This window comes from Strigops habroptila, chromosome 3 (assembly GCF_004027225.2).
Source record: "Strigops habroptila isolate Jane chromosome 3, bStrHab1.2.pri, whole genome shotgun sequence".
NCBI classification, from domain to species: Eukaryota; Metazoa; Chordata; class Aves; order Psittaciformes; family Psittacidae; genus Strigops; species Strigops habroptila.
Window position 1 is genome coordinate 11,638,948 of NC_044279.2, and position 72,089 is coordinate 11,711,036.

Genomic DNA, 72,089 nt, shown 5'->3' on the forward strand with positions numbered 1-72,089 from the left:
AGCCATTTACCACAACTCTTTGCGTGCGGCCATCGAGCCAGTTTTTTATCCACTGAGTGGTCCATCTATCAAATTGATGTCTCTCCAATTTAGAGACAAGGATGTCATGCGGGACAGTGTCGAACGCTTTGCACAAGTCCAGGTAGATGACGTCAACTGCTCTGCCGCTGTCCATCAGTTCCGTGGCTCCATCATAGAAGGAGACTTACTCAAAGTTCAGTTCCAGTGACACCATGGTTTTATGTATGACACTAACTTCTGTGGTTATGCTGGCAGGAATCATTGAGCCACCCACTGTAATAAGTATTAGACCACTTTGTTTCATAGCTATTTCTTGGATATGCATCTACATACTTTTCACTAAAATGAAACCACTTCTGAAACAGAGAACAAGAGGAAGGTACTTTTAGGTCAAATTTCAGCCAAACCTGCTCAAACTAATGGGAACATTTAAGGCAAACATTGATAAATCTTTACCTCGGTAGGGAGCAAATCAGGTTACAGCTCATCTGAAGGACTGAGAGATCTCAGCAGGAGACCCCCTAACTCACAGCTCCCCGGCAGAGCTCAAATCCCCCTCCTGGAAGCCTGACAAACCCCAGGCTTCAATCACTACAACATGCCTCTCCAACTTACCATTTACCCTGGAACTTTTATTATTATTATTTTTATTATTTGGATTATCATAACACCAAGAAACACCATGGAGAACACTGCTTTGAAAACATACAACAAGATGCGCCATAACCTTGAATAAATTCTATAGCCTCAGCACAAAGCAAGAATCAAGAGATTACACACACGCTGGCGTAAAAGAGCAGTGAAACAATGTTGGTCAGCATGACTAGGAAGGATCCCAGCACACCAGTGGGCTAACTGTTATAAATTAAGCAATGGAACTGCACTGATTTACTGAGAAAACATCCTGTCGAGTTTGTATTATACTTAACTGCTGCTTCATATTTAATTATAAGAATGTTAAAGCAACACAAAAGCCTACAGCAACAAAGTCAGTGCCTGCTGTGCACCAGCTGTCTGCATTGACAGAGCATGATGGATAGCCCCAGCCTTTGGGGGGTCTAAGGACTAAAGCAGTCCCTCAGCAACCAAAACCACTGGTTTCTTCATGCATTACAATCTTTGCTGCAAGAGTACTTTCCCACTGTGCCCATTTCTATCATTGGGAAATAATTATTGTTATCGGAGCTGATCTTGTTTTCATTTACTTCAGTGGGAGGAAAAAAAATTCCATGAGAAAGAAATTACGGGGCTGGAATTTTAATCCTAACACATCTTTTGGCAAGAATGAGGCACAAACTCCCCTGAGCTTCGCAGCGCTGCCCATTGGATGGACAGAGCCCAGCACCACAGCCCATGGGGTTGCTCCAGGATGTTGCCATGGCTCAAACAGCAGCGTATACCAGTGCCAGGACCACGCACAGCCCCCCGCTCCCCAGGGCTCAGGCAGCACTGCAACATGCACATCGTGTCCTTGCAACACAGATGTTGAGGAAGCAGACACACACAGCAGGCAGAAATCCTTCCTTTTGAGGGAAAAGAAAGCATGATGACAACCTGGTGTACAAGCAAGAGCGCACGGTTGGTTGGGGAGGGAGGGTGGACGCTTTCTTCAAGGACTCAGATTCACCCCTGGGTTTGTGTTTTGGAAGCACAGAAAAAAATCTAGAATGATATTTTTGTCTCCTGAACAAATTCAGTGAGTCTGTTTCAGCAAATTACTGTCATTAAACACATCTGAAAGCAGCTGTAAGCAGACGAAAAAAACAAAGATAGTCATACACAGAATCACCCTGCCAGGACTGCGGCAAGAGTGATTAATATTTTAGAGGAGGTTGGAAGAAACTTATAACAATGTTGAATTATGAAACAACCAAGTCAAAAGAGATTTTTATTTCTGTGTTTTGCTGCTGAAGATGAATTCCTGATAAATCCCAAAGGATGTTCCCTCCTTCTTCAGACCCCACCTCCTCCCAGGAAGGAAAAGGGGAAAAAAAAAGGCTTCAAGTTTTCAGTGCAGAAAGAATTTGAGATCAAAGGAGATAATAGAAGGGTGTCCAACACAGAATATAACTCATAACTTGTCCATTTTATTTCCAGCCTCCCCTTCAGGTGTTTATCACTTTTTCCATCTGTTTCAGGAGACGCTCTCTATGATTTTGGACAATCAGACGTGCTAAAATCATGCTAAAAATATTTCAATTGCAAAATACGATGCTTCATAAAATACCAGAAGGCCAGAAATAATTCACAGGGAAGCTTTCAAAATGCTTCAAGAACACTTTTATATAAAATTGCATTCTGAATTATAAAAACCCTATGAAAGAGAGGACTCCCCAAAGACATTTAAAGCTAACTGAAACTTTTTGTGCATTAATATTTTGAAATTTGGAGGAAAAGGAGCAAAAACATTGAAGACATTTTAAAATATGCCTTCCCAACACATAGAGGTCCCTGAGCGGATGCTCACATATCCAGTTCATATATTTTACTCATAAATTTTCAGCTGAAAGCAAGAAATTTCAGGTAGGTTTCTAAGGAAGTTGTAGCACATACTACCAGAGCAAACACTGTACTAACAGGGTGCTAATGTGTCACCGCTTGTCTGCAGAGCCAGGTAAGATGGCTGTGCTACTCCAATGCCAATTGAAAGCAAAGCATATTAATTGAAAACACCCTGAAAGTTAACTTTACATTTACTCTTGACTGGGAGCTCACACATGGTTAATCTCACAGCTCAGCTGACAGCGGTAACATGTGTTAGCTAAGCTGCTCCACTGACTGCATGTGGATGTGTGAAAGGCCAGTTTCTGTTCTGACTCATTGTTATTTTGTACCCAGTAATTCTGTTTCTGACTAATTCACTAAATCATCATCTCTCTATATGCTTTAACATGTTAATTCCTCTGTGCTTTTAGAGTGGGCCGCATTTTTCACCTGAGACAAAGATTGAAATGCAGAAGTAGATTTTAGCTATCAGCAGTCACACATATTTTACAGCATCAGTTCGCAAAGTCATGAAGAGGTCTTGTGTTCCTTCTCCTGAAGCAGGGCAGTAAGGCAATATTTTAAATGATCCCGTAAAACACACTTCAGTGTGCAATGTTTAAACTGCTCCAGAGACAGCTCTGGTAGATACAGCAAATCCAAGAAAATCATATGTCAAGAAAGATTGTCTGACAGACAAGAAACTAAAAGCCATTAAACCCTCTATAGATTGTATTATTTTCATCCACTTATTCATGTCTTAGTGACAATACCCTTTCAACTGCCTTTCTTTCACTACATATTACTTTAAATGACAACACATAGACTCAATGTGATAACTGCAAGGCTCAATGTGGTAACAGATTTTCAGCCAAATTCTCAGTTTACATGACCCAATAAATATACAATTATTTAATGGAATTAGACCAAATTATCTGTCTGAGCAACTTGGCTCTCCATGTTTTTGAAAGACCCACAAAGATGAGCATAAAGTTTAAATTTGTAACTTCAATCCCTTGCTATAATATACACCATCAATTCTGCACAGTTTTATATACCTCCCCAGGAAGCAAACTGTCAGCATCATGACCACATTTAAATAGTTTTTCTGAGATCAGATTGGTTTAAACCAAGTTAAAATATAACAGCTCCCTAGACTTTACTACCTGCCACTTGCGCTTTAGCGTTACGATATGACTTCTTCATTTCAGCCTTTCTAGATGGGAAAATCCAAACTTCCCACTCCAAACTTTCTACGTGCAGCCTGTAACGGGTATTACAATGCCAAGCAAATGTGCAACACCAAGAGACTTCTTAGTGCTTGCTTCTGGTAACTCTACTGCTGTCCATGCTGTTATTCAGCTAAAGCAGCCACACTAAGCTTCTGTAATTCATAACAAATCATAACAATAATGGGATTATCTGTGGATAATAATCTGTGAGAACCGCTGACAGAGTGTCAGAAGAAAAGACTGTCCATTATGCTAAATCCAGCTTGGAGGAGCCCAAAAGGAGGGGGAAGTGCAGACCCATGGCCCTGGTGTGCTTTCAAAGCAGCCTACCATGCTCCAGGCAACATCCTCCCTCAGCTTTCCAAAGCTCTGATGTGCCCAGGTAGGGCTACCTGGCAGGGCCAAAGGCAGCCTGTTTGTTGGAGGCTCTATATAATAAAAAGCCCAGAAAGGCAGAGAGGGTTGGATTCCACCCCATGGTCCATCAGACACTCCTTTCCACAAAAGAGAGGATGAGGGCAAAAACTATTTCCATCTCCCACATTATAAAGATGGCTTAGTTTATCGCAAGAGCCTGTTCTGTCCCAAGAGCATTGATAGGAACAGCATGGTTAGATTCGCAGGACAACCTTTGTTGCTTGTAATTCTCTTGCTCATTTTCAGTGCCATTTCGTTAACCTCCCGCAAAGCAAGCAGCTGCAGCTCCATAATCCACACTGTTACTTTGAAGAAGTTTTAAAACCAATGTTGTTCTACAGGTGTGTGGAGTACTCAGAGCAGAAAGGAAGTCTGTCATGAAGAATTACAGCAGATAAGAAAAAAAGAGCTCAGTTTGCTGCATTCATTGGTGCAGTTGTGCCGTTTTGCTTCTGCCACACGTTTGTTGTTGCTGTGAAATAGAATATTAATTGGAGAAAGTAGAAGGGAGGCAGTCACAAAATCCTGAAACATCAAAATTGGTAAATATGCCAAGTTTAGGGAATGTCTGATCTAGAATGCACCAAAGAACATTTGACCTTTGCTTCCCCCCCACTCACAGACAGAAGCAGCTGCAAATCTAGGTTCGAAAAAACAAGTGATCAGTTGCATAAAGAAAAGATGTTATCTTTAGAAGTTGGTTTATGTCTCTTATTGCTGATTGCCAGGCATGGTAAATATTTACCTAGAGTATTTACTTTTACTTTGTTAAAGTAAAGGTCCAGATTCATTAACATACCCTACCTGCTTTTTAGTATCCCAAAGATGAAAAGCAGCCATAAACTCTTTTGAAAAAAAACTGATTACACTTGCTTTGTATGGACAGAATGAAATAAGCCAGCAAGAATATACCAGTCAGTATGGACATAAAATCTGTCTCCACTGCTAATAGAAAATTTACCTTCCTAAAATGTTAAGCTTTAAATGGAAAACATGTCTCTTGGCTACTGACATAATTTCCACCTTTCCTATAACATTGAGATATGTCTTTAAAATTGCATGATATTAGTTCATGTTTTTCAAAGGTCACTTCTATTTCCAAATCTGTTGATGATAGAGCTTAAACACCAGGGAAACGATTCTTGTAATGGCTTTGTCCGTTCAGCATCTATTTCTCTCTATTTCCTGAAGGAAATCAAATCATGGGGAAAATTAAAGTGCCAGGTCATATATGTGAATGTTTCGTAAATGTTCTGTTTATTTTCCTAAAAGGGATTCATCACCTCTGAATTACTCTGCTTATAAAGTGTTACATCCAAAGCATACAAAAGTCAATTCAAGTCTTCTGAATAACATTTAGTAGGCTTATCACCAGGCCGTAAATTTGGAGAACAAATGTATCCCTGTATGCCTGGGTTTTTAGATTGAAAGCCATTGAACTTGTCCATTATGAATAATTTAATTATTTGAACACTATTTGTTGTACTTTTAATTCCAGAGAAGTGTCAAACAGGTCTTGGGAGGCCATTTCCTCATTTTATCTTCACCTTCCTTACTGTTAAACATTGCAGCCCAAAGAGACTGTCAAGTATATATACAGCAAACCCAGGTATTACACACAAAACTTGTATGCTATCCAGCTCTTTTCTTTATAGCTTGCAGCATTTTGCCTGAGCTGTGAATGGAACTGTCTATGCACTAACTCAGCCAGATCAAAACACATCAGTAAGAAAAAGAATTGTCTACTGGTTGTCTTTCCCCCTCTGCTAGATCATCTCTATTTTCTCAGGAAATAGAAGATGAAAAGTTCTCAAAACTCTGTCCGTGATTTCCTATACTCATCTTCAAAACCACGTAACACCTTGTAGATCTCAGTCATAATTAGCAACATAGTTTTGAGGTTGTTTAGCTAGAATCTCTCTTTACTAAAAGTCCTGCAACATATTTCAAGGGTTTGGAGGTTCTTATTACTCCTGAGATGAAAAAAAATCTGTTCCTCTCCCAACAGATAAGTGGCTTCACATTGCTTTCAAGACAGTGTTGTCTTTAACTTGAGTCAAAGCACTTCACAAGTAAAAGCTTTCATCTGCTAAAACCATTATCATTGTTTTCTAGAAAATAGGTGAGTGCTCAGTTGAACAGACCCTGCAACTTCCTTTATTGGGACAATAGAGTAATTTTTTTTGTTGTTATTTATTTGTTTAAGCCATTTTTAAGCAACAAATAAGAATTCCAACAGCCCAAATTAAGTGTTAACTGCCACTCATGTTATCAGGTGATTTCATTAACTGGAGAAATGAAGGGAATAAGGACCTGCAAAAACACAGTTTTATTCACTGTATTGGCATAAGTAACACAACATTAAATACATGAGTGTTATAGAATCATAGAATAGTTAGGGTTGGAAAGGACCTTAAGATCATCTAGTTCCAACCCCCCTGCTATGGGAAGGGACACCTTGCACTATACCACATCACCCAAGGCTCTGTCCAACCTGACCTTGAACACCGCCAGGGATGGAGCATTTGCAACTTCCTTGGGCAACCCATTCCAGTGCTTCACCACCCTCACTGTAAAGAACTTCCTCCTTATATCTAATCTAAACTTCCCCTGTTTAAGTTTGAAGCTATTACCCCTTGTCCTACCACTACGGTCCCTAAGGAAGAGTCCCTCTCCAGCATCCTTATAGGCCGGCCCCCTTCAGATACTGGAAGGCTGCTATGAGGTCTCCACGCGGCCTTCTCTTCTCCAGGCTGAACAGCCGCAACATTCTGAGCCTGTCTTCATACGGGAGGTGCTCTAGGCCCTGATCATCCTCGTGGCCCTCCTCTGGACTCGCTCCAACAGCTCCATGTCCTTTTTATGTTGAGGACACCAGAACTGTACACAGTACTCCAAGTGAGGTCTCACAAGAGCAGAGTAGAGGGGCAGGATCACCTCCTTTGACCTGCTGGTCACGCTTCTTTTGGTGCAACCCAGGATATGGTTGGCTTTCAGGGCTGCAAGCATACACTGCTGGCTCATGTTTAGCTTCTCATCAACCAACACCCCCAAGTCCTTCTCCGCTGGCTTTATCAGTATAGGAAAAAGCATACATGAATATGAGCTGACAATAGGTGCTCCAGAAGAAAGCTCAAATGACCCAGTGTTCCTATCCTCAACTGCACATTGGCTCAGCCAGACAGCTAACCAGAGACTATTTCATTCAAGCATAGGGTTGCGGAACAAAGACAATTACTACTTTTGTTCTCAGGACCTAATCCTTCTTTTAGAAAGGTGACATCATTACCAAGCGTTAATAAGCTGCAAGAAGACTGAGTTGATTTCCTGTTACTTTGCATAACCTCCCTTAAAGATGCATTTTACAGCCTGTGTTCACAGCCTTGAAGGAAGAGGATGCTTATTTTTAGCAACATCCTTGAACATTTCTACCAGTGAGCAGATCTATAAGCAAACACTACAATTGCTAAATCTCATTGATCCAAGTGGCTTTTTGTTACTGAAGAACAAAGTTAAACAGACTACAATGGTGGGTTTATATAATGAAATCAAGCACCAAAGACTGGAAGGAACACTATAATCATTTTATGTTTGCTTTTTATTAACATTTTAATTAAAAGAAAAAAAGTAAGAAAACAAGTGGAGGTCACAGCTTATGTTTCCAAGCAGAATGAGTCACATCTACAGTTCTGAAAACACTACAAAATTCAGACCATGCAATCAAGTCCTGTGGTAGAGATATGGACCTGCTTCAGATGATTTGACTTCAGAAGCCTCCAGCAGCAAACCTGCCCTTTCCCTTTTCTTCCCATGCCAACAGCATCTGTTCTGTCTTATTATCTGCTATAAAATTCCTGACAGGAATTCTATGCTATTTCAGTGGATTTTTCTTCACCCCAGACAGTTCTAAAACAATATTCCTTGAATCAAGACAAGGACAGGAACTGCAGATCCTCAGGTTTGCTGTTTTGGCATCCCAGAGTACCAGAATCCACATCTCTATGGTAGCTTTCCTTGGATTTGGGAAATCCTAAGTATTCTATGACTGCACGGACTTCATACCCTTGAGGGCACTGAGGCCACAGAAGGCCTTAAATACCACATCATCACACATCCTTCTGCCTCAGTCATAAACAATGTACCTCCAGATCCTTTATGGTAAGGTAAAATGCAGACACAGCCCTGCTGCATTGCTTCGGCTGTGCTTGCTTGGGACAGGAAGAAGTGCCAACACTAGCGGCACCATGGGGACACATGGGATGGTTTGAAAGCAAGTAGCTGTTAGCATCTTGGAAATTGACATCACAAAATGTATACCATCTGGTACAGAAGAAGCCCAAATTACTATCCCATTCCGATCTTCCCTGCTCTCCACACTCCACCTTCTCCCACAAAAGACTACTCCAATCTCCTAAGGCTGTCCTCTTTCAGGACAGCCTGTTGGGATCAGTACAGATCCCAAATGACCTCCTCAGTAGAACAGACATCAGCACATTTTCCTGCAGTGCCCACTCCAGGTATTTTGCCACCAGGAAGAGCAGCAGATCACATATCTCAGTCCCAGATCTGGCTGAGAAGCAACAAGACTAAGGGCAATGCCCAGCAGAAGAGGATGTCTCCCCAAAGGATGATATAGCTGTTGTGATTAATGATGGAGCAATCCTTACAACAGCACAAAGGAATCAATCCAATCCCTCCAGAGCAGGCAACAAACTAAAACCAGGGATGGACCGTTAGCATCAAATCCTTCCCACAACAGACTCAGACCATCACAATTACTGTTTCCCCCAGTTATAGAAAAGCTCATTCCAGGTTCTCACCTCTGAGTTACTACCAAAACAGAGAGATCATCCAGACTGAACACAAAGCATTGCCATTCACTCCCTCTCCATGCTGCAAGATGTTTAGCAGTAGTCAGTAAGTCATCTTGGTAAAGGCCCTTCTCCAAGAAATCTTCCTTTGGTATGACCATCGAACTGAAAATTCTTACTAAAAGCTCTGGTTTTGAGGTGCCACTAAGATAGGTGCAGATACGGGCAACAGTGCACGTCTTCAGACTAAACCAGTTCCTCACCACAAACACATCTGAGAATTTAGCCTCACCTACTCCCAGGCTGGCACGTATGATGCAGCATGGGTCATCCAGCAGCAGGCTGATTACCAAAATGTTACAAATAAAAGAAGGAACAACAGAAAGCCAGGTTGTCTCATCAGCTGCATTTGAAGGACCATCATGGGTACCAGGAAAAGAGCAGTTCCTTGGCCATGTTTTCCAATCTGAATCTCCCACCCCAGAAGACCCCATGGCAGGACACTTGTCTGGCCCCATCGGGAAAGCAGGGGCCCTGGCAGAGACCGACTAGGCTGCCACCAAGACTGTTGGCAATCTCTTCAGTCTCCTCCCCACACACACAGGCTGGCTGGATCCTTACCAAAACTGTAAAAATAAACCTTAAAAAATTATTTGTTTCAATGTTTTGTTGGGAGTCTTTTCTGCTCCTACTCCTCTCCCAAACAGCGAGCTTATTGCCAAGAAGGCAGCCCACGTAGAAGGGTTGATACAGGCTGCTAGACAGGAGAGAGATTATGGAAGAACACTTTATCTCCATAGATAAAAGGCTGGCAGCAGTAAGGAGGAAAGCCCAGAAGCTTGTAGAGATTTGGTGGAGGCTAAAGAGCAGCCTTCAAGCATACATATACAAAGAGTTTTTCATAAAGATTTTCCTAGTCTTGTAGAATAGGGATCACCTTTATGAGGATTAAATGATCTGAATTAAAAGCAACATACTACTTATGCCTTGTACTATACAAATGTCCTTTTAAGTGCCATTGTATGGTATAGAGTATTTTGTGCACACAGCATGCTTTTGCTGTGGAGAAAAGATCAGTGCTTTAGGCAGGGAAACAGAAACAATACAGATGAGTGCAATGCCTAGTTGTGCTAGAAGGGAAGCAGGCAGCTTTGGAGAAAGGCGGCCTGGAAGAAGGCTGAGCTTGCTAATCCCTGCCCTGTGAACAATTCACTGGGGCATGCCGCAGCTTCACAGCTCTGTTCCCTGCACCAAGCACCTTGCACTGTTGGCAGAAAGGCTGTTCCACAGCATCCTCCTCCTCAGTGAGATGACAGAAAACATGCTGTGTGTCAACACTGAGGAGTTAGTACCCTCTCAGGGCAAGTGCATGAGATTCTTGGTCTCCTGGTAGAGCTGAATGTTAACAAAGAGTGTGGATTAATATACTGCTACCCTGAAGGATGAGGTTTTCTTTGAGGAGAAGAAATGTATCTTCAATGGAAAAGGGCTGAGGTACAAAAGCCAATTTGCTGCAGAGACTCACAAAAATCACTGATCTTCCATAATGGTTCACAGGGCCTGTAAAATGACAGAATAATAATTATTAGTTAACACGGTTGTAAGCTGCATACAGGGATGTGTGTTCCTTTTCAGTTGAGAGATCCCTGATAACACCATCAGTACCATTAAATTTGGGTACACAACCATTACGACCAAACTACAAGGAAAGTAATACACAGTGGCTGAACATCTATGCGTAGACTCTTACATAGAATGAATAGTATAAGGTCTGTCTACATTAGATTTAGCTTTCATCAGGAATGGGCTTCCAAAGCAAATTTCCTACTCATCCTTACTGGCTCCCACTGTGGACATGTTCTGCAACATCTGAACCGGGAGTGCACCTACCAAGTTCCAGCTGCTAAGGGGCACTTGGCCTAAAAGAGCAGCTGGTTCAGAGTAACACCCCCTGAAATACAGAGCTTGGGCACTGCATCCTTTGCGATAGGCATCGCACTTGAACAGATCTGCCTCTCTTGGTGTGCACTACTTGCTGATGGTATAGCCAAGGTGAGTGTGAGACAAGCGACCCACGAACATGGGTAACACTAGAGACACATTCCAAAAGAAGCAAGGTTGTGCTGCAGGTGAATCATGGCACAGCCCAGGCAAGCCACTGTAGAGCACAGCAAGGCACAACAGTATGGTCACTAGACAGTCTGCGACACTTGGAAGACAGACTTGTATGTACCCCTGATAATGCCTATTAAAGCTAGCATAAACACAACTTTCCTCAGCTTCTTTCTATACTCAAGGTGTGTTTGTGGTGGTCTGTTTTTCTCTACTGGATATAAAAAGCACACCAGGCTGGAACGGGTCTGGCAATTTCAGTTTCAGCTACGAACTGGTTTTAGTATCAGTTTTTATGAATCCCGGAAAAGAGGCTCACTTTTACTTTAACAGGACTGCTGACAGATCATAATGTAAACAGTGATAGTACGTAACATTTACAACCTTACAACTGGATTGGAGCAGCAGGCAAAATATGAAGAGAAGCTACGGAATATATTTCCGAGAAGTTAATCCCACTCTGAAGTCAGCTCTTTTTTATGGCAGAGAAAACATGATAAAACAGGCTAAGATAAGGTTCAGCTAAACACGCTTTCTTAAAGGGCATAAACACATAAACATTTTCCAAGAAAAAGGTTGTACACCTAATTTCTAAAGTAAGGGTTTACTCTGTCTCTGTGGAAAACGTAGACTACTTTTTTAACCTATGCCTTTAAAGAGAAGCTCAGTACCTTTCCAGGCCAGAAGGATAATTACGTAGTAAATAAATTGTCTGTATTACATCACTTCAGCCCAGAGAACCAGATCTCAGAAATGGCTGAGGGATAATAGTGCAGTTTTAGAGACATCCTAAAGAGTAAGGCTGAATACGATTATCTCATATTCACTTGTCCTGCACAGACTTCACATGCAACTTAGAGCAAGAAATTATATTATAATGAATTAGGTATGCCAGGAAATGGTTTTTGAGAGATTCTACTGAAGTCAGTTTTGGCCTTTGTTTTCAGTAAGAGTAATATCCCATGTAATTTCCATCAGCGGAAAAGAACTTCCAGTTTGTTCTTACAGAAAGTATCTTAAACATTACAATGTCCAGAGTGCTTGTTTTACAGACACGAGAACCACCCTTGCCTATACTGTACCTAGTATTGTTTATATACTCATACATAAGTAAAAAGCAACTGAATTCAGAATAAAAGGGTATTTAAAGTATATAGTGGAACTATTTAGACTCATTAAAACATAGCAGTAATATGGTAAGCCTTGCTGCTAATTATTATATGACGCTACTGTTTCTGAAAGAATTTGGGTCCAATTCATTGACTAAACAAAGACCATCTTAAATGCCCACTGGATACCAAACATCTTGCTAAAAAGTAGTGCTACCTAAACCACTGCGCATCAGACAACACCCCTTGAAAGCACTGCCATGTTAGCAGGTGACTGTTCACCTCACTCACTAGCCTGGCATTCTGGCTATCACAGGTAAGTCAGCATTGTGCTAGCTGCTCATCCTCTAACCTTAGTGGGAGCAGAATTCAGTTGTATGAGACAGACAACGTTAAACACAAAACTCCCGTCTGCATTGGCAGCAAAGCAATGAGCAGCATTGCCTGGTGCATAGGTTTTTTTCTAAAGAGGATTCTTATCCCTCTCAAGACCAGGCTAATCTCTCAAGCTTATTTACTGAAGTACAATCCTATCCAACTGGTAAATCACGATGTCATCTGCACATGCTGCAGACTCCTTCGGCTGCGATTCACTTTGTGGGATGATTTCTTACGTATCCAAATTAACTGTAGGGAATTGAATCTTACTCGTGTCTTATTTCCATGAAATGTTATTCCAGATAGTTCACTTCAAATGATCATCTATGGAAACAAAGCCAAAGGATTTTGCATTCTTGGTTACAGTGGTCAATTTGTCTAGGAAATGAGGCAACTTCTAATTCAGGAGTTTGTTCACTGCAAATGGGAAATATTTAGGAAGTCTGGTTTAGCAGTCCTCCAAACCCTCTTGTACCACCACCGCTTCATCCCTAATTCAGCATGGTTTCATACTTAGCACTCCACTGCCCTGGATCAGACAGACCAGCTGTGACTACCACCATTAAAACAGCAGCATCAGGAGTTCTCTTTTTTTCATCAGCAGACCTGCACTTTTGGAAGTAACAACCCCAATAAAGACACATGATTTATTTGATAGTTGTGCACAAAGCACGTAAGGCCACAACACAGCAAGTGCTCAGAAACACATGTCAAAACCTCCTTTGATCATACATAAGGCATGGAGTTCAGGAGCCGCATGGAAGACAGCCAGAGGCTGCATGTATGTCCATATGGAGACCGTTACAGAAGAGAGATCCACCCTTAAAGATAATATATTGCTTTAAATGGGCTTATTCTTTATCTTTCTATGTTGTACATATCTGATAGTGTCTTTCCATCTGCTTCCTCTCCAGAACACTAAAAATAGCATTCACGACAGAGACGTTAAAAGTCTTATTTTTCAGCTCTAACAAAACCTGCAGCCACTGGCATCCCCAGCTGCTTCCTCTTCCCCAAGATCCACTCACTGCCTTTCCTGCTACCTCCCTCTGCTAATAAAAATCCCCCTAAATCAATGCATTACTTGGCAAGTGCATTTATTGTAGCCATAGATAAATAACTAGAGGGCAAAAAACCCCTGTAAGTAAGTAGAAAGGTACACTGGCTTACAGCTTCATTAAACTACTCAACTTTTACCAAAGTCTGTTTCATGAGCTAATGGCCCAAGTTAGCCTACATGCAGATTTCAGGCAGCCTACACTAAAAGTAATTTGAAAAACACATTTAAACCTTCAAGTGGAGCCCCAGAACAGAAAACGAAAATGTGCAACATTTCTAAACTGTCAAAGAGACATTTAATCATTGTGATCCACAATAATCATTGTACCAGCAAGACTGTAGTACCGGTGGTGTTTTATTGTCAGTATCTTCAGCACAGCTGTAGTGCTACAGAACACGGAAAAAGAGAGCAACAATAGAAAATAATAATAAAAAAAAACCCCAAAACCAACCAAACCCTCTACATGATATCAATGTAATATTTAAATCCACAATAGGGCAATGAAAATAGAGCTGTGGAAGGATGGTTAAGGCACTTTTCATATACTGCATACGACCATAGCTCTTGAAGAGGCAGAATTATGATGGGACACTTTGCAACAAAGACAGTATGAAATTTTTTCAAAGCATTCCAAACTACCACAAACTAACCACCTGCCTCTTGAGCTGAAGAGTCTCCAATGAGCAGCAGCCAGCTGAGATTTAAAGCCAAGATCATTGAGCAAAACTATTCACATACCCCACAGAAGTATTAAGTTCTGTCATTTGGCTCTTACTCCTCCATTATCTACAGTCTTAGGCATTAGAAGCCAATTCATCTTTGTGACTCAAAATACATTTTGATTATGCTGCTTCATGATCATCCTCATTATTTGACAGTAATAAAAACAGTAGAACAGATTTTAAAGATACAGGGAGGTAAATGATGGTAGCTTCTCACCATACTTCTCATATCATCTCTCTCACACAGAATTAAGTGCAGAGGCAGAAGTGTCTCTAATAAGTGCAGTAAGGGCACCTACTTTGAATACAAGTGAAGAGCTGTGCTGATATAATGGCTAACAAAGTACTTTATTTTGGTATAATGAAATGCAATAAACTTCAATTTGCTGTGTTTAAAGCATAGAAGCTTGTATATATAGTTAATATTTTGCCTTCCAGAATACAGCTCATAAGAAAGATCTGCATTAAAAGTGCAGCTTGTACCTCCTGGGCCATTGCCCACCTAAGAACATGAAAGTCCTCTTAGGCGAATTAAAGCAAAGACAAAAACTGACTTCCTATAAATCTCTTTCTGAACCCAGCAGTCAAAGACTAATGGCTCTAGAGCAGAATTCTGGTTGGCAATAAGGTGTAGAAATGCTTTAGCAGCAACCTTTAATCAAAATCAAATCAGTCAAGGGACCAATACCTCACGAAGAAGCTGCATGCATTCACTCAGAAATTTAAAGTGTTCTGCTATCCAGTCAAACTCCTACAGTCCTGTTTCGTTGAAGGCCTTTCCTCAATATGCTACCTGAATTCTTCCAGAATGAACACCGTATTCTTTTGTCTATCTTTCCATGGCCTAATAACATCATGACTTAATGGAAGTCGTCAATTAATTATTGTAGTCTGACCAAAAGCAGCATGGAGACATAAAGAGGGTTTGGTATTTCAGCCTATGATACTGTATTTTTCTGTCTTTCAATCTCCATTTTTATGTTAAAAATGTATTGAACTGTTTACTAATTTGCAAACCTCTCAAGTAATAGTTAAGCTTTGGGAATGGAAAATTTTGAAGCTTGTTGAGATGATTCAAACTGGTATTTTTTAGTAAAACACTCATTTCGTATTCCTTCCCCATTCATCCTACCAAAAGGAAAACAAAATAAAAAAAGCTTTCCACTTTTAAACCCTTTTCACTTATAAATAGCTTTGCAATTCAAGATTCACAAGGAGAAATGGAAACTGATGCAGGAAAGATCTGCAAGAATGAATGGATGGACTAAGAAATCCCATGCATTGTACATGTAAGTCTCACCAGGCTGAATCCATCCAGGTAAAAGAAACAGCTAAAGGATTACTAGATCAGGCTTAAGTGAGCTGCAAACTACCTGTTTGCTGGTAGTTCAGAAAATAATTGCAAAGTTAATTTCAAATTGAAGTGGACATTGTAACTATTATAAATAAGATGGTATCTGGAAAAGAGATCTGAAAAGATGAATTTGTTACTATTGAAAGGTAAAGAGGAGGGACACAGCTGTAGTCTCACAGAACACAATACAGCTGGCTAGGGTACTCCTTCAGGATACAGGCAAATGAGTTCAGCATCTACTTTGGTTCAGAGCAATTATCTGAGTGAAGGTCCATCTCTGAGATCATAGCATGATCTGGGTTGGAAGCGACCTTAAAGATCATCTGGTTCCAACCCCCTGCCATGGGCAGGGACACCTTCCACTAGACCAGGTTGTTCCAAGCCCCGTCCAACTTGGCCTTGAACACTGCCAGGGATGGGGCAGCTACAGCTTCTCTGGGCAAACCTGTGCCAGCGCCTCACCAGCCTCATAATGAAGATTTTTTTCCTAGTATCTAATCCAAACCTCTGTCAGCTTAATGCCATTCCCCCTTGCATGTCACTACATGTCCTTGTAAAAAAAAAAAAAAAAAAAAAGAAGCCCCTCTCCAGATTTCTTATAGGCTCAGATTTCTTGTATATCTTCTATTGGACTTCATACAAGATACAAACATTTGTTGCAAAAGAATGAATTATTAGTAACTGTGATACATACAGATTCTAGCCCTTGCAGAAATAAGGAGCATTATGTAAAGTGAAGTCAGTTTAACAGGACAAGGTAGAAATAACCATTATAGAGTGTTTACTAACCCATTCGTCAGGACACTTCTCTCAGATTTGAGCAGGCCATACCTATTTAAAAAAATCAGACCAAATTTGACACTCTTAGTGTCCGAGGTGCCAGCTAAACAGCCTTTCAACTAGACTATGGAAAAAACTGATTGCCATCAACCCCTCAGTTTTGTCCATACTATGACAATGAGAAGTGTTAGCTCCAAAACCAGGCTCAAATCTACTTCATAAATGAGTTTCTGAAATGCTGACGTACCATGATTATGTGTGTGTTACTGAGAAAACATGAATCCTGGCTACCTAATATGCAATTTTAATTTTGCAAATTATTTCCTCATTGACCATGTGTTACTTCTTAGATGTACAAGTTTCATTGCGTTTTAAATGAACTGAACTACACTGCACTTGTCAAAGGCTAAGAAAACATACCCATTACCACATGCCAGCTGATAGGTGATCACTTGACAAACTGTTTTAACTTGAGATGCTAAACATTAAAGCAAGGCAAATTACCCCATTTCTAGCAGAACTGCTCATTGCTTTCTGAAGTCCTTTTGAAAGTGATGAAACAGCTAACTCCTTTTAAAGCTGCCACCGAAAGCCAGTTTATCTAAAGAGCCCTTCTACAGCAGCCACCAGAGTTTGGCCTCAAAGGACCTTAACACTTGTACTCTGGTAGTTTAGGGTTCTGTGTCATTGATATTTCTTTCCTCTTCATCAAGGATGCCAACTGTCAATGTACCGGATTAAACCACTACAGCTATCAGTTCTTTGCTGCAATTTCCACGGAATATAAAAATGCTTCATTCTGCCTCTCTTACAGCCTATGGAAGCACTGTATTTCAGCACTGGTCTCAGGAAGGCTCACAAAGAGCACTCTGACTGCTCTATTAATTTTCCTTTCACAGATTTATTAGGAGAAAAAAAATTAAGTGAAATGAAATAGCTTGTCCCCATCTCTGCTCTTTAATATTTAAAGCACTACAAAACTCATTTTACAGCTTCAGGATTTATCTTTCAGATCATCTTTGAGACTCTACAATACTAAAAATTCTGGTTTTGAAGAAAAAGCTCATTCAAGACAAGCAAACTATTACTCTGCAGCTGTATCAGCATTTTAGTCTTTCTGGCACAGTTTTTAACTAGGAATATAGATCTTCAAAAGCTGAGAATATGGATAGGACAAGATGTTTCAAGGTTAAGTGTACAATATACCAACAACTTTCTCCTAGCAGCATCCAAATATATAATCTCTTCTTGTGAAACTGTATTAAACCCTCAGAGCATTCAAACACAAAGTTAACAGACATCAGAAGAGCAGCCACCTCCCTCCCCCTCCATCTCTCTGGGGAGTCTCACTCTCTCCAGAAGCTGGATGCCTTTTGCATGTTTCTTTTTGCTGAGTAGCTCACAACCCCTTTTTCTCAGCATTTGTAAGATCAGGCTGCCTGTGCCTTCAATAAATAGACATCTAATAGCCTCACCTTGGAAAAAGGGTAAGGAGCTGAGCAACTGCACATACCTCATTGTATCGCCTCACAATTAGAGCTCAAAAAACCCCAGACATACAAGAACTTGCCAAAAAACAACTCTATGCCACATGACTCTCCCAAAGTTGCTTCTTCAAATGTTGGACACAGCTGTGAAGTTCATCACAGAGCATCTTTAAATCTTTCCCAGAACATCAGTCTCATAGGCCTGACTGACTACAAATGTCTTCAAAATGTTCTTTTTGCCTCAGTAGATGATACAGTTTACGACCTCCTTCCATTCCTTAAAGAGACAGAAGGACAAAGACCAAGAACTGTATAAGGAATTAATTTACAAGTAGAAAATCAAGGCAAACTAACAACTTGTAAGCCAAGCAAATATAACCTGGCTATGAAAGACACTGGCAGAATCTACAAGAAACTTCAGAATTTGATCAGAATGTACTCGTCTTCATGTGCAGTATCTAATAAATTACTTTTTTTACAGTAACATTTCCAGAAGTATGAAGGATTAAACCCATATGTTTGTTAAAGATTAAAAATAGCAAAAAGATCATAATTAAAAACTAGATGTGATGAACTTACAGGTATCTTAAGATAAAATACACAGGACTAAATCACATCCTGGACATGTGTTCAAGTAAGATTGCTACAATCAGCCACTGACTGTAATTTGGATATGTTTTTTGTGTTTATTGGTGTCCAGTTTTACATTCTAAAATATGCAGCTGATGACTTCTGATTTTTATTTAATAAATACACCAATAATTCTTATTAATGAAATATAAATTTTGGCAATTGATATCAAGTGAAGGTTAATACTGATCTCATTGGAAAATTATCTTTGTTCTAGTAACAAAAGATAGACGAAGTATTTTAAGTTTGTAATTTATGGAATCAAAACAGGAATAGCTGCATCTTTGTTTTAATCTATGAAAAAAAGTCGTGGCCAAATACTGGACAAGTGTTTTCAATCAAAACTTTGCAATTCTCAAAATGCCTTAGTTTCACAGGGGGTTTATCACTCTGTTTATCAGAAGAGAGGAAGAGTAAGAATTTGTGACTATACCTCAGCGTATTTTTGTCACAGTAAGATATTATGGTTCCTGAGGTAAATTACTTCACCTTTGAGTTTACGTGCAAAACTGATGGATTATTCATTTGTTTTAGTTAACCACTACTTTAATTTGACAAGTGGCCAAATCCTCCTGCAAGTATCCTGATACCTATTTGAAATGCGTTTCCCTCTCAGCCATTTGTACTGTACAGGCTCAAAGTACACTCTGATTTTGTAGAAATGAGGACACTTATTTGCAAGAGGTATTTGAGATGTTCTTTGTGTCATACTGTAAGGACTTCTGATGATAAGACCGTATGACTTGAACTATAAGCTATGCAACTGAAAAGCTTTACCTGCTCGAGTTCCTGGTTTCCTAGATTTTCTTAATGCTTGTTAATATAAACACATGCAGTTTCAAGTACACTTATTTATTCTCTATTCAGTCTGCATATTCTTACATTACTGTAACAATAATATTACATTACATAGACATCTGTATGTTATCTGCAAAAGAAATTGAAGATCAGCATATTCCACAGAATTCAAGGTACCCATTCCTTGGATGTCTACACAATGGCACAACCTTTGAGTGAGAAAGCTCAGTGACAACATCACTTCCCAAACTTCTCCATCAGTGGAAGGACAGAAAAGGAGGAGAATAAAGAAGGGTAGCTGGGAACAGCTAATTCTGTGAAGCTGCCAACGTATTTGGTCTTACACTCTTTTGTTCCATTGCAATTAAAAACAAAGTCAAACAGCACATTCTGATCAGTGCATTCTTGCATATATACATCTTTCTTCTGTAACAGCTGCTCTGAAATTCCTTTCAGAAGTGAGGCATTGCACTACAGGAATATAGTTCTACTACAGGACTACAGGTCTACACTGCGGGCTCAACTCTTTCCCTTCCTAAAATCCAGAAGGGAATATGATCAAAAATGGTATAGCATTACACTATCCCATGTGGAGCTCAACCCATTGACTGCACTTTAAAAAATAATATCTGAATTATGCCTTAGCCCAAGCAAATTATTACTAACACAGAACTGCTCAACAATCTCTGCATCTATAAGGAAACATACCTGCTGTCTGCTCATCAGAAAACACAAGCTTATTTGCCTGGACTAGCAAACAAAAGTATTTCACAATTTTATTCTGTGTTAAGACGTAAATACTTCAGAAAACACTCTATGTGAAATTCAAAATACTCTCCAGTTCAAGGTGTTGGGAACAATGCTCAAGATAAAATATTTAGGAATTAATCAACAATCATCAATTAATATTCATTTTCACAGTTTCTTGCATAGTTTTTGAATTTACTCTGGACTTCTTATCTTCTCTTTTTTACTACCTAGTTACCTCCATAGGATGGATGAAAAAAGATTTCCATCAGCACATTTAATGAAAAACATTTCTTTCAAGCAAGGCACAAAATTTAGATTTATTTGATTAATCCCAATTCTCGTTTTACATTTAGTACAAAAACCAACTTGAATGTAGGTGTAAATACAATTTCCACAAAGTAGTTCAATGAGATTTAAAATCAGTTATGTACCCAGAACCATAAAGTACAACTAAAAGCAGCCCAGGATACACAGATTGCTTACCATAACTGCTGAACGAGCTCATAATGTATGAATATACTTAACAAACTCCAGTAATAAGTTATCTCCTTTCTAATCTTTCATTTGAAACACATTTAGCAGTTCTGTACCTAACAAAGGAAGCATTAAAGAATGAGAAGCGCAGATAAGTTTTACTTAAGCTGAGGCCTAAATGAAACACACATTCAAAAATTAAATAACAGAACAATGACTTAAATATTTCGGCTGAACATTAAGAACATAAATGTTAAGATAATATAGAAAAATAGCAACAGGTTCAAAGACTTATTTACTTCTCAAAGAGCCTACGGTGTACTGTAGCTGCCTGGAATATTTTAACAATTATAGAAAATCATATTTCCAAGTTTGGTACATTTGTATTTTCTAGATGACATACATTTAAGACAACCATCCATGAACTTATTTACAAATAGGAGCTTACTCATTTCAAAATTTGTATTAAAAAAACCAGTTTTGGCACTACCCATAAGGCAATGGATGATATGTACCTAAGATAGCAGAACATATAATGAAAGCAAAATCAGAAGAAAATCATACAATTTTAACTTATTAAAGAAACTGTGAGACTTTAATTATAATTAAAGAGGAAATTAAAACATCAGCATTTGCAAGTCAATAAAACACCCTATCCAAAATACTGATGATTCTTTCTATATGCAACAGGAAATAGCTTTAATCTGTGAAGCCACTGTGTCATGTCTTGTAGGAGAATCTGATATTTCTACGGTTATTAAATTATCAAACCAGTTTATTACCAGAAAATAGCAAAACGTTTAGGGAGAACATGATTTCACTTTTAAGCTAAGCAGAAAAAAGAAATTACTCTGAAGTCCAGCCTTTATTAACTACTTAAAGAAGTAATTTTGCTATTCACTTCACTGAGTAAAGACCACAGCTTCAAACTTTTTTTTATTGATATGAATGGTTTTAAGAACTTCCTTTTTGCATTTCCAACAGCTTCAATGATAGTTGAACCTTAAAATTAGATCTCAGTGTTGCCACATTTGTACTGCAAAGATTGCAAAAGCCCAGATTTCATCAACTATGGATTTCATGTAAATTTAAAAAATAATTTTTGCATTTATCTTAGATTTATAAAAAGATTCATTTCCTCTAAAACTTAAGGCAAAAACAATTTTTATTGGTTATGTTTCTTTAAGTCTGAGCAGGTGTATGAGGCTGTTTAAATATCAAAAAAGCTAACGCCATATACAGTATTACCAACAAAAGTAAAGAATAAGGCAGCATGCACCCTTAAGATGAAAAGAAAATTTAATTTTACAAGATGTTTAAATAATCCAAAGGCAAAAAGGTCTGTCTCCCCTAAGAGTATCTTCATAAAACATGGAAAGTTTAGAGGACATCAAGTTACTAAAATATTCCATTCAATGTTTATACAAATACATTACTACAATTATAAGTATACATACAATCAGCTGACATCTCAGTGTTAACTAATTACTTAAATTTACAAGACAAACATAAATAAAGCTGTTAAAACAGGCAAGTACAGTACTGATCTATCATTCAGCACAACGTATTTTTCATTTCTTTCACCTTGAAAAGAATCAGATTAGAATTGTGCGAAGTCGTTCTCCAAACCTAGAAATAAAATGAAAGAGAATTAAGTATATCTATGCAGGTGTTACACAGCATGGGCATATTCCAAATGCTTAAGTCCTGTTTCCAGGCATATAATTTACCATTTAGCAACCTTTTGTCTGCTCTCAGAAGAGGCCACAGTCTTTAAGGTTATTTTTAATAATGACATCGGTTACAGCATCGAAAACAAACTGCACATTTTTTGTGTCTGTGGCACATGTGAAGTGAGTGTAGATTTCCTTCGTGTCTTTTCTCTTGTTAAGGTCTTCAAACTGACACTGAATGTAAGCAGCTGCTTCTTCGTAAGTGTTTGACCCTAGAAGGATAAAAATTGACCAGTAAGCAAACTGAGAAAGGACAAGATGCATAGTCTATCTTTGAAGAAAATGGCTCTTTGGAAATAGTTAACCTAAACCTGAAGGGGAATAGTTCCACAGCCATTGCTTTAAGATACCACAAATAAATTATGAAGGAAATGGCTCTTTGGAAATAGTGAACCTAAACCTGAAAGGTAATAGTTCCACAGCCATTGGTATAAGATACCACAAATAAATAATGAAAGAAACCTTTTGGACACATTTTTAAGAATAAAAACTGAAGAGACAATTCCAGCTGCAGGAAGAGTCTTTCCATTTACTTCAGCAGAAGATGGAACAAATCATTAATGACCCATCACTGCTTCCTAGATTAGGATAATTTGTTTCTTTCATTCAAGTTACTTGCTTTCGATTTTTATGTTTTTAAAAGCCTTGGGTTTTTTCCAAATTCAATTAAAGACATTTGGCATACACATTTCCCCTAAGCTTTTTACCTCCAGTGTGCTATTTTCAGTACAATGGAATAATCTGAAGTTACAACGAAATGATACATAAAAAAACCTAAGACTTGTTGAATTAAATAATCCTCTTTTGCTATATATTTCCTGAATAAGCCACCTACTTCTAACATGCATGTACACTCCCTGTTCAAATACATTCTCAGATATCCTAAGGGATTCCTGCTAGCAAGAAAAAATACATCCAAGTACAAAAATAGAAGGACATAAAAGAATGGGCTAAATAAATTCATCGGAAGAGTTGCAAGAATTTAATGTAAATGCTATCAGTGGACCAGCACTATTTCACTCCGTTAAAAATATGCCCCTGACTTAGCACTATTTTATTTGTGGCCATAAAAACAACCTCCTCATCTTAACCTTCACTTCATTAAAGTATTTTACATACCTAAAGTTTAGAGCTATCAAGCTCCCCTTGATTTGTGCATCAAAAATGAGGTAATTTAACCAAAACTACTTGACACCTGCACCCCCCTCCAATACCTGCATATTCAGGGTAGCAAATAGTGAGCGGACTCCTTTTGATTTTTTCTTCAAAAAGATCTTTCTTATTCAGGAAGAGAATAATAGAAGTGTCTGTGAACCACTTATTGTTGCAGATACTGTCAAACAATTTCATGCTTTCATGCATCCGATTCTGTAATTGGAAAAAATACCTCATATTTCAGACTTCGGTAGTAAGATCAGGATACATATTATTGAATAGATACAAACAAGCCAGGAAAGTTACAAAACTACGTTTCTAGCCTACGGAATCACATTTTACCACAGGGAAACACAGAGAGGCCAAGACCACTACAAAGAACACTTCCACAGGCAGGGTTTAATCAACCTTTTTTCTTTCTTCTCATTTCCAGGTTTAAGCTGTTCAATGTCTTAGGAATTTTTGGTGTGTTTTGACATTTTGGAGTACAGAGATTCTACATGAGTTGCTGAGTTACCTGAATTTGTCCTACACTGATTAGATGTTCTGGATACTGAAAATTAAATTCTGCACTTAGCTGAGATTCCAGCATAAGAAAAAAAGAAACCAAAAATGATTCTACAGGACTAGAGAATCAAGTGAGCAGGGTTTTTATCTCTTACCATAATTTTTAACTCTTTAGAAAAACTGACCAACATGTAAGTACTTTGGCCAAGCTCCAGTCATTTAAGTAGCAAGGTCCTAGCTATGATCTTCTTTGACTACATTTGACTTGAAAGGGTTTTTTCTTTTCTCTTTCCTCCCCAAAATACATTCTATAAGAAGTTGCAGAACATGAGGAAGAGCACAGAAATCTGTTAATAATTCACACACTACAGATTAAGCATCACTTTAGAACACTCTGTGCATACTGATAAGGAGTCGTCACACCTTGGAAGAGGGTAAAGGAATAGAGGGAGTTGGAATGGAGAAGAAAAATTTCTGCAACTAAGGAAATAAATCAGAGAAACACATTTAGAAAGAAATAAAACCTGAAGACTGAGGAAAGGAAACAAAACACAAGGTAAAGTAGAAACAGAAGTCAAGTAATTTCTTATTAGACACATCTAGCATCCATAGAGAGACTAAAATGTATACTACTGATAATCTATCTTCATGAATTTATGCATCCTTTAAAACATGAAAGAGTGTAGCTCTTTAAAACATTCTTTCATTCTTTAAAACATGAGAAGAATACTTGTCTTAGTATTCCTTCTGAGAATGAGGAAAGACTTTGAAACCTGAAAGTATGAATTCTATCACCATTTCTCTGAGACCTTTCACACAAACCCCATACATCTTACAAAGCAGTAACACTCTAGAAGATTTATTTCTAGCTTTCCTTTCAAATGTATTTAGTTTGAAAGAACTAAGGTTTATCCAAGACATTCTTCAACATTACAGTACTTGCCATTTCCTCATCTTCAGCCAAGACCAAGTCATAATCACTTAATGCCACACAAAAAATAATTGCTGTAACACCCTCAAAACAATGAATCCACTTCTTCCGCTCTGATCTCTGGCCTCCAACATCAAACATTCTGCAAAACAGAAGTGCAAAGCAGGGAATGAACTTTGGAATTTCTAACTTTCTGAATGTTAACCAATAAAATCTGAAATTATCAGCTATGTACGTATGATCACAACATTTTTAAAAAGGCATAAAAACATCTGCAACATGCTACCATTTAATGTCTCAGTATAAAAAAAGATATATAAAGCCTTAAAAGCCTTCCTGTACAACATGAGAAAGGGTGATATGAAAGCTAAACAAAACCAGTTATTTACAATACTGTATTTAACAGTAAAAATGTAATCTATAAAAATAAAAATACAGTTAGCTTTACTAAATGCAAACTAGATGAAAGTGTTATTCAGCCTTCAGCCCAAACGAATTACAAACTCTAAAATAACGAAAAGTATTGATCAACAGTGTAAGATTCTTTACAAGCAGCATGGTGTCTAAGAGTTGGAAATAGCGCAATACTAAGGAAACTGGATAAAAGTAACATTGTTCTAGTATTCTGAATATATGAAATCTAATCTTCACTTTTTCAAATTTAATCTGGAATCTAAATCCTGGTGAGTGTCAGCTCCTTCCTCCACTAAACCAAACTGCAACTTGATGTATTTTTCAATCGGACATTTTAAATAGGATTTTTTTACGAGATGCTAAAATTATTTTCAAAGTTCTCTTAAAAGACAAAACAAGCATCACATACTAAGAATAATTATTTTCTCTCTAATTAATGCATTTTTTTGAAATACAGTTAAGGGAGGGGGGGGAAGCTGAGCTCTATAGGTGAAACTTCTTTCTTTTAAATTCTTAGCTTAGCAGGGAAAAACCTTTCTGAATGGTTTATCTGCAATTGTGCAAACTGAAGGACTTATGCAAGGTCCTTTCATTAGCATCATGTGTTTTTAAAAGCAAGTGTTGCCAGAACTGCTGAGTTCTGCTTCTTTCAGACTATTTAAGCAATGAACATTGTTCCAGTACCCATACAAAATCGGACATAGGCCAAAAGGACACCAGATATTTCTTATGATTGCTTTCAGCTCTTTTTTAAGGTTATACAAGTTGTTTGTTCCAATCCTCAGCCTTGCGAAAGACTGAATTTGACAAACATTTTTTTGAAGCAGGGTGTTTACAAAAATATGATACATATCTGGAAAGCATCACAGATTGCACACTTATTAAATCTGACCTGTATTTTTGTTATCCCCCTTTCCTGTTTACCCTGGACTGTAAGATTGTGTGGGGGCAGGCAGATAAAAAAACCTCCTGATGTAATGTTAGCGTACTACATAATTAGGTAAACTGCACTTGAAGGGGTTCAATTACACTTGTTATTTTTAGAAATCTTCAAGTGTTTTGAGTTGCCAGACTTTTATTCAGAAAAAAAAAACCCAACCCCAAAAAAACTCACAGCAAAAATAAAAAGACCCTTTGCTTTCCAATCAAAAAATACCAGAAACATCATAACCTCGAATGAGGTCTTCTACTTGTGTATGCTATCGTGCAAGTTACGATGCTCATTGCCTGTTTCAATATTCTACAATGGAATAATGCCACCTTAAAAATACTTTAAAGGTGACTCCTGTTAGAATTTACAAATGAAAAAAGGATTCCTCAGAAGTGTTCCTTACCTTCAGAGCCATTTCTGAGGGGAAGTCTCTGGATATCACCCTATATAAATGCAAGTCAGCCATCTACTCCTAATTAGTTCTCAAATAATTAGTGATGGCTGTACCCAAAGGAAGATATTTTGCACTTGTATACCTTAATAATTAATACCTTAAATTTTAGTTGTTACCTCTAGCAATTCTAATGCTAATGTTTTATAATTTTGTATTAAGAGCTGAATTTCCATAAAAAATCATTAGGTTATCAGAAGAACATTTCTACAAAACAAGGTGTTCTTTGAAGGCAAAAGCAGTAAATAATCAGACTCAATTTCTGAAATAGTCTATATAAAACATAATGAAGATGACTTGCTATTTGCATTTGAGATTGAATCAATAATCAAAGCTAGGCTAAGTGCTTTATAGAGAAGGCAGAAATGAGGCTCAACCTCAAAGAACCTAAACGCACACAGCAAAACAGGAAAGATAATGAATACCAACTGAAGTACACAATATTGCACAGCTAGTTGCCTATGTACCCTCATCTTGGTATAATCAAGCCTTTTATGCCTTCAGTTCTTCAGTTCATCTTAAAAGTCCTTTTCAATGTTACGCAAGAGTATACTTCAAGCCCTTCCAATAACTCTAAGTTATCACTATCTCCTAAAGCATCTAAAATTTAAACACCTGCTGTACAGGTGTTTTACATGACAGCTAAATACTTCCAAAGGCATGTCTGAAAGTTACACCCTTCATAGAAGTGTAATCATATGGTCCTTGTAATAGACTTTATAGGACTGTAATGACATGATCTTTTTAAGAGCCCAAAAAATAAGCATGGGCTGGAAGTAGCCACATGCATACAAATTCATTGAGTGTAGAAGAATTTAAATCCATCTACAATAGGGACTGAACAAGAAACATTAGAAAGTGAGTGAGAAAATACTTCCCATTAAGACACTAAACAAATACATTGTATAGATATGACAACAATCTCTGCGCAATTTAAATGCAGATGCAATGTGAGTTTTACTGAGTTTTCTTCCCATTCTTCCTGATCAGCCAGAGGTAGAATATTACATTTATACTACCCTATGCTTTCATCATGAATGTCTTTGGATTTGAAATGTTCAGTATATTAGCATTATTTTGTCAATCCCACACAACAGGAAACAGAAGTCACAAAGTACTAAATAAAGTACTACCTTAAAGTACAATACATATTTTAATTAAGTTCTCCAGGAAAATGTATTTACTTTTTCATACAACACCAGCAAATATTCATAAGCCTCTGGCTCTCCAACTGAATTTAAAGGGAAGAATCTGATAGACAAACAGCTATTTAACATTGCAAAAAATTGAGCATTTTGAGAATTAATTTACACATAAAATACCTTTACAAAGAGCTTCCAATAAACCCAAAGTATTAATTAATATTAATAAATATTAATAAATATTTGCATATTTATTTCTGAGTTATTACAGGAGTTCCAATGACTCCCCACACCCCTTCGGAAAATTCAGCCAAGCATGTGGACTTTCTTTCATAGAAAACAAAAAAAAAGGATGGGGGATGTCAAAGTTGTGGTTAGACATATATGTTAAATTATATCATTGTACTTTACAGAAACCATAACAGACAGATGAACATGCAGCATGATTTACATACTTAAAATGAAGATCTTTGAAAGTAAAGTGAGTCTCCACTATTCCTGTAGTTTTCACTCTAGTCCTGAGAACATCCTGCTGGGTTGGAATGTAGCTGGTTTGTGCTATCCTGTCCAAGTCATTCAAGTAACTGAAGGTAAAAATAAATACTGCTTTCAGTTATTCATAAAATAGTAACATAATTACAAAGAAGTTCTAGGTCCATTCATTATATTGTGCTTGACTGACTTTATATAATAGCTTTCTCTGAGGTAAGGCAAAAAGCAAAACACATAATTGCCCTGAATTTTCCAAGGTTTTTGAAATAAGCTTTAGAGGCACAAGATATTTCATTCAGGAGAAAGAAAATGTATCCAACTGACTCCACTACAAAGAATTCTTCTTCTGAAATCCCAAAATGCAAACAAGGTTCTATGTGCACCAATGTTATTTGCGCTCACTGGAAGAACACCTTCATCTTCACAACATACTGAACTACAAGTTACTTTGAAAAAGCAAAGTCCAAAATTACCCTGGATTTGATAACAAGTATGAAAAGAATAACTCAGTGTTTTAGCCAGAATTAATGTGTTTAAGCAAATGCTTAATACATAACAATTAACTTTTTATGGAGAATTTCTAATTGCATACTTCTTTTACAATAGCATACTTTCATTACCAATATTCCTGCAAAGCAGGCTAAGCAGCCCAGCATTTCTAAAAGCCATATAAATCTTATTTGTGCTTATTTGTGTAAATAGGGAAAGCATTATGATGTTCTTTCAGTGTAACCAGAAGTTTGCAATTTTAAGGATACAACTGTATGGCTGGAAGAATAATCTTATGAAATTGGAGGCAGAGTTATCTAAAACAACAAAATAGAACCAAGGAGGTTACCAGACGAAAGTGATCCATACTGAAGAAAGTTTGTGCAAGTGGTATCTCTTAAGTCAAGAGATCTGTCATCATGAGCTCAGCTTGGTTCCAGCTACCCTCTGTACCCTTAGAAGAACTTCAGCAAACAAGTAACAATCATGCTGGAAGTATCAGTGTTATTTCAATACAATTTGATCACATTCCTATTCATTCAGCATGCCTATAATTGCATTACTCCAGCTGTAGTCTTCTTAGTTACCACACCTGCATGGTTTTTGTTTACGTTATTCTAAAGAACAGAAGTACCTTATTTTAAGGAAAGTGACAATCAACTTCAAACACTACAAAGTAATTCAGAATGATAAAGCTTTAAAAAATTGCCCTATGAGACCAGTATCACTGCTACATCGTTATTTACCCTCTTACCACTCTTTCACTGGACACTTTTCCTTGACTGACTTACCACTACTTGCTGCCATCACACCTTATTTCTCACACCCTGATTCCTTACTATTTTACTTTTTCAGTGAAGTACCCTAGCATAGAAGACACATCCTGATTGTTGCCTCTGCTCAAAATGTTTTTAATAGACTGTTAAGTAACGAAGAAAATGCAGCAATGTTGAACCACAGAGGAAACTACTATGAACATAACAGTAGTATCCTCAGTAATACAGAATCACATCACACAATCAAGTTTCCTGGACATATTCAGATACCAAACAAGTATTTGAGTCATGTTTTTGTAATAAAAATGCTATGAAGTTATTTTTGTCTTCCTCAAGAGAATAAAACAACTGGTCAGGTCATGACTCATTGATAATTATACCATACCTCTTCCTTTCCAAGCTTGAAGCTTATTTGGAGCATTTTGACCTAAGTAGACAGTATCTTTGTTCAGATACTTGGAAGTTTTCTATTTATATGGCAGCAGAATTCCTCAAAAGATGACACTTCCTTTAGCTACTACTTACAAGACGAAGAGAATCTTGTTTGTCACATAGTACTCACTAGGCAGCAGAGTCATTAAGCTGGTATTCTCTAGATCTGTTGAAGCAAGCTTGAACTCCACTGTCTTTCCACAGTCTCTTGATGACTCCAGCAAGCTCTGAAGTCATAAATCCTTCTTCTGCTGCTCCAGCTAACACAAAGAGTTGACGAGCATCATCCTTTAAGATGCAAACACAAAGTGGAGACGCAAGTATTGAGAAACACAACAGAAGTATTATCACCTAAGAAATATATTCAGCACATTAATTACTGTCTTAACCTGGTAAATGTGAGTCTAACCAAACAAAAAAAAATTTGAAGGAAAACAATTGGGCTTGGCATTCTGTGTAGGATATTAATTCCCACATTTTTCAACAACAGAAAAAGACTAGTAAATTAAATTTCTCATTAGCTGATCAAGATTCTGATCTGTTTGTAACTTGAATTAAGCTTTTATAAACAGAAGTAGTAACATATTTTGTGCTCAATTCTAAGGTAACCTTATTTGCTTACCAAATATCACAAACTGAATAGAACTGTTACAATGCATACTAGAACCTTCAGTAATGCAGATGTGTATTGATTGACTGAAAAAAACACATTAATCACTTAAGCTTCAAAAACCAACTTTGTCTGAAAATAACAAATGATCATTTTTTACCAAATCCTGCATCAGGAAACAGAAAATTATTTTTTAAAACCTTTCTAGATAAATCAGTTACAAATATCCATTACCTTAATTGTTCTACAGAGACCAAGTTTTCTCAGTAATGCAATATCAAGCAAACATTAAGATTTTTGAAAGAGCAAATGCCGGATTTGAAGACTACATATAAAGACTGCCTTTGAGAGTGAGGCTAATGGAGTACAGGATGTCCATCCACCAGTCTCCTTTAACAGAATTTGACTGGTTGGCTACCTTCATCCAATTATGAGTGATGAAAGAATCTTTAAAATGTTAGCCCTGTAAGGCACTGGAAAAAAGAAGATAGCAGGTGGTAGAAGAAAGAGATCCATACACATTAGTACTTTACTGTTGGTAGCTGCCTGACCTTGGTTATCAGCTCTAAGTGATCTAATGCTAAGGTATGTCAGCCAGAAAAATCAGCATATTTGTGGCTTGTAACTACTACCCACAGCATGTACTGTTTGCCCAATGATTATGAAAACAGATGACACTGGAAAGGAGGAAGGAGAAAAGAGAAACTTGGGCACATCAGCTGGGAACTGAAAGTATTTCAGTAAAGAGGAGGATTTTAAAAAGCAACATATAAGGTTACTCTCATAAACAGTTAAGTTAAAATACAGATGCATATCTGTAGAAAAATCTAGTTCTGTCACCTTTGCTGTTCAAACAATAAGCTGCAGGGGAAAACCAAACCAAAACAAAAATTTCAGGCTAAGCACAGGAAGCAGTGATTGTTCTAAAGATACTGTCTTCTGTAAAATTAAATAATCAAAGATCAGGGCAGGGAAATTGTTTACAGATGGATTCAGTAATACTGATATTCATAGCTTGAAAACAAAAAGTTTGCACACAGTTCAGTCAACTCAGGGCAAACTTGAAGAGATTTTTATATGTATGTATACATATGTAGTTATACATATGAACAGCAGGTATCTGATATATATCATTCTATGGTACAGTTGAAAAAGTCTTTTGAAAGCTAGAGTAGCTACACATCCAAAACCAAGCATTTGTCAAACAAATTAACAGAATACTGATTACTGTACATGCACAGGACAAATTGTGGACAACTGAAAATTCAATGGGTTGCACTAATAACTACATTAAAAAAGCCCAGAGCAGTAAAGATCAAAGGGCTGGACAGTCAGATCTCAGAGACTGTCATGTGAGCAATATGCCTGCACAAAAGAAATTTGAATGACAATTCTGGTCTTGAGCCTTGTTTGTGGATGCAAATACCAAGGACCTACAACTCACAGAAGGCAGCAGACCTTGAAGAAGAGCCAATATATTAAGATACATGATGGAAACAGCTTAGAAATTAACAGTCAATTTTGTCATTAATGATTATGCCATTTTATACCTAACATGGTCTGACTTTTCAAACACTCCAAATTTACTCTGTTTCAAATATCTCTAAAATGGGAGAGGGTGAGGGAGGTGAGGGCTGGTGGTGGAACAGGAAAATCAATTTCAACCCAAACATTAACATACAAATTGGTTCCTGTTACCCCTTTCTAAGTATGACCAATACTACAGACACCACAAGTTAGTATGCAATGATCAAGTCCTATTTTCATTATTAACGAATGCTAGATACTTTCCTTTAATTATACTGGAATGGGGTAGCTTTCTCCCTACATATCATGATGTTTATACCAGATTTCAAACGAGATAAAGAAACTGATTTAGCCATTTCTCCAGATAATTACAGCAAATTTCACATTCAGAAAATGGTCTATCGTCCTTTAAAGTACATTCACTAAATGTCTCTCAAAACAGTTTCTACTTTAGTACTGAAACACCCTGTAGGACAAAGGAAAATACACCAGTCTTGAGACAGACCATTACTGAAGCTGCTGGTGTAATCTGTGCTCTCTTGATTCAAGAGCTTTAAAAAAGAAAATGTTAAACTCACTGCTTTACCTTCAGTCTTATGACAGAAATAAGAGTGTATGATTTTCCAAATAAACTCCGGCCACTTAGAATAAAACCCTCAGAAACGTAATGAAAAGAGTCTGAATGTAAGAGTTTTCATCAGGAATTTCAATTTTGAGTTTGTTTTTTGGTTTGTTTCTTTTTCATCAAAAAAAAAAAAAAAAGGAAAAAGAAAAAAATTACAAAATAGAATAACATTTAAAAAGCCACATTATAATAATCAAGGAGTATGCATACTTTATTTTTTTTAAGTGAGACTGATGTATAACTGATGCTCTGAATTCCTTTTTCCATATCTGATGCTACAATTGACGTTCCACAGCAGCGTTGCTCTGAAAAAAGAATTTGGACCACCAAGACCTGCCTAAGTGCAAACGCATGGACAGCTATTTTAAGACTATCCCTGACAAGTTTGCCTCATCATTTACATAGCTCTCTGAAGTCGAGAAACTCAAGATGACTTCAAATTGATATCATGCATAAAATAGCCCTCAAAATCTTCTTGTTAGTCATTTTATCTGCTAACACCTAAATTTACTCCTCCTCCGTTTTCTCTTTCTATGTATTTAGTAACACTAGTCTACCATCTTCCTCTTTCCAACATTAACTGCCAGACTCCCGAGAGGACTCCATTGCGCAAATACAGAACTAACATGCAATAAGATACTGTTGCTGCCCTGGAAAACTTTAGTCTTAAGGAAAGACACCAGCAAACACGAGAATAAATGTAGAGAGGAATAACCAGTGAAAACAAAAGTTCTACTAGTTGTGTTTACAATTGAAGAGGTGTCAGGTAGAATTAACATCTGTACATAAAACAGTGACTATCAAAGAGCAAAATGAAAATTAACTAATAATCAACAACTGCCGATTAGATTTAGCCTTCAGATACAAGTTTATGACCCACTCTATGTAAACTTATGAATGTCTGTATTCCTCTGACAACCATACATAACGCATTTCACAAGGTCACTGATGGTACACACTGGTATACTACAGCTAAGCTAGCTCCTGCTTCAAAAAGTGTACTGCTGAGCATTCCATATTCTGACACTAGTTTCTATGGAAAGAAAATGAAAGTACACATCCTGAACTAAGTTTCAGTGCTATTCAGACTAACAGCTTTGATGATCGATTTCAGCACTGCACCAGAGTGTACTCCTGTAACCAGAGGATAAGCAAAACCACTTAAGCTCAGCATTTTACAGAGATTCAGGGCATCTAACCTCCCAAGCAGACATGGACATAATCAGGGTCGCCAGATTATGAGGGTTAGGACTGGAGAAACAATAAGCCAAAAGAGTCAATTCTGCAGACCAGCTTTAACAGGTGGAATGGCAAACAGACCCATCAGAGGTTTGTATGTGGGATATTAGATGAAATGAGATGGAAAAGGTGCAGAAAAGCTTAGAAAAGGTCTATTCCTTGAGGGAAATCCTTAATCCATATGAGATGGAAAATGAGCAAGGCTACATTCATGTAAAATAAAGTCCTCCACACTGGAGATTAGTATGAAACAGGATCAATCTCAGAGGCTGGAAATGTTTTAAGCACTGCTGTGCCTATCATCTCATAGAGAAGTGCAGATAGCAGGTAGGTGCCTACCTATTTAAACTGGTTTTAAGCAACTTGAGGATGTCTAACTGAAATGACTTACAGAACATAACAGCCCCCAAGTCCATACAAGTAAAGAGACATAAGTACATAGTTTAATGTTTTTCAAAACCTTCCTAAGACTCAGATATTTAGTTCTCCAAATTTAGGTAGAATTTGGAGAATTGTAACTAAACAAATAGTTGCTGTGAATCAGCCCGGTGCTGATTGCTGCGTAGGTCACCTTGCCATGTAAAGACCAATGACATTTAGTTTTCAATTAAACTTTTTAGCCTATAAAGAAGATTTTTGGATATCTGGAGATTTTTTCAGGAAATAGTAACAGACAAAAATTGAAAATGAATGGATATTTCAGCTGTGTATCTATGTGTGTACTTCAATACTTACAGCCCTTCCTGGATCACCAAAGTCTATCTTCAACCTCCCCATTGCTCTAATGATAGCAATAATGGACTGAATGGTGTTACTGTAGACAACAGCTTTGTATTGTTTACATTCTTCTTCTGAATAACCAGCTTCATGGATAATCCTATGAAAGGAGAAAAAACATAAATTCTCTATTCAAATAAACAAAATATTTCTCTAGGATAGTATCTCACCATACTTACTTCATTTGTTTGACAATTGTGCTTTTCCCTGATTCACCAGCTCCTGAAAAATAAATGTGTAAAAATTGATTAGACTTTCAGTGATCTTTGAAAACACATTTAGTTTCTATACTTCAAATACATAACCAATATAAAAAACTTCAATATTTAAAAGTACATTTGATAAAAACTAATTTTTTATATCAAAATGTGTCGAGTCAAAATCAATGCGTTGTAAGAACAAATCATTCAGTTCTCAAAAGTCTTTGCTTGTCTTTTTACATAAGTGAGCATATTCTTTACACAGTCTGCTAGGTGTTTCTAATGAAAACTGATGTCAGTCGTTCAACTTCAAAGGGGTCTAAAGCTCAACACCTCAAAGTATCTTTTAAATCAACACCTAACCAAAAACCGCCTTTATAAGTTTTTCAAACTGTATTAATGGTCTTCAGTATTGCAAATGAGCATCTTCAAACTCTTCACAGTTCTAGTCCTTGTAACCATCTTTTTGGCCCTTGCAAGAATGAACCAACACAGTCAGACTCCTTTTTGTTGGAACAGATTGCATGAGGTTTACCAAATGTGCTAATACCCTTCTCAATGCTTCAAAAAAAGTGATAAAAAAGGCATACTATGTTAAAATGTGAAGTTTACAAAACCAATTAGCATGTCTATCAGCAGATACCAAACAAAAATTGCAGTTTTTGCTGCCTCAACCACCTTAGTTTACCTCCACTTACTTTAGTCTGCTTCTTTCTCTGAAAAAAATATGGAACTCTCAGAGGTGTGATCTAATCTCTTTAAAAAGCACACTCCCAGTTTGTGTGTCACTTCTGCTGTATGTATCCTTCCTCCTACATTTCCTCTTTCTCAACATGGTTTTGCAGAAGTGAGTATAATCTTCAGAATCTACGGTGTTTCTAATGCAAACAGATCACCGGTTGTCCAATTGCAATACAATCAAATAAAACTCTTCTTTAGAGGTCACTGTGACCACAGGAAGCCACTGATAAAGGCCATATTTATTCATCTTCAAAAAAGGTGCAAGAAGGGGAATCTGAAGTATTATGAGAGAGTCAGCCTCACCTCAATCCTCAGGCTAACTATACAGCAAATACTCTCGGAAGCAATTTCCAGGCACATGACTGGGAACAGCCAGGATGGCTTTACGAAGTGCAAATTGCACCTAACTTGGTAACTTTTTGTGAGGAAACAGCTGGTTTGGGGGATGGAGGACACCACTGGATGTGATTTACTTTGACTCTAGTAAGGCTTTCAATGCCACCTCCCACTGCATCCTTGCACCAAATTGGATAAATATCAACTTTGGGTTGTCTGAAAATCTGCCTAGACAGCCAGACTTAAAGGCTTGTGGTCAAAGGTTTAAAACCTAACTGGAAGCAACTCAGAAGAGGCAATCTTCAGGAGGCTACACCGGGCTATTAGAGTTCAACATCTTCATCAATGTTCTGAAAGCCAGGATGGCATGCGCCCACATCAAGTCTGAAGGTGACATCAGCTTGAGAGGCCAGGAATTGGTCACAGTGTTGGAGAAGAGGTGCTATTCAGAGGGTCCTCAACAACCTAGAGAACTGAGCTGACAGTAATCTCATGACAGTGAGCAGAAACAAATATGAGGTCCTGCAAGTGTCACAGAATAACCCATGCAACAATGCAGACTTGGGGCTAAGCTAGGGAACAACCTTGCAGAAAACAGCTGTGGGGATCAACAAGCTGAAGAGTAGTGAGCCCTTGTGTCAATGAAGGTCAACCACATACAGGGCTGCTGCACTGGGACGGAGTTAACTTTCTTCACAGCAACCTATATGGTTTGGTATTTTGGATTTGTGGCTAAACCAATGTTGGCAAGACACTAGTGTTGTTGCTATCGCTGAAAAGTGCATGCACAGCATCAAGGCTTTTTCTCTTTTCCACCCTGTCCCCACCCCTAGCGAGTAGGCTGGGGCTGGACAAAAGGATGAGACAATTGACCCAAGTTGACCAAAGGGATATTCCATACTACATCATGCCATGCTCGGCAGTAAAAGTTCATGGAAAGGAGGAAAGGGGGACATTTCTGGTTGTGATGTTTATTATAATCTTTGGAAGGGTGATTATGAAGGGTCTAAAGCACTAGAGCACCCAAGTCTTACAATGAGTGGCTAAGGAACTGGGGTTGTTTAGTCTGGAGAAAAGGAGGCTGACAGGAGACCTTATCACTCTCTACAACTACCTAAAAGGAGGTTGTAGTGAGGTGGGTGTCCATCTCTTCTCCCAAGTAAGAAGTGATAGGACAAGAGGAAATTGCCTCAAGTTACACCAGGGCAGGTTTAGATTGAATATTACAAAAAATTTCTTCACTGCAAGCACTGAAACAGGCTTCTCAGGGAAGTGATTGAGTCACCATCCCCGGATGTATTTAAAAGACATGTGAACGTGGCGCTCAGGGACATGGTTTAGTGGTGGACTTGGCAGTCTTGGGCTAACAATTGGACTTGATGATCTTAAAGGTCTTTTCCAACTTAAATGATTCTGTGACAGGTCCCACACATGCTGAGGCCCTGCTTTCCAGGAGGTGGCCAAACATCTGCCTCCCATCAAGAAGCAGGGAATTAATTCTTCTCTTTGCTTGTGTGTGTGAGCTTTTGTTTTTCCTATTAAAACATCATTATCTTGATTCACAAGCCTTTTTGCTTCCTTCTGTTCTCTCCTTATCCTTAGGGAGAGGAGAGTGACCAAGCAGCTCTGTGGGTGTTTGGGTTGTTTAGTCTGGAGAAACACTGGCCAACAGCTACGACTATTGAACTGGCAAAACTGCAGTCAACAAGCCAAAAGAAGCTGTTACTCCCTAGCAGTCAGCATTCATGATGCTGTATCCGAGTACCATGTACTGTTCCCCCCTCCTCAAGCATCCAGTAAATGAGATATTGATAAACTAGACAAAACAGATTATTCTATGCTTTGTCTACTGTAAAGTGATGTCTTTGGGATAGTCCATTAAACCAAACATGTAGCTTCATGACAGGCTCAAGCCAACTTAAGACTGGCTGCCAATAGTTGTCCCACCTCCTCCCCAACACTGCTACTGATGTGATGACACTGCTAATGATGACTAGACTTCCTTTACTCCAACACACAGCAGAATGAGTGTCAGCACCAACAGGAGCTAGCGTGCCGCAGAGTTAACTAGCTAAGGAATGAAGTAGGCCTGTCAATATCAATCTAAGATTGCTTAATGCCATCTTTAGCTAATGTCCAAGACTTATTTTTTTATAAACCTGCAGGTTTCTTCATAGAGTAGCAATAGTTCTCAGACTCTTGAGCTGCCATCGAAGCTCAGTATCAGTATATTATTATAAACAGAAAACAGAGACACCAGTACAAAGGTCATTTGTTACTGTGACACCAGAAGCATCTGTAAATCCAAAACCTTATCTGTAAATATATAATTATGAACTTAAGCACAAATAGGTGGCAAAAACTCAAAGATTAGCTTTATTAATGAAATTACTATAATTTGTTTTGGGTTAATATTTTTATTCAAACGATTTGAAGAAAGTATATACCCCTGCATCCAAAAGAAATTTTTGAGATTTAAGAAATATTCTTGCAGCATTTGATGTATACAACCTCGTGAAGTGCTCTTTCTGTTAAAAATTTGCCATATTTGACTAACCAAGCAGGTTGGTGTCAGAGCTAGTCACAGCACCAAAATTTAATTATTTGTAATAATCTTTCTGCTGTTTTTCTGGAGTTAGATGAGTGTTTCTCTATGGTGTAAGAATTCACATGTACCAAGTATCCAGAAATCTCACAAAAGCCATTTCAGTAATATAACCACAAACACATAATACATAAGAAAAAAACCTAAGTAATTTATTACAGAGTACCTAACATCATCAGTGAGTTCCTGGAAGATGCATTCCCCTATTTTATTTAATGGAAAATAGAAACAGTGGCCTCAAGTTGGGTTTTTTCTTGAACTGCATGCTAAAATGCCTGCAGCTTGCCCAATAATCTTTGCAAAGAAAATTACACCTTACTCATTGTTCCATTCTGAAAGGAGATTCACTCTTTTTGCACTCCTAAATGCAGAGCTCAGCCAGGTTTTCTGACGGATGTATTTGTAAAATTTCTCCTTTATCTCAGCATCTCCTTTATCTCATCTCTATCTAAGTTGCCCATGCAGCAAAATGAGAACTAATTCTGTTTTAGAAAGTTTTAAACAGGAACAGCAGTATTAAATATTTCATGTGACAGCTGCATACAAAATGTCAGAGGTAGCTGTACTGTCACAACCAAACCCCACCCAAATTTAGACAGACTTGATTGTATATTCCTCAATCATCTAGTAAAGGATGCTATTTATTGCCTACTACTCAAGTGTGATACTTGATGTCAGCTTCACTACTGTCAGTCATTTGAACAGTCTTATTGGCTCGGTTACTATTTATGTCTAGCATAAATATTAATAAAAAGACTACAGTTCTGCTCAGACTAGAAAAACAGCAGTGTGTCAGATCTGAATTTGAAAGAATGGTGGTTATTTTTTATTTGTTTAGTTTTAAATAAAAGTCTAAGCTAACTGTTGGGGGATCACTTTGACAAAATAAAGTTTTAATAACTCATGGGTGTTTTCATATCTTGCATACTTTGTGTCCTTTTTGTACTCCTCATCAAACAAAATAACCCAACACATCTTACGAAAATCCAATTTAAAACACAGACTTTTATTCATATAGTTCAGTAGTAATGTAACTTCAGCTAAGTCTCATACTCTTATTATATCTCCTTGCCAGAAAGCAGGTAGAACCTTACGCTTCATTAGGAAGACTGGTGAAGTGTGGAAGCAAAGCATGTGCAACTTAATTGAGACAATTTAACACAGGAAGCAGCAGAACCACATTTTCCCCCATAGATTCTACTATAATCTGAAGGTCTTCTGCCTCAAAGTTTAGTAATCAAGATCTACCCTCACCTGTCAATACTCCCACAGCTAGTACTGGTGCTCTCTCAAGCAGTCATTAACTGGATCCAGCACAAGTTATGATAGCACTCCGTGAATTTATACCTAGCATATAAACCCAGGCCTATGACTAACCCTGCTGCACCATCCATGGCACAGTTGATCTGAAGCTCAGCTAAATAACAGGACTACATTTGTATTATAATTTTTCTTTCAAAGCCAACTTTCAACTTTGGAAATAGAAAAATCAAAGCATCTTCATGTTCAAATAACCAAAAGACCATTTAACCGATCAATTTCATGTACAGCAGTCTGAAGGAACCGAGTTGGGCTAGCAAAGCTCAAATAAATTTTAAGAAACACATAAAGCAGTATTTGATTTTCCAAGCTGCTATTTGGCCAGTTACACAAGACCTTACTAAAAAGCATTAAAAAGACAGACTCAGTTGGACTCCATCTTAAGGGTCTGTTCCAACCTAAATGATTCTATGATCCTATGACTCACTACTGTGAGATCATAGCAAACATCATTTTAGACAGATTCTACACTCTTTTACTTTCCAGATAGAGCAGGTCTGTGTTTACAAAGAATAAGTATTTTATAATTTGATTAAACAGGTCAGCAAAAATGTTACTTTAAACTGCTCAGTGTCTCATGATTTATTATCCCACACACTGCCTACATAGCAAGCATTCCAGAACTACAAATTTCTAGAACAAATGTTTTATGCACCCAAGCACAGAAACTGGTGTTTGTAAATGCTGAGATCCTAATAGCAACATTTCTAACTTGTGAAGCATTTGCTAATTGCTTGCTGAAGAAACTAATCAAATACCAAAATAAAAAGCAATGTACACTTCCAAGTTCAGAGGATCCCCCTTTAGAGGAAACCAACTGTCAAGTGCTACAATTCTCAACAGCACAAATACACTCCTTACAATGCTAGCAAAAAGACTGTAGACTAAATTTCTGGAAAGAAAAAAAAAACAAAACCAAACACCACAAACAAAAACAACAAACACAAAACCCTTAGAACAGGGCTGGCTTTGAACGATCAAGTCAGACAAAGGATGGAACCCACAAAGAATAGTGTCGTATGTTGCCAGCAGAGAGTTCAAGTGTGGACAAGAGTAATTAATATAAAACTTTCAATGGATGCTTGTCAGCTTTTCAGACTGTTAAACAGGAGACTTGCTACTGGTCACAGCACAAGCTAAATATCCTGTGATTTCTACTCTTTCTGCCATGGGGCCAGTAATCTTTTACTAAACCACATGGCAAGCAGACAGCTTGGAAGTATAATCTCTTAAATTTAACACCTCATGACACATTAGCAGACATGAGACCCAAATTAGAATTCAAGCTGCTAATCGTTGTTACTATACTCAAAATATATCAATGCTAGTACAAGAAACCCACAGTGGAAACTTGTTCCTACACATCCCCTAGACAGGCTGACCACCAAATTAAATATTCCTTGACACCAGCACCTACACTGCTCTACTTCCCCACAAATCTTTTTTGTCTTGTGTCCTCACTCTCCCTTTTTGCAGCGACCCAGAAATTACAGTTCTTGTCTACCACCAGCTTGTATTCTAATTTTGGGGCAGCTGCCACTGACAGAGTTCATGTTCCTTTTCCCCTTCCCAACCATTTTCATACAGCCATACTGTCAACCTTCTTACAAAGGTTGACAGTACTCAATTCTTAGAAGGTGGCGTTAGTCTTGGAACCTCCATAGCTACTGGAATTTGAATAGACCAGGAAACTTTGAATGAATTAAGAAGAAAGCTGTCTGAATAATATCTGGAAGGAAATATCTCAGTAACTTAGCCATGTAGTAACGAAGTGTGAATCCCAGATTACATCATTGGCTGATACCACAGGAGTGACAGATTCTAAAATTATGACACTGACTCAGATAAAAGATCTGGGATACTTCTCAAGATTTGAGTTGCTGCACATGGACTTAGTTCTACAGAAGCAGCACCATTTAAACTTGTAAGCTGCTGTCACTTTTGTAAGTTCCTTATCAAATTAAGAATTAATTACAAGTAATTCTTTCTTTCCCAAGTCTTCAGTATTGCTCTTAGTAGATGTCTGAAATCAATAGCACACAACAACATATTATATATAAAACATCATTAAATGAAATTGTTAATATAAAACATTACCTCAGAAGCAATTGCTTATTAACTCATCTTAGCGTCCTGTGTATTTGTTCAGGTCTACACATTCAATAAACTGCTTTGAGTTATTTAGATATCTAAGGCACTACTATATTAAACACATAAACAAATGATAAAGACTATATTAATTAGTTCTGTATTGAAACAACAAAGAAAAAGTATGGGTTTACATTCAGTACAACCTCTGAACTCAATGAATTATAAAAAATAAAGTTTATGGTGAAACAAGCAGAGCATATGCTCCATTTTGCAAACCTTAAGGTAACTTAGGTTTGAGGTAGCTTTATTCACCTCTTTTCTTTTGAAGTATGAATTAAGTTTCCACCTATTTCAAATTTCCTATTAGTGCTTAGTATCTTTTTATGACAAAGGTTTGAATCATCTTTTTGCTTAGAATTTGATGCATGTGATAAGCAGACACCTGCTTATCATGACAGTTTTGTTATGTGCAATTTTATGTACAAAACACTTCGCTGCATGCAGCTTTTGAACACAAATTATATCTATCTCATCAAAACTGTTCTTATAGCTATATTCTGCCATTGTTTCAAATTACTTGTTGTAGAGCTACTGCTACGTAGTAGGAACCCTTTTATCATTACGTGCATCACTTACACCATAACCATATTGTGGACTCAGTATCTCACTATAAAGAAGAGCACCAGTACAATCCCCAAGAAACTCTGAAACTTGGAATTCAACTTATTTTAAAAACACTTATCTGTTGAGAAAGAAGACCTCTCAAAAAACAGTATCATTGCCTTACAAAGGGACAGTGTCATTGTACTTTAAAACCTGAAGCATTTCCTTAAATTAAGACGCAGACGCAGCTTCCTTTGTGTGAAGTGCCAAACCCTGCAGGACCGTGCCAAGCTGAGACTCGAAGCTTTGGATATAAGTTTCTTTCTTATGCCATAAATTAAATAAGGGAATGAATGTGCATTTAGAGATGAAAACCACATAGTAATCATGTTTGCTGCCTGACAACTATATGCTACACCACCAGTGGCTAAAACATTTGTGGTTCCAGGTTTACCTAATATGTCAGTGCTGATAGCAGCTTGTAAGATTGTCAGTTGACTACTTAAACGTATCAAAGGCCAGCCTCCACACTACTATACTCTAAAAGACTTGGGAATCTCTTCAAAATTCCAAGTCCAGAAACTTGTTAGTGTCACTAATAGTAACTAACTGATCTTTTCAAAATTAAAATAAGATTTAAATTTGCTACTTAAAAAAATTAAAGTGGTTATCTTCTTCCATACATAGTAGTACGCTCAGAAACAATCAATACATAATTTGAAATCCTGGTATGAAACAACATGATTAAAAGACCTTCTAGAACATGACCACACTACACAACATAAATGCTGAGTGCTCCAACAGAAAGAACCACCTCCTTTGCTCTTACAAAGTTTACCAAGACAGTTACTGTCAATTTCTGCCAACAGGGTACAGCATGCCTCATCCAGATCTCCAAACACACAGCCAATAAACCTCAAGAAATCTAGAGTGCCCTGACATTTTTCTTGACAGTGTAGTTAGCCTTCATGAGCTTTTACTGTTCACTGAGCTATAAATATGATGTGCAAATGTGGCAGGTTCAGCGACTGAGAAGCCAAAGAGAACTTCTATTACTAAGCAGACTATCTTAATCACAATCAGAGATACTTCACTAAAAACCCAAACAACACTGCAACAGAGGCATACTTGATGCAGGTGGATAGATACAACAAAAGAACTTAGAATTCACAGCATATTTTCATCTCGGGCTCCATTTGAAATTCAGAACAGTACCGTTGTATCATCTACAATTGTGACAGATTTGACTGTCCCTGCTACCTCATATTACTGTGTAATTGTACAAAAAGTTGGGAAAAATCAGACAGCAAAGTGCTCACATCCCTATCAAAACAGGAAAAAGATCTCTTGTGTAAATCCCAAATAATTTTATTCAAAGTACTTGTCATGTAACACCAAGGCATTATTCACAAGTAAGATGAATGGGTACTGTCAAAATTTAAATGAAGGCGAATGCACTTATACTAAAGGTGAGTCCATTACTGCAAAAGTAATGCAATAAACTTTAGCTCACAAATTCTCAGTCTTCATCCACACCTAACTCAGTGTGTTTCATCTTGCAGCTTGAGGACTAAGATCCACAAAATAAGGAGAACACTACAAAAGTCTCCACCTCCACCAAAAAATTATAACGAATTAACAAGTGACACAGACTGAAATGTTAAATGAAAACCTAGCTAACAAAACTGATCTTTTTCAAAAGCAAACATTTTCAGAACTCTTGAGAATTTGCTTTCCTGGCTTGGATACATGTATACTCAATCATATTACTGTTACATGCATTTTCCACACAAGGTTACCCACAAGCAGAATATTATTTATGGTTAACAGCACTAAAACAGAAATCTGCCTTTTCTTGGTTGCTGTTGTTTAAACAGACTTTGTATTTAACTGCTGTCAAATTAAACTGAGAAAGCTTTGACTTAGCAGCTTATTTTCAGTCCAACCTTCTACAGTACATCATTGGTAGATTCTGAAATCAACAAGCATTCAAATTAGCATTTAATTAAATAAAACCTATAAATACTCTTGTTTACTCCCAATTTTGTTATTGCAAGACATTTCTCTCCAGTCATAGCAACTTTTAAAATTGCACTCCAATACTACATCCATACTGTGTTTCAACTGGAGACTAATGTCTCCATTCTCCTCTCTACTGTTCGGACACTGGGGTGGCAGTTACGCTTCATGTCCACAACCACCTCACATTTGTCAAAGGGCTAGGTAGAAAATGATTCTTCCTAGTCTAGCCTACAACCTGTAAATTACATTAACATAAGGAAACACAGGTCTGAGAGTCCTTGGACTTGGAACAAAACCAAATTCCTACCTCCATTTGCTGATCAAATGCCCTAATCAACACACTCCTTGAGAAAGATTGGCACTATCTCCTACTCAAGCAATCAGGTTTTTAAATAAGCAGGTTTTGAATAGAGTTTGACATGTCTGCCAACTGGACCTCACAGCTGAATACAATTTCACATTATTCTTAATCTGACTCAGCAGTGAACTGCAAGACAGAAATACAGAAATGAAGAATCCCAGTGTGCACCCATTTTCCCCTGCACCCGCTGCTATGCATTTCCAGTATTCCATTTGCATAAGGCAAATGTATCTCTGCTCCTCCTCATGCTTTCATTCAGGTCCTCAATGGACCATTATGACATACCGGTTAAAATGACTACTCTAGCAGCAAACTGACTCCAAACAGGACAGCCAATTTGACTATTCAACCAGCACAGAACTGAATTAAGTATTTAGAAGTGCCAGGGAGAGGGCAAAACCATTCAGCCAGATGCTGCAAGAGCACGTGTCTTTTTAACAACACAGGGCTTCTAGATGGCTTAGCTGCTTATTAGACAACATGTACTGCTTATTTCCAGCATTCCAGTGTGGATTTAGAAAACAGGCAAGAGCCTCTTGAGTTTTACTAGAAACTATTAAAAAAAGCCCAGAGATTCAGAACCCTTATGATCGTGATGGGTAACAATTCATATTATAAGCCAAACAACTACAACAGCTTCATCCATGCAAAAATCCCCAACATATATTGTATGCAAGAAATTATTTTGTCAACTTTGCAAAGAAAAGATGGGATACAGGTAGTCATTTAAATGATTCCAATAGTACTTTAATTTCAAGAAACAAAACATATTACATTCTAGATGACCTTAGGAATTACAAACCTGCTTCACAGCTTCAACAGAAATTTTCATTACAGTACATTGATTTCTTCTTTAAAAGCAATCTGTTTAGAGCAATGATTGTAAAAGACTTCCTGTCCACTCTGGTTGCCTAGATACTGTTATATTTCACTAAAGATTTAATCAGATACCTTTGCTAAGTATATTACACACTTTAAATGCAGTATTACATTTCTAAAAAGCATATATGAAAAAGTATTGAGGTAAGAGTTTATTTCATAAACTGAAGCACCATATATATGAACGGTGTTGATTCCTTTAAATAAGTAGCTTTATGAAAAGTATTTTCAATTTCAATATTCATTCATATAGTTACATACAGTACAGCAGTTTACATGCGTCTCTAAATGTAAATACATAGATCCCCCATATAGATCTATGTCAGCACTGCTACTTGATTTCTTAAGTTCATACTGAAACGTACAAGAAATAGTCTTTTTCAGAGCTTCAATGACTCTTCAATTACCAAAGCCAGGAAAGGAAAGCAATTTATTTGCCTATCACATGTTTAACAACAAATCTCTCATTTAGCAAATTGGTTCTTAAATGCTCTATGTCAGCTACCCCCATCAGTTGAGATCCTGAAAGAATGATATCAAAAGAAAATTTTAAGAGTTACACGAAAATATGGTCTTCAAGAAAGGGGCTAGCCATCAATTAAACCCATGTGAAACAGAAAGTCAAAATCTGACCTGAGCAGATAACATACTCTCAAATCAAAGAATAATGCCTATGGGTATCTGTGAAACTTAGTGATTTTCAGGCCATTTTGCTGGGACACCAAAAAGAGATAAATGATACTTTACCTCCTGTTACATAGACAATCTATAGACAATTCCAGAGATTTTGAAGCTGGCTCCACAGCTTTACAAATTCCAAGGGCAAAGCCATGATGATGGGAAGCACCTTCCAAATCCCCAACTCTAACACTTCTTACAGATATAATGTGAAAGGGTTATGAGCAGTCACAATCATGGATAATTAGTCTATAACATCGTTATCATTCCTTCATTTCCCACCCTGAATCTCATTAAGAAACTTATTTTACCTTGTCTGCTCCTACTTAATGGACAAGCAGAACAAAATTTTAGCATAAGAAGAGATGAGTTCAAATCTTTTCTTGCAAAAGCATACATTCCAAATTGTCTCAGCAACAAGAGATTATTTTTGTCTTAATCTAACAGATTTCAATATCTTAATTATACTCCTGCTCAGAAACATCACTAAGTTGAGCCATTTCAAAACCTGTGTTTTTCTGAATAGTGCACTCAAAACTTGCTCTCACAAGCTCAAATTCTTTCAACTGCTCTGTATTTTACCAACTTACATAGTTTTTGGATACAGAATCTCTCAGGTGAAGCCAGCTAACTTTTCCACTTACAGAATAAGAAAACAGTCATTTACACAAAGCCTGAGGTAACAGCAGGACACTGAGCAAACAAGGGCAATAAATAGAACAGCTGACCTCAGGTAAAGCGGGACAATGACTAAGATTCAACCTCAAAATAGCAAGTTTTTCATCAATACAAGTTATCCTATATATGCACATATGGGGAAAAAAAACACCTTTTACCAGCTAATTATCAAATCACTTCAGATCTTTATTTCAGCATTTCCATGGCAGAAAAACTTCACACAAAACATCTTAAATATCACTTTTCTACTATCAGTTTTCTATCTTGACATTTGCCAGATAGCATATTACAGGAAACGTTGCAGATGTCCACCAAGCTCAGTAGCAAAACTGACTTCAGAATTTCATGCCCTCTGAAGCTGGACTCATAGCTTGGTTTCAAAATACTTAGCCAGGCTTTAGGATGTGTTGACTATTCCCAGAGGACCAAAACAACTTAAATGTAAAATGTGGCAGCAAAAGAACAATCCACTTTGATGATGTGATATGGTATCAGCACAGTCTAACTCTTTCTAGCACAAAGCCCAAGTTCAAGTTGTGCCCACACAGCTATGCAAGGAGCTGCTTCTGATGTGAGCTAGAAGTAACTTCACAAAAGTAGGTTAGCTTAAATACGCAATCATTTCAGAATCTATAGGAAGTAAACTGTCATATCAGAACCACGATGACAACAAACTGTACCACCAGAAAAAGCAGGAAGAAACTAATTAAGCCAATGTATTACAGGACTTACATGTAGTCTTGAGGCACCACTGATGCTGGGAGTGAACGGCTTACAAAAAGTACCTTACCAGAGCTTTTTTTGCCTCTTATTTGGGGGCAGACGGAAGTATTACATGGTTTTTGAAAGACAATTTGAAGGAAAATACTTTTTTTTAAGCTTAAAATGTTTTCTAACTCTTAAAATATATTTTCCCTAAGGATGTTAAAGAATTAAAAGCATGACACAATCAGAAATTATGATTTTATGAAAAAACCTTCCAAAATGAAGATTTAAAATAATGCAACAGATGACTTGAAATCACTGAAGATAATTTGTATTGCAGAAGTCTATACACACATTAAAGATCAATATTATGATATTGTAAATTATTATACCAACATTCAAATGGAAAGAGACAAGCATAAAAGAACCCAAACTGCAATTACACAACCAACCATAGCTGAATGGCTGTGTTTTCTGTACATCCGTAAGTTTCCTTTCACAAAAGCAAGGGGGATTATTACACTCTGGGAATCTAGCAATTTTGACTTTGTTCCTTGAAATTATTGTTATATTTAGTACAAAGGCTTGAGGATTTCATTGCCATAACTACAAAGTCAGACATAAAAGTCCACATAAATAACATCCGGATTGTCAGAGCCCAACTGTACCATATCAAAATGCAAGAGAGCTCCTAGTGCAGAACTCCAGCTAAATCTAAGCAGAAAGTTGGGGGGAGGCAGATAAAAAAGAAAAAAAACAAACCAAAACCATTAGACACTTCCTTTAGGTACCACAAAACAGCTTTTAAATAAGAGGTGAACTTGGTAAACATCTATAGATAGTTGTTTATGAAGGCAAGACAGGAAATACTGCCAGAAATGTTTTAGACTAGGCAGGTATAAAGATGAGGTCAACAGCTCTGAAATGTGCAATACTTGTTTGTGAGAATAAGGCTTTTTTGAGAGCTTTGATAAGTTCAGACTTCTAAAGCCTTTTTTGTCTGCAAGTATGAAGAGAATACTCTGGACGAAAGGCAAGACGAGTAATGGTACAAACAGCATTTCTGATGTGCGGTCAGGTCTGGAGCAAGGCAGGTATTGCCAAGGACTGCAAGGATCACACTGTTGAAAAGATGAATATGCAGTGGGAGTCAGTTGACTGAGCAGACAGATAGATGCAGGTCTGCAAAGAAAGAAAATCAGCCAGAGAAAGATGCCTGCAATGTGAAGACTTAGAGGAACAACTGAATAGAACAGTTCTAGTTACTGACTTAAGGAACAGGAAGAACTGCAATGAAAAAGAGCAGTACTCTGCCTTAAGTTAAAAAACAGGTATCTTTAAGAATACATCAACCCAACATTTCAGTATGAATCACAAGGAATCTATTCAGGAATGGAAAAGTGACTCTGTTGCTCATAAGTACAAAGGTATCCATTGAAATTCAATCTACAAACATGATTATCCAGAAAGAAGACAGATAACTAATAGTTGACGAATATATGGTCTGTGATCTGCTGGATCCCAGGATTCACTCCTAAAGAACGTTTAAGACACATCTATCGCCTTTTTGATTCAAGATACCAAGAACCTGAACACTGAATTTGCTATATTAGGTGAAGAATGTGATAATCCACAAGACAAAGTGCTAATCCTATAAACTCATACTGCCAGTTTGAATGTATTCAGAAAACCTGATGAGCTAACCCCATACCAGAAGGCTTTCTCCTAAATGAGGTACTGCCTGTTTTCCTGCAGTTGGCATAAATTCCATTTTATGTGCTTTAGCTAATTTAATAGAAACGTACTTGTAAATCCACACCTGATCTGGATCACATGTATATTAATGCAGCACACAGATCAGTCACACAGAACCACCATCTCCCAACATGAGTAGAATTACATTCCTTCAGCAAGCATCACTAGAATTCTTATTCGTTGAACACTAAAATTAAGATGAGGAACCGCAGAAGAGAAAAACAACTTAGGTCTACAGCCTTCACTAGTTGGAAGCCTGCCAAAATATACATTGCTTTTCTAAAAATCACACTAAGTATATGATTTTATCTGTAAGAAACAACAACAACAAAAATACAATAAAACAAAATATTACTTCAACCAGAAAACAGAAGTTTAGGAACTGTCAACTTGACAAAAATATTAAAGAGCTTAAGGAAAAATACTTTCATATGTTACATTTTTAGTGCTGCATGTGTTTTTTGTTGAGTTCCCATGAAATTTAAGTATTTCTTTGTCATACACTGATATAATTTTGAATGACAGAAGCCTATTTATTTAATGATTTTAAAAAACAAAATCACCAAATTCTGTGTATAAACAAGCATTCTGAATTTGGCATACAAACTACATGCTCAAATTCAGCCTACTTCTAATAACGAGGACGGTGCTCAGAAATTTTCCAGTAAAGGTTCTCCTGCTGCTGGGATAGCACATTGAAGTGTGCAGAATTACAAGGTTAAAATACTGCTATACATGGATCTTGATCAGAATCCAGTATTTTTATTCCAAATGGCCTGCAAATTTGTACAAAATGATACACCAATTCAAAGGCATGGTGAAAGTTAGATATTCCAGGCCAATACTACTTCGCTCAGCTTAAATATGTCTGCTTCTTCCTAGCAAGAAGACAACAAAATATATACCTAACATGGATCAGTGATATTGTTCACAAAGTCATAGTATAGGTACAGCAATGTCACATCTATCTCTTAATTAAATCAATGCAATTTTCTGTTTTAGAAAAACCTTTAGTAAAGCTTATAATGGAATAAATTAAATTCAAAGGCTAGAAATAGACTGATTTTATAAAAACATCGTCCCTTAATTAAGCATTCTAGCTCAAGCTTCAGTAGGATTCTCTAATCACTACACAAAGATACAGGTTTTTATAGATGTTGGAATAAATGCATCCTATTGGGTCAATAGGTATACAGCAACATGCTCTTTGTCTACATAGTAAGGTATTTTAGATGTCTCTCACACACTGTATTTTCCTGGCAGCAGCCCACAATTTGTACTTTTCCTTTCATTTCTGTATCTTTTTGACAGAACAAGCCCATACATAGATGTAGGAGTACAACCAAGTAGATGATAAACTATGACATATGGGCTGAACAAGCAATTGGGAAAGTGAACAGTGAGAAGAAAGTGACTCTAGTGGAAGTAACTTTAAATAGTTTTGCCATCAGATAAGGCATTCACGTAACATTTAAGACATCTGACACAGTTACAAGGAAAAGTAACAGAAAAACTTTCACTCCAAGACATGTGAAATACACAAATACATCCATAGGTGTATATACAAAACCCGGGAGATCAGTAAACAAGTAGGCAATTTTTGTTTACATGATGATTCAAACACTGGTCCTAAAGAAGTTAGTCTGCTAGAATTCACACTTCCTTTTAAGAGGGGAGGGCGAAATACTAAACTAACTGAGCTACTTACTGCTTGGAACACTATGAGAAAACACATCTATTTGAGCATTTGTTCCATATACTAAGATTTCATAACATTCCAGCAGAAAACATACTTTTCTCAAAAGCTGTTCTGCATTATAAACACAATTTATAAAACTTAAAAATAGAAGCTCATAACAGAGGGCTTTAGACATAACAGCATTAAACAACTGAAAATGGTGACAATTAATTCTAAAGATTAAAGCATCTTTCTACAGATGAGGACTTGATCCACATCCACAGAATATGATGAGAGATATGAAGACGACTACCAAACTACGTGTACTAGAAGTTCCACGCAGAACAGCAAAAGACTAAAAAATCATTTCAAAAGCCTTGCCAGAAGACATATAAAGCATTATTCTGACACCTTTGAAAAAGTCAGTAACATCTTCTGCAGTATTGTTATTGAACCCACACAGGATAACCTTTCCATGCAGCAATCTGAGGATTCCAGGGGCATACAGCACAGCACCAACCAAAAGCCTATCACTTTCTGGAAAACAAACCGATTAAAAAAGCTCTAATCGTTTCCCTCACAAGCAAATTTTACAAGCCATAAACACATTTTAAGACATTCCTTTCTCCCGTACTAGTTTGTTTCATCTCTTCGTCTACACATGAAAGAGCTTCACTTTCCTGTACCTTTCTGGAGCTATTTTAAAATTTCACAACAGAAAGAAGTTATTTAAGAGGTCTATTACAATGTCTGCAGCGAACAAAGCACTGTAGGTGAGTAATCTAGCATAATCAACGTCGAGGTTTGCCTGAAACTGTAGCTCTGGGAGAGGAAAGGCTGCACGAGGAAAGCTGCAACTCAAAAGCTACTTAACTCAGGATTAGGAGGATCCAGTCTGGTTTAGCAATATGGGATATACTGCAAAACTCCCTACATCATCAATGTAATACAAATCTTTCAGCATTCAGCTGTCTGCGAGTTGTACAGTAGTTTTAGTTCTGCACAAAGGTATTTCTAATTAAACCCCTCACTTCCTTTTCTCTCGTATAGACATTTTAAAAATCATCTTATTTTACTTATCTTTACACACAAGCGTATCACTTAAAATGTACAAAAAAGACAGCTTCAAGTACTTGTGAGCAGAACTCAGGAATACATGATAGCATATTACATAGGTCACGTAATTTGTGGGTCGCAGATCTGGAACCCCATCTAGGTTGTACTCGCCGAGCAACTTGCACAAAAATAAAACACTACCAAAAGTTAAACGGTGCTTTGCCGTGTGTTCCTTTGATGCTTTCTGCACTTTATTCTTGCAACAACAGTTTAGATGTTCAGGTCTACAAAAAACATTAAGAGCGAACATCCTCCATCCTAAAATCTCCTTCCTCTGAGCCGAGGCACGCAGAACCCACGTCACAAGTTTCAGATGTTATCCCCTTTAGATGGAAGCCAGGGCCCGCTTGCAACAAGGGCCCCGGGACAAACGACGCCGTCCCGTTTCCCCAGAGGGCCGCGGGCAGAAGCCGAGGCGCCCATCTTCGTCTACAGCCGCTGTGCCCCCCTCCCCCCCGCCGCCTCACCCCAGGAACTTCTGAGGGGCCATGAGCACAAAGCCCACTGCGGCGTTATCCGAGGCGAGCATCCCCCCGCCCGCCCAGCCGCCCCCCGCGGTGCCGCCGCAGCGGCGCGCCGGCCCGGCGGGCACCTGCCCCGGCCTCACCTCAGGCGGGGCGGCGCGGGGAGGGGAGCACACCTCAAGGCTAGGGGGATGGGGTTATTCATTGGGACGGACCATCGCCTCCCGGCAGTCCTTACCTAAGAGAAGCAGCTTGACCTCCCTGGCCGCCTTCTCGCCATCCTCCCGCAGGTTCCTGTCGATCATCTTGCTCCTCTCCACCGCCGCCTTGTCCTCGGCGCTCAACGTGCAGCCCATATTGGGGATGGGGCTGGTTTTACTTCGCCGGGAGAAGAGAAGCGAGGGAGCGGCGGGGCTTCGCGCACGGGGCAGCCGGAGAGGCGCTGTGGGGGGGGAAGTGAGTACCTCCGAGCTCTTTCAGCTTCCCCCCGTCCCTCACCTGAAACGCAACGGCTGCGCGGGCACCACACACCGAGTTTACCTCACTCGCAAGCGAGCGCAGGGGAGCGGGAGGCTTAGCCTGAAGCCGCCCCGGGATAAGCGGAGCGGGAAACAGCAGCGGGACCCACGCACCGACCGGGGCCGCCGCGGGCCGAGAGGAGGCTGCGGCTCCCGCGGCACCGCCCCCGCCCCGACGGAGGCGATCGGCGGCGCGCACCGCCCACACGGCGGCGCGGAGCGGAGCGGGGCTGAGGCGGGGCGGGCGGGGACGAGAGCGCGCACGGCGGGAAGGGCGGGGCGGCGCGAGCCGCGCGTGCGCACGGCATCGGTGGGCCGTTGCAGGGGGGGAAATGGGGAGGGGGGGGACGGGACCGGGACCGAAACGGGGATGATGTTAAAAACGGACGCGGGGTTGGGGGAAAGGCGGCTTCCCTTCGCTCGGGCGGTGTTTGCGGGAGCCCTGGCCATCTGCCGGCGGAGGGGCAAAATCGTTGAGGGCTCGAATTTAAACGTTTCTGTGCCGGAGGTTCCATTGGCCGGCGGGGCCGGGGAGCGTCGGGCAGGGCTGTACCACCGCCCGCAGGGCGCTTCAAGGGGGTGAGGCCGCCCGAGGCATGGCGGGGAGGGGGAGTTGCCGGGAGAGCGTTCTCCTGAGGCAGGGTCACTTGACGTGTGGCTCTTCGCGCTGCCGGAGTGGCTCGGGGTCCGGCCACCGCTGTGGGTGGGTACCTGTGGGGCGATCGTCCCCTCGGGAGCGGGAGAGGGCCAGGGCAGCGCGGGGCTTGCTGCTCTTGATGCTCGCCGGTCGGCTGTGTGTTCCCCCACGGAAAGAGCCAAGGGAAAGGATCCCACCCCACGGCCCAGAACGCTTCCATCAATTTCCTTTTCATGTGCCTGCTTACTTGCACCGAGCTCGTGTGTAGGACTGTACATCCACATCCGAGCCATGGGTGTTTTTGTTGCTTGACTGTTGTGTTCTTTAATATCAAACCCCTAGGAATATGCAGTGTTTCGAGCACTTTCCCCAGCATGCACATATTGAGGTGTTTGGATTAGAAAAGAAAGATCCTGTTGCTTTGTGCCTCAGATCATCTGGTCCAACCTCCTGCGTGCTCAGGGCCGGGTCAGCTGAGCTACTGCGTGACCCGCCGCCCGACATTTCACAGAATTTCATAGATAAACCAGCCTGAGACAAAATGCCGTTGAATCTCTGCAAAGTTTCAGTCAAAACATCTCATAAGACACAATACACAAGGCAAATCTGTTAATCTTCCCCAGTGAGTCCTTCAGATATTTTGTTTCTGTAGGAGCTCAAGGATTTCTGCCCCCAGAATATGCTCAAAAAGAGCAGAATTTCACAGTACATGAGGTGTTTTAGCAGTAGAGTACAAAGGCTTTAGGTCAGACTCAGATATTGTTACACTTGGTAAATTAAAAGTTTTTTTCTTACACTACTTGATGGAAGTGTATCAAATGTCAGTTTTTTATTGGATGCATTGGATTTTCTTCTTTACAGGGGTTGTTGAATGCTGATGCTGAATAAAAAGTAATGATGTAAAATGAAGTTGATAACGCTCAATTAAACTGAGTAAAATAGTTTTTAACATTTTCTGTTTGGTAAGCATGCACTCAATCCTAGCAAAGTGTGGTATAAAATTCTTTCTTGAAGAAACCCTTTTAGGACTTCATCAGACCTCTGAGACATACTTAGAGTGAGGGCGGTGAGGCACTGGTACAGAGAAGCTGTGGCTGCCCCATCCGTGGCAGTGTACAAGGCCAGGTTGGACGGGGCTTGGAGCAACCTGCTCTAGTGGAAGCTGTCCCTCTGCACATGGCAGGGGGTTGGAATTAGATGGTCTTTAAGGTCTCTTCCAACCCAAATCATTCTGTGATTCTGTGATTTGATTTGGTTGTCTTCATTGTGATGCTGCTCTGGAGAATGGCTGGGCAGCTGAGAGGTGTGACTTACTTCTCTGCAGCAGCCATTTGCCCACCTGGGTAGTTCATGTACACAGTCCACTTTCTGTTCTCTTGTGCAGACTGGTACCACAGGATAAGAGTTTTTACAAAGCAGTTCAGCTCACATATGGGAACTTAGTCTTGTTTTAGGGCTCCTGGTATCTCCTGTGGGAAAGCAAGAGGTAGTGATGTTGACTGCTGCTCAGGAAAGAATGGAGTTAGGGGAGAGGAAATTTAATAAGCTTAGGAATAGTTTTCTGGTTTGGAAATAAAGGATAAAAATTAACGTGTGGTTTGGATACTGGCAAGTGAAAGGGTGCAGATTAAGGGATAAGAAAGTAGTAAACAGAGATTACAGCAGACAAATGTGATAATGAGAGAGGCAGATGTTGTAAGGATGAAGATACTAGAAGTAGGACTCTCCAACTTTGCATGGGTTTTGTTTCACTTAATCACGTGCCTGGCACACACATTTTTATACTTTTGACTAGGAGTGTCTGCGATGCTTCTGTCTGCCCTCTTACCCTTTTAACATTGTCACTACGCCTGAAGTGTAAAGGGTGAAGTAGGTTGGGGTTCCTTTTCCTTTTATCTCCCTATTGCAGGAAAACAGAACTGTCTAGTGTCTGCTTTTTAACACATTTAGCTAGTCTTACATATAAACAGATTTTGTTCTGGTTTTAGTCCTGTTTATCTTAAGGCAACTTTTATTTCATAATTAGGGACTTTTCCACTACCTTTTTGCTATTGCTATCCCATGGATAAGATGTACCTCTTGGTACATGGATGACATTACCAAAACCAGGGCTACTTCTGAAGATCTGCTTGCATGTGTTTTCTCTGACATGCATGTTCCTTGTGTTGAAATTTGCAGCCAATTTCTCTTGATATTTAATTTTACAGGACTAGAAGAAATAGTCATTGCAGCTTACATAGGCTTTTTCAATATTATTTCCTTATTCTGTTTCCTTTGAAATAAAAGGTATTTTCAACTGTGTTCAGCAATGTCAGTTGTTTAGTTCTACTTACGGAATAACAGCCCAGGTGATAAATTATTATATTCTAGAGTCACTTCAGAACAATAGAAGCTCTCAGGAACAGGGAATAACCCATATTCTGTTTAAGTGCCCAAGAATGCTGAAGAATGATTGTACTACCTGTTGTGGCCATGAAACTCCTAATACTCCAAACAAGCTTTGTCAGTGCAGTGCTTTGCAAGTACTGTCTTACCTGGTGTTTAGTTGTAGAGCAGTGGAGGCCTGAATCTCTATCTGAAGCTAGTAAAGATCTGTACCTGATGCCTTAATGTATTTTCTTACAAATTAAAATATTCTACTGCATAGTAAAAGAAACTATAGTTAAATATAGTCTGTATTTGGGCAGTACACCATCTATGAGTTTTGTTCCAAAATGTCAGAAATGTGTTTGCTGTAACACATTGATTAGATTTGCTTCATAGCAGTGTGGTTATAGGATATAGTGTATTTCATCCCTATAGTTAGAACCGTGCAGATTTTCCCTTATCCAACAAGCTGGGAGATTGCTCAGAAGCTGTGTGAGTGTTTTGCCCCTTCAATCCTGAGAGAGGATTGTTTTAAGAGGTTTTGTTTGCTTGCTTTAACAACAAATAGCTGTTGTTTGGTATGACCTCCTTTTGACTCCCCATCTCCTGCTCTTGGGCTCATTTTTCTGTTAGGTTATCTGTAGTTATTACTGGATGGGCTTAATAGATAGAATTTCTCATGTTTGATGTGGAATATACAGTGGTTTGTGGGGATAATGATCAGCCTCCAGCCTTCTATTTTGCTGGTTTTCAGATATTAATTTAAAACATCTGATTCAGCCACTTATTTGCTCTCATCTTTAACCAGACACAGTATGCAAAATCATGTATGAGAAACTGAATATAACTGCTATGAAAGAAATAGAGGAAAGTGGGCAAGAATTTTAATTTCTGTCTTTGGAAAAGTGAATAGACCAAGGTAAAGTACTTTCTGAATAAAGCATGTAACTATATGCATAATTATAGCTCAATGCCTAAACTAAGATAAAATTTTATCGAATTAATTTCTTGTGCTAAGAAAACAAAATGCTCCCACAATTCATTGCAAGGTATTTTCTTCCATACTAGTGCTTCACTTTTTAAGTGATGTGCATATTGCCGTTCTGCCTTTAGCCAGCTTCTTGACTTTTTTACAGTTCTAATAACCCTCATTTTTTTGTCCAGATAAACTAGGGGCCTCCCATGTGATGCTGTGGTCCTGTGGGCACCATATGTAAATCATTACCAATCACAAGAAGCTCTGTAACACGATTTGAAATTTAAAGAAATGAAAAAACAGTAAGTAGACATCAAAGCAAATACAAATCCACTACACCAGCGCCTATAGTGCTTGTTAATATGGATTCAAGTAATTATTGTCAGTGCTTTGGGAGATTCTGAGGTGTATATTGTGCAAGGATGGTGCTGTTGGGAGGGAAAGGAGACACATGCCATATAAACAAGTGAGTGCTATGCATAACCTAGTGCCCAGTGCTGCCCTGAAACACACAGTGAGTATTCTGTTAATTTTAATGAAGGCAGTGCTAATTACACTAATATGGGGGGAGAATCAGCTTCGTGTATCCATACAGTGTAATCCAGAGGTCCTTGAAGGTGGACTGCATGTGTTTTCCTAGGAGAAGGCTCAGCAAGGGGGCGGAGGGGAATTTGACATTTAATTCATATTGTGTTAACCTTTCCAAAAGATCAAGTTTCCAACAAGTTGTGTGAGTCTGTAAGTTGATGATTTCAGTGTTCGAAACACTCTAGATAAGTCCTCTCCTAAAATATGATAGAGCAAATGTTTTTCAAGGCAGATTTCTTTTTGTGCAGTCTGCATGTTTTTGGAAGATTATCTTGTTTGATTTAATTCTCAATAGTTACAGCAAAAGAAAATACATAACCTACTGCCTGTTCTAACCCTGAGCTGCAAATGAACTAATAGAATACCCATAGCAGAAATGAATTATGCATAAAATAAACCGCAAAACAGGAAAATGTAATATTATGAAATACATGCCTCTTTGCTATGTTGTCTGTGCAGCTATATTGTTCTTTGTTCCTTTGTAGGTATGAAGAAGTTGAAATTATTTCACAGTAAGTACAAAACAGCACTGTGAACCACTAAGTATGTTTGTAGGTGTTATTGCATATGAGTAATAATTAGATATACATAAATATATATATATTCATGTGCAGTTGTCACATCAGCAAAAGTTACAGAGTGGGTATCATTGTATTTGTGTAAAGCTTTACTAAATCTTTTTTGTAGTGACTGTTTCAATTTCAAATTATAGGAAGTAAACATCAGTGTATATGCAAAAATGCCCATCAGTATAATGTTTAATCTTAGGATGCTAGGTCATCATACGTTGGTGTCTTTTTAAATGCATTTAAGATAGACATCTTTATTCAAGATCCATAGAAGTATAGTGATTTAAACAGCTACCAAAGATGTTATATTGAGACATTCAGGAAAATTACTGCAGGAATGTTCCATTTCCCCTCACATGAACACAGAGTAGCTGTAATGAAATATTACAACTTTCTGATGTCTCACACATACTCTGACAGGCACCTTTTAATAAGTAGGTACCTCAAATAGTCCATTTTCTTTTACTGCATTTGAAAATCACATATGAACATTACTTACTGCAATAAATAGATCCTATAATGTACTAATACAAGTGGTTTTTAATTCCTAGTTATAGATATACTACAAATCCAGTAACCATTTTGCTGACAAAGCATATCAACAAAGAATAGGACTGATTACTTATGGAGAGTCAGAGATTTTTTCAGTAATTGCAAATTTAAAAGAAATTGCAGGCACAGTCTGTTGATTGTATGGAGTACATTATGACCATGTTATTCAAGAAATACTTTTTTTCTTGCAAATAAAAAGTATATGATACTCACATGTAAATGAAAAATATTTTTTTAATTCATGGTCCTTTTATTTTTGCAAGCATTTTGTGGTTATGGCAGTAGTCTTTCCATTTTAGAATATTGAATAACTGTGAGTATTCATCAATAAATACCAAGTAAAATAACTTTGAAATATATATCAAAGTGGGTTTGTCCTTCTCTTCCCTAGGCATGATGACAAAAAGTCTAATACCAGACCTTGGGACTCTATGACTATGATTCTGTAGGATTTTCTTGATTGCAAAAGACAGAGAAGAAACAAAGTCATACAGCTGCTTACGTAAAGGTGCCTAAATCCTTTCAGTGATTGCTATGGAGCAGCAACATGAAGCAGGTCTGAAGGAAGGCCTTTGCCATGGTTTTATGTTTACATGTATGCTGAATCTTCAGAGTGTTCCTGTTCATTCTCAGCTACACAAGGTCCAGATTCAATCCAGAGTTACACTGAACATCTGTGCTTGTTTTTACCCTTAGCTTGTACTTAGCTTTGAATTCTACTGCTTCTGGGGAAGGGCTTGTGTGCCCTGAAGATTGTCTTTTTTTTCTTAGCTACACCAGTTGATCTAAATAAACCAACAAACCTTAGATTTAAGCAGTTTATTAGAAGCAACATAGTTCATGGTTGAAATCCTTGCATAGACCAAAGTCAATGAAAATGTTACAATTACTATTACCTTGCTGTTAACTTAGTACAGCCAGAATTTCTCTTCTGGAACTGCTCAAGTGCTTCAAGTTATACACGTGTTTAAGTGCATTCCTGATCTACAGCCAGGGTGCTCAGCATCTCTCAAAATTCTTATGAAGTTAGACAGATCATGCTGACACACTGTGGTGCAAAACCTGATTTTATTGGGTAAGTGAAGAAAGTCATTATAACTTTTTGTGTAAATTCTGATCCTAAGTTACTTGGGAGGAAAGTAAAAATACTCATAGTTTAGGCCTTAAAATCATAACATCTAAGTTAATTTCCATCTCTATTCAAAATTTTTTGTGTCTGTGGGCTGAGTAATTTTCTCATTAATTTCTCCTTCAATTGCCTAGAAAAAGCAGAACACTTCCTGTCATCAGAGGTGTGGGTAAATATGCAGGATATTCTCTTAATGCAGTGGCAAGATGGGTTGTATTTTGTTGGTTTATATGAAATGAATAATTACTCAAAGCAAACCAGATATTAGCTTTACTTCAGGAAACAGCAGTTTATAATGCATCTTCCTTCACCTTCCAAACAGGAACAAGTGAACCCAGTACATAGCTGGTTATATTCCAATGCTCCTTTGTTTGCCTTGGCATTTGCTTCACTTTTATATAAATTAGTCCAAGTTGCCTGGGTGGTGTTACTCATTCCATTGTTTGTTTACATGTTCAGTGTCCTTAAAGCTTGTAGTAGTAATGGGCTGCTATTTTTTTTTTCAAGTAGACTGGTTCACTTTTCTCAATATCTGTGCAAAATATAGAAAATCAATGGTGGAAAGTTATTAATTTTTAATTTTCATTGTGAATTGAATAACATGGAGTTTAGCTGAATAATACATTATGTCTAATGGTGCCTGGTGTTACGAATTACACTTTGAATATAATCTTCCTTCTGAAAGATAAGAAGTTTTGCCTTGGAGTATTTTCTTGATCTGTTTAAATCTAACACATAAAAAAAGAAATCACATGTAGTCGAGGAGGATTCCGACAGATTTCTTTTCTCTGAATAAAGTTTGTAGAATCAATTGTGTAACAGAATAAAATCAAGTAACATAAATAATGTTTTTTATAAAAAATGCAGTGTTGAAATAGGCATAAAATTATTCCTAAAGCAACAAGAAAATATTTTCAGTAACATTTTGTCTTTAAAATGTTATAGTTAGCAATAGGAATAGTATATATTAGCTAAATACCATCAACATTATTAATACCAGACCCCAGATCCACTGTAAGGAAAGAAGAATGCTGTCATCACTATCTGCAAGACTCGGCTGTAACTTTGGATTACACAGTGTTGAAGAAAGTGGTAAAAAATTGAGAAATAAAAACCTTGCTTAACAGTATAATTTATTCTCCTCTCCAAAGCAAAAATAATTTTTCCTTGATGTCAGAAGATCACCTGCTTGAATAATCTGACAAAGTATTCTATGCAGTTTATTCCGTCATGTTGAGTTTTGGCTGGTATACCTAGGCTTTATTCCCAAGAAAGTAGATGCTGTTTTCAGCTTCTCTCATGAGAGACATTTGGAAGATCCAGACATTTCCCTAACTGAGGCAGAACTATAAAACTGAGTTGTGAACCTTTGCTGCCAAAATTTGAGGAACCCAGATTAAGAAAACTATGTATGGATAAAACTGTCTAAGGGAACAAAAACAGGAAATGTTTTTAAATGAGAAAGAGCTATCAGGAATTTAAACAGGAAAGGCTGAGTACAGTTTGTTACTGCAGAATGCTAATGCTCTGTGCAGAATGACCATTGCCCTAATGATTAGAGCTGTAACAGAAACTCGCTCCAAGGTCAGGCAATCCAGGTCAGCAGTGCAAAGTGGTCCACAAGGTACTTCACTGGTTAAAAAAGCTGAAAATGCAGTTACACGCAAGGGAGGCAGGTGTCCAGCTATGCCCTAAATTAGCAGGACCAAGTTGCAAACAAGAATTATCATCAGCAAAAGACGTAGGGCACTCCAGAGAAAGCAGAGTACTCCAGCTAGGGTCAGAGAAGTCAGAGGCAAGCTGTGATGTCCACACAAGCAGCTAGCTCCAGCTGCAGCAGGGCAGTGCAGTACAGGTGCAGTTGTCAGGAGCTGATCATGGCTAGAGGTACAAGCAGGTATGGTGCATGCATGCAGAATGGATCATTATCTGAAGGACAGAAAGCCTTGAAAAAAGGTTGGAATAGTTTAAATGCCATCATGATAGTGTGCTTTATGGTGTGGCTAAAGAGCTGCACTCCCTGTGGCCATGGCAAGGCAGGTGGAATATGGTCAAGCACCTGCTCACAGTGCTGCTTATTACTAGGAAACTCGGAGGCTTACAGGGCTTGCTGAAACTTGCCAGTTGAGAAAACATTACGATTCTGACCAGCTCCTTTGCAGATGGATAAGAATTATTGTGCCAATGAAGACCTGCAGTTCACAGATTTCCACTTCCTGAGGCTGACAGCAGCTGTCCAGGGAGGCAACTGGGCTGGGCTGCAGCCTGAGGCTCTGGTTTCAGAGCAGACCTGCAAGCAGTGGACAGTTTTCCCCCAGAACTTAGACTGAAACCCGATAGATAGTGAGCAAAACAGGACTGCTTTTTTACAAAAATGAAACAAAATGAAACAACCAAAAAAAAAAACCCAAATCACAAACAAAAAAACCCTGAAAACCTTATAACATTCTCCCAAGTTTTAAACTGACCCATTTGGTAGGTTTTCTTCATCTTAAATAAGCCCTCTCTCTCACTGATCTACGCTTCTTTTGTGTATTGTAGCAAAGTAAGAGAAAGTCACATCACAACCCTTGTTTTTGCTAGGCAAAGTTTTCATAAGCCTTGGCTATATTGTGCTTTTTAATTTCTAGAGATATTCAGAAGTATATTCAATTAATGTATAAACAGTAGGTTTCTACACTGAGTAAGATGATACATATAAAAATACTTTTTGAAAAGTTATATGATAATAACACTGTAATGCTACTGTCAAGATACACCCTGCTGCAGCCTGGTCAGGCTGACTCAAACTAACAGAAAACAGATAGACAATTAACTTGCTTGTGAATTAAAAGGTAGGAATAAAATCAATTCCAATCAATATTTTACTGAATTTTATTTTCCAAAAATGAATCTCTGTTTGATTTTTTGATGTAAACCTGTAAGGTTTTTGACTAAGTATTCCGTGACGTTCAGATTGAGAATGTGGCAATATGCTTTATCCATGATTCAGACCTTAGAGAGATTTAAGAGAAATGAGCTGGCAGATTTTTAAAATATATATAAAATTCTATATCTTTATATAGATATGTATATTTGTCATTTGTGACATTTATGTAAATATTACGTCCAGATTTTCACCAATGGATGTGATTTGTAGAAAGATTCTGCAGAAAACAGGTCTCATTTCTGTTCTGTTCAATGCTGTGCTTGATCACATTGAATTAATTATCATACCATATCTGATAAAACTTGCACATGACTCACAGGCCAACAAAACATTAAGTAATGGTGATTCTAGACAGTTATACAGAGTAACCTAGAATGGTTGAAATGCTGGGCCCTTGGAGGGGTGTCCTGGGTTCAGCTATAGCAGTCATTTTTCTCCTTCTTAGTAGCTGGTGCAGTGCTGTGTTTTTTAACTTTCAGCCTGGGAACAGTGCTGATAACACCAATGTTTTTAGTTGTTGCTAAGTAATGTTTACCCTGACCAAGGATTTTCTCAGTCTCATGCTTTGCCAGGGAGGAGGGGAAGCCGGGAGGAAGCAGAGACAGGATACCTGACCCAAACTAGCCAAAGGGGTATTCCATACCATGGCACGTCATGCCCAGTATATAAACTGGGGGGAGTTAGCCGGAAGGTCGAGATCACTGCTCGGGTCGGGCTGGGTATCGGTCGGCGGGTGGTGAGCAATTGTATCCTCTCCCCCTGTTATTTCCCTTATCATTGTTATCATTGGTGGTAGCAGTAGTGGTTTTGCATTATACCTTAGTTACTGGACTGTTCTTATCTCAACCCGTGCGAGTTACATTCTTCCAATTCTCCCCCTATTGCTCCGGGAGCAGGGGGAGGAAGAAGGTGGGGGAGAGTGAGCGAGCAGCTGCGTGGTTCCGAGTTACTGGCTGGGCTCAAACCACAACAAGGAGGGGAAAGAAAAAAGGAGATGTTTATATAGCTGAGCAAAGAGTAAGTGTATGAAGAGGCAATTTTATCTCTTCTTGAAGTTTTAATAATGAGACCAATATTGAAATGCTACTTACAGAGCTACTGTGGACGCACCAAAAAAGGGAAGTTGAAAATCTACAGTCAATGTATAACTCATCATAAAAATGCCCGGAGAGATTTCTCTAATAAAAAGGAGGAGAAATGTGAGCAGCAACAGAAGGAGCTGGCTGCACTGCATCTCGCAGCGGTTTGGACAGTCTCTTCAGAAGTTATCGCACACCCGTGTTTTGCCAAGACGAAGGCATGGATTCAGAGCAGTCCCCTCATGCCAGGCAAAGCACTGAGGAGACCACTGAAACTTTCTGTCTACAATGACAAGTATATAATTTAAAGATCAGTGATAGACAGAAAATCAAACTAGACAATCCTTTTTTATACTTCCTTAATGTCAGTATACCTATGATAAAATAATTTAGGAATGAACTGTAGCAAATCTCTTCTAATTAGAGATTACAAATTGCCTCAATGTGATCTTGCAGAAGATCTACAAGTGAAGCTGATTCTCTGAACAGCATGATTGTCCCTTAGTTAAACTAAAGCTGTGTGACTTGCCACAGGTAACTGTGACACAGAATTCTGTAATTTGAATAAAAGGAACCTTTTAATTCATTATGAAACGTGCTGGAGATACCTGGCATCTTTCATGTTCCTTTGAACTCCTTTTTAGCTCATTGCTAGCCTGATGGCTGCTAGGCCTTACAGTTACAGTTCAAAGCCTGATTTATGTTACCAATTAAAAATCACCTAAAAGCCATTGAAAATGAGACCTGTGGGCACATAAGTATGCAGTACAGGTCTATCCAACAGGTTTACCAAGCCTTTTACTGGATCTGGCTACTGAATTTTGATTCTTACTTACGAAGGTTTCAGATCTTGGTGACGGGCAGAAAAGAGAAGATTAAAAAATCACTGGTGTAGTTTTATTATTGTGCAGAGTAGCCAGACTCTTCAGTCTCTCATCTGATATCTAAACAAGATAGTATGTGTAATTGATAAATATGACAGTGAGAGTTGGGGAGAGAACAAACAGTGTTTTCCAGTTACAGCGTCATGGGTTAACGTATGATGTGAATACGTAACTTGACCGTGGAGATTACAGAGACAAAGGACACTGTGACCAGCACTTCTAGTGAGTTGGTTTTACACCAGGAATGCCTGCACTGTGCAGTGGTCAGGGGCTGGCAATTTTGGACCTAACAGGGCCATGCTGTGCTTCAAGGAGGACTGTAAGGCTGGGTGTACTGCAGTGCCTCACCTAAACTGCAGAACTGGCTTCCCAGCACCTCTGGCTCTTCAGCAGGGTTTGAAAGTGTCTGCATGACCCAGACACCCTCTGCCCTGTCTGCAGTACGAGCAGTAATGAACATTCATAGCTTGCTATGCCCCATTTAAGGCCGTAATAAGAGAGCAAACAACCCAGATTTCAGGGACGAGGAACAATAAAAGTATCATGGCAGTTTTCTCAGGAATAAGTGTTGCACTACTGACTTGGCCACACCAGCCTAGCCTGTCCAAATCTAAATATTATTTTTCACACCAAACTTTTTCATTTTAACTTCCTCTTAATATATGTATATATATTGTTTATTCACAAGCATGTTACAGCTTCTAGTGGGTTGAAGCAGGCAGTGGGGTATCTCTCTATTCATACATTTCTGCTTTTTAATAGGATCTATTCAGAGCAAGACAAAAGCCTGACTGAATGCTGGGAGCAATTTTGTATCGTGGAGTCATTTAAATGTGAACTAGGACATTCTCTGGACAATTACATAAAAATGGCAAGTGACCCTCTGTACAATAGTTGCTTTCAACATGATCCAAGGCCAAGACAGACTTTTGACAGTTACGTAATGCAGATGGGTCTTGATCAGCCAACACAGAAATGTTCGGCATTGTGCAAAATGAGAATCACATTTAGCGAAGTTGAAACCAAAAACAAAAAAAAAAAAACCACACACAAAAAAGCTTTAATTTTCAGTTTGCTAATCAGTTTCTAATTGATAATATTCAAATTTGTATGTATTTATTTGTAGTCTGAAAGCTAAATGCTAATAGGAAGATTGAAGGCTGAAATAAGAAATAAGGCTGAAATAAGGAATCTGGGACGTCTTCAAGCTTTAATACATCTGCTTGTAAAAATATCTGTGATATATTGTAAATGGTTTATAAAGCTACAGATTAGTGATCGTATATGCTATATCCATATGAAATTCAAGTGGTTTTATTTAGAAATATTTTACTATGCCTCTAAAATAGCTGTACCTCTAAAATAGCTATAGATTAATTTATTTACACAACTGAATTCCAGAATTCACAAATCCAAATAATGTATCTTACTGCTAGTGTCTTGCCAGCTCTGCTGTTCTGAAAAAAAAAAAAAAAAGTACACTTGCATCAGTAAAAACCACGTTGCGGCAGTGTGAATTTTCTCTCCTCACAGTAGTAATAAGGTCTTAAACTAAATGAAATTCATAGAATCATAGAATCATGGCATGGTTTGTGTTGGAAGGGACCGTAAAGCTCATCCAGTCCCAATCCCTGCCATGGGCAGGGACACCTTCACTAGAGCAGGTTGCTCCAAGCCCCATCCAACCTGGCCTTGAACACTGCCAGGGATGGGGCAGCCACAGCTTCTCTGGGCACCCTGTGCCAGCGCCTCAGCACCCGCAAAGGGAAGAATTTCTTCCTCAGGTCTAATCTCAGTCTACCTTCTTTCAATTTAAAGCCATTCCCCCTAGTTCTGTCACTACATGCCCTCGTAAAAAGTCCCTCTCCAAGGGAATCATGGCATTTCAGTGTACTTAATTTATACTGTGAAAGCCAAAGGCTTCACAGATGTATGTATCTTTCTACTTAAAAAAAAATTGCAGTAAAAAGCCTTATATATGTTATATGTATAAATATATATATAAAAATATATATATATAAAAAGCCTAATGTAAATTGGCTGCAGGGAGCTGTAGCACAAGCTTCTTTGCTCTCTCTCCTATTATTTTTTCACTGTAGCCTGAGGAGAAATCTATTGATATTAAAGGATAATTCATGGTCTCCCCTTGAATTCTCTCTTTTACTTCCTGGATGAGATGAAGAATGTTAACTACAATACAGGAATTGTAATAGCATTTCAAATTAATTATCTTTTTGTGTTATCCCTTCTTTGAGAATAGCTGGCCCCTAATGCTCCCCAGTATGTATTCCAAAATGCTGTAATGGACAGTCACATAAAAATACATCAATGAGGAAACTTTTTTGTACGTGAGTATAGTAATGGCTTTTTTACACAAACCGGTGTTGCAAATATTAGTATCTTGATTTTGTGTGACTAAAGACAATACTATTCACGCTGATTTTTTTTTTTCCCCTCCATAAACCTTCTTGTAGCCACAAAAATACTTTCCAGTAGTGAAGAAGTGAATTATAAGTTGTGTTGAAAATAAGATTTCCATATCTACCCCTAGGTTCCTGCTTTTAATATGTATAAACTGAATTACAGGGGTGAATTTTATTGAGAAGCAGGATTTTTATGCTGAATCATAAAAAGAGGCCTCTATTACGTCATGCAGTCTTTTCTGCTTTGAGGCTAGCGAGTTCTGATTACTACTTATTTTTGCCATGATGTGTGCTGTCAATCTGTGGAACAAGTATTCAAAAGACTGAATCTGAATCTGTATTTTGTCAGAGCTTTTTTTCCAAAGCCTAACTAGGTAGGGAATTACTCCAAAATACTTACATCTCTTAACACAGTAAGTATGCAGGGATTTAAGCTTTAATTCTTCCATGCGGCCCTCCTTACTATTAAAGAACATAAATAAAAAGAGCTACATCTCTAGTAGCTAGTACTAGTACTCTAGTACCTGAACCAGTGCATCATCTCTGCATATGAGTGTAGAATTGTAGAATGACAGGTCCTAGATAGTAATAAATATGTTCATTATGAAAGTAGCATTGAATCAGTTCATTGCCAAAAGCATATAAAGAAGTGATAAAGCAATCCAGCCCTGGTTGACAACACATAGTCAAAAACCTGACAGATTAATCTTTAATTTTGTTTAATGTACTCATTAATAAAGATCTTTCCAAATATGCTATACCAAAATCTCATAAAATTAGGTGGAACCTGCATGAGAATAAACTGAAAGACACAGAGAGAAAAGCAAAGTTTCCTCCAAACTGTAGTACTTTCCAACATAAAGGATATAAAGGTCTTATTTAGACCCTTATCTTGATCCCACTGAATTTATAATGAATATTTAAATAATTGCAGTGAACTTCAGATCCTGCTCTTGCTGCACAGGGTATCTGATAGTGGGCTTTATTCACTTCAAGGCAAAGCAGAAGTGCAAACTTAGAAATATTTCATCCTTTTCATTTAGTTTGGATGAATGAACCTCCTTTGAGAAATAGAATGTTTAACTTTGAGAAGTATAGTGTTTAATAACACCGTATCCTTTGCTGTGTTTTTCAAAAGAATGCTGGAGAGGGACTCTTCATCAGGGACTGTAGTGATAGGACAACAGGTAGTGGTTTAAACTGAAACAGGGCAAGTTCACGTTAGATACAAGGAAGAAGTTCTTTACTGTGAAGGTAGTGAGACACTGGAAGAGGTTGCCCAAAGAAGAGATAAATGCTCCATCCCTGGCAGTGTTCAAGGCCAGGCTGGACAGAGCCTTGGGTGACATGATATAGTGTGAGGTGTCCCTGCCCGTGGCAGTGGGGTTGGAACTGGATGATTTTAAGGTCCTTTCCAACCCAAACCATTCTATGATTCTATGATTCTGGGTATCACAATGCTGGCTGAAATTCACTTTGAGTCATAAACCTCCATCTAAATTTCACCTGTGGTTTTTCTGACTAGGAAAACATTATACTTCACTGACCTTTTTGGGGATATAACTTGCTTTTTCCATATTAAAAGGAAAAAAGTAAAAGGTAGTTACATTTATTAGTTTAAAGGTAGCTACATTTATATAACTACCTTTTCTATCAATTTTCTGTCTGTCAACCCAGAATCATCTGCACTTAATTAAATCTATAGATAATAATACAAAATAAAAAAGACTTCATGGTGACATAGCTATCATTACTGTGGTTCAACTGCTATCTGGCAACATTGCAACCATGGTAAGTGTGCGCATTACTCAGCTATGTTCTTTGTACTAAACTCTAGGATCTAGGGTGCCATTTTTTGTTAGTACACAAAGACTGTTTGAACATGGAAGCAGAAACTTGGATGAAGCAGAAACAGAACATCCAGTCCCCTGGGTTATGTTCTTAACAAACACATTAAAAATGTATTCTTTCTCAAAAGTGTGGGATTAGTAGTGAACGATTCAAGGAAAAAGATGTATATACTAACTGTTGCCGGCTGTGGAGAGAAAGTGAAATTTCTTGATATTAACAATACCGGTCTGTTGTAAAAAGAGCCAAAATGGTAGAAAAGACATGGCAAAGGCTTGTGGGAGAAAGAATCCTATTCACCTGTTATCTTGGGAGTTTAACCAAGTGATTTCCGCCCACATTATGGGCAGGATAATTTGTAAAGGCCTCTTAAGATTTGCAGTGTAAATGTAAAATTGTATGAGGAAAGCAGACGGCATTAAGTTCATATTGTTAATGATTATAAAATATGAGCAAAGCCTATGTTAAAGTAAGTCGAGTTAAATGAAAATTTGTAAATGGTTGATGAAACATGAATGTGGAAAAAATAATGCACACAGTGATGCTATCCAAGAGTGTCAGAAATGCCGTATCCCCTGCTGTTTGCACTCCTGAAAGCATTCAAATGACACCTTGCATGTAAAGCCACAATTACCAAGCCTCTTCCTTTGCTTCTGTGCTGAGAAGAAGAGAGGGATTGCTATGGAGACAATATATAGCTAATAGCTGGAGGGTAGGTGGAATAAATTCAATAAATAAACAGTCACAGCTGAAAAGAAGGAATGAGGGATGACAACCAAGTCTGACAAAAAGCTTCTGATTTTACATTGAAACTTTGAAAATTATGTAGAAATCAAATACTGTCTCTAAAAACTGATAAAGCCATTGAATCAATCAGGGAAATACATCAGGAAATTATGTACTAGTCAAAATGAGAAGCTAACAGAAAATCGTAGGACCTTTTACTAAACCCTACAGCTGTTTCTCTGCCTTTGAACTGGTCATTTATATTATGGCACTTTCTGAGCATTGGGTTACTAAGAAATCCCTCTAGGTTTCCAGTCTGGGCATTGTGTGAACACTTACCCTCTCTATTTAGCTAGTTAATTTCTTCCTGTGCTCTTAAAACCAGCACAAAGCTGGGCTTGTATGACAAGCCAGCTCTGAGGGATAGAATCAAACAATCTTACAAATCACCTGCTGATTTTAAAAAGCAATTGTATGTCTGAGAAAAGTCATTAAATAATTTATAGTATGGCAAGTGACATAGAGTTACATTAATGGAAACACTTAACACTGTTACCATGGTTAGTGTGAAAACCATGCCCAAAAGGAGCCAGTGCTGTTGACTGCTATTACTGATTCCAGAAAAACTCATTAGTTGTGCTTCTCAGCTAGTTATGAAGTACTGGAGAAATGCCTGTCATTGTTCTCCTGTCAATTAGAACCAAATATAACAAAAGTATAATTTGGCTTTTGTTACTGTATCTGTGTTCCATATATAGCTCTGGCCAACAGAATATTATTTACTGTTGATCAACAGAAGTATTTTAATGGTGGGAAAGGAAAACTGACTGCAGTTGTTACTGGCTTTACATCTTTTACAAGCTTGTTGGTCTGGCTTTACATCTTTCATTGCAGAGCCAGATCATAAATACTTTTCCTTTAGTGACTTTTCCCTTTTCAATCAGATGGTTTTTAATCATTAACTTGTGCAGGTTTATGCTGCCTTTCCTCAGATTCACGGTCTGGTTCTGATTCTGTCACTGGCCATGTGTCACATCCCAGAAAAGGAGGAGGGTCTTTTTGATAGGGATGGGGAGGAAGAGGATTGTTGAGGTTTTTTTACTAGAGCCTCAAATTTAACACATCTCTTCTGTCCCAGTTATTCACCCAAACAGTAACTAACTGGCATGATGACTGTTGATTTTTGGGGTTGAGACAAATTGTCCTTTTCATTAGCAGATAGCCTGAGTTCTCCAAGTTCGTTTAAGCTCCTCATCACTCTTCTGTAAAGCAATGCAAATCTTTTAATAATAAAATACAACTGACAGAGCTATGATTAGAAGACTGGGTTCAGCTCATTCTTCTCCCTGTTGTCGCCTAGTATCCTTCTAATCAAATGTGCCTGGCAGTGAACTGTAGCAGTTGGAAACTGACATACATTAACTGTTGCTTCTCTTATTGTAGATGCAATAACCTATTACAAAGAAAATACAGTGACTGCTGAGGGCAGTAATACACTGAGATGACTGGATCCAACAAATAATATTTACCAGAGAAACTCATGAGCTATTCACTTGAATTGCTGTCATAATTGGTGGAAGAGAGCAAGGAGGTGTGCTGGGTAGTGAAAAAAGGGATATGAGGGATTATAACTGAGAAGCCTGAACTCTTACTGCTAATGCATCTTCATTTTAATGCAAAAAGTATCAAGAGGACCTATATTGCTCAAAGTTTCTTTTACAACATATTGACGTGTAGCAGATGTGAACATGCGTTGTACATTTCTGTATATAGAGAAATGTA

At 38.2% G+C, this 72,089-nt stretch overlaps 1 protein-coding gene and 1 long non-coding RNA gene across 3 annotated transcripts; one reads left to right on the forward strand and one right to left on the reverse strand.

Moving 5' to 3' along the window:
* Nucleotides 1-20,436: 20,436 nt before the first annotated feature.
* On the reverse strand, nt 20,437-53,821 carry LOC115605163 (guanine nucleotide-binding protein G(i) subunit alpha-1). Its single transcript, XM_030479176.1, has 10 exons — nt 53,623-53,821; nt 53,321-53,524; nt 35,030-35,072; nt 34,809-34,950; nt 30,203-30,360; nt 28,339-28,467; nt 24,958-25,087; nt 23,567-23,720; nt 22,350-22,564; nt 20,437-22,248 (listed from the first exon to the last, which is right to left on the reverse strand). The coding sequence occupies exons 2-9, from the start codon at nt 53,436-53,438 to the stop codon at nt 22,374-22,376; spliced, it is 1,065 nt and encodes a 354-aa protein (XP_030335036.1). The 5' UTR covers nt 53,439-53,524; nt 53,623-53,821; the 3' UTR covers nt 20,437-22,248; nt 22,350-22,373.
* Nucleotides 53,822-53,927: 106 nt separating this feature from the next.
* LOC115605164 lies at nt 53,928-60,103 on the forward strand. 2 transcript variants are annotated; one of them, XR_003990527.1, is made up of 5 exons: nt 53,928-54,179; nt 57,413-57,523; nt 57,769-57,882; nt 58,654-58,680; nt 59,681-60,103. It is a non-coding gene; the product is annotated as an uncharacterized LOC115605164 (long non-coding RNA). The 2 variants fall into 2 exon arrangements; XR_003990526.1 differs by lacking the exon at nt 57,413-57,523 and having other exon boundaries at nt 53,979-54,179.
* The last annotated feature ends 11,986 nt before the right edge of the window (nt 60,104-72,089 follow it).

Bases quoted from the DNA above. Each gene is read 5' to 3' on its own strand.
- LOC115605163 (XM_030479176.1), bottom strand. From the start codon at position 53,438: ATGGGCTGCACGTTGAGCGCCGAGGACAAGGCGGCGGTGGAGAGGAGC. The intron at 25,088-28,338 runs GTATGTAAATCA...TCTGTTTTGCAG, and splicing joins TTCAAAGATCTTCATTTTAA to AATGTTTGATGTTGGAGGCC. The intron at 22,565-23,566 runs GTATTGGAGGGG...TTATCCTTCTAG, and splicing joins TTGCTACCCTGAATATGCAG to GGTCAAACACTTACGAAGAA.